The 72,089-nt window shown below is 40.6% G+C and overlaps 4 protein-coding genes across 6 annotated transcripts; 3 read left to right on the forward strand and 1 right to left on the reverse strand.

Annotated features, from left to right (window-relative positions):
• Nucleotides 1-7,739: 7,739 nt before the first annotated feature.
• Nucleotides 7,740-8,993, forward strand: LOC148855232 (uncharacterized). The gene has a single exon (XM_088984885.1). It carries the CDS (start codon nt 7,740-7,742, stop codon nt 8,991-8,993), a length of 1,254 nt encoding a protein of 417 aa, XP_088841011.1.
• Nucleotides 8,994-18,094: 9,101 nt separating this feature from the next.
• LOC148855233 (putative disease resistance protein RGA3) lies at nt 18,095-35,890 on the forward strand. 3 transcript variants are annotated; one of them, XM_088983794.1, is made up of 3 exons: nt 18,095-21,704; nt 22,284-22,482; nt 35,597-35,890. In XM_088983794.1, the coding sequence occupies exon 1, from the start codon at nt 18,182-18,184 to the stop codon at nt 21,080-21,082; it is 2,901 nt and encodes a 966-aa protein (XP_088839920.1). In that variant the 5' UTR covers nt 18,095-18,181; the 3' UTR covers nt 21,083-21,704; nt 22,284-22,482; nt 35,597-35,890. The 3 variants fall into 3 exon arrangements, with proteins under 3 accessions (XP_088839920.1, XP_088839919.1, XP_088839921.1); XM_088983793.1 differs by lacking the exon at nt 35,597-35,890 and adding an exon at nt 33,669-34,062; XM_088983795.1 differs by lacking the exon at nt 35,597-35,890 and adding an exon at nt 33,674-34,062.
• A 23,085-nt stretch (nt 35,891-58,975) lies between these two features.
• Nucleotides 58,976-60,148, forward strand: LOC148855234 (F-box/kelch-repeat protein At1g57790-like). Its single transcript, XM_088984886.1, has one exon. The coding sequence runs from the start codon at nt 58,976-58,978 to the stop codon at nt 60,146-60,148; it is 1,173 nt and encodes a 390-aa protein (XP_088841012.1).
• Nucleotides 60,149-64,053: 3,905 nt separating this feature from the next.
• Nucleotides 64,054-70,523, reverse strand: LOC148855235 (calmodulin). Its single transcript, XM_088983609.1, has 4 exons — nt 70,151-70,523; nt 66,811-66,968; nt 65,537-65,617; nt 64,054-64,487 (listed from the first exon to the last, which is right to left on the reverse strand). The coding sequence occupies exons 1-4, from the start codon at nt 70,224-70,226 to the stop codon at nt 64,353-64,355; spliced, it is 450 nt and encodes a 149-aa protein (XP_088839735.1). The 5' UTR covers nt 70,227-70,523; the 3' UTR covers nt 64,054-64,352.
• Between the last annotated feature and the right edge of the window lie 1,566 nt (nt 70,524-72,089).

A 72,089-nucleotide genomic window follows, 5' to 3' on the forward strand; every position in this document is an offset into this window, starting at 1 on the left:
AGTTGAATATTTGGCTCTTCAAGCTTGGCTCGGTCATTAATTATTATGCTCGAGCTCATTTGAACTAGTGATTTGAGCTTGAGCTCGACTCGAGTCAAGAGCTCAAAAGTTTGAGCTTGGCTTGGCTCAAGCTTGGCTTCCTCTGATTGCAAGTGTTCCTAGTAGTCGATGTCTCCTTTAGTTGCTGAGGTGTTGAGTCGAGGTTTCCCTTAGTTGTCAAGGTGCTGAACTGAGGTCTCCCTCAATAGTCGAGGTGCCGAGCCAAGGTCTCCCTTAGTTGTCAAGGAGCCGAACCAAGGTCTCCCTCAATAGTCGAGGTGCCATGTCGAGGGCTCCTTTAGTAGTCGAGCCGAGGTAACACCCTATGTGCATATACTCGATTAGGATTGCGAGTTTCATGAGTCGAGCTGTATTAAGCTTGAGCTTGGCTCGACTAGAAAACGAGCCCATGTATTAGGCTCAAGTTCGGCTTCAATTAGAAATATCAAAGTGCAGTTTACAGTCATGAAAACATTAATCAAATTGCATATCAAAATACAGAAAATAGTTCTTAATAAAAGAAGTTTTGCATTTTAATAGATAAGAAAGGAAAATATTTTCAAAACACATTTCATGCTTACCTCATTTCTGAGAGAAGAGGAACTGCATTATAGAAGAGAGCTTGGTTGAATGTGAAGGAAATTAAGAACTGAGTCCTAGACTCCTAGTTGATATCTGACAACGCTTTAGTAGTTAAATCTTTGTTTATTTCAAGGGATATGCAAATAAAATTAAGAAAATTTCTTACATACTCTCATTTTCGATGAATCTTTCAGTTGAAAAATAAGCAAACAAAGAAGTTGGATCTTAATTTGTTCTTTTAAGGCCCGTTCAATTTTCTGTAAGTTACTTGTCTTGGTAAATGTAATTACCTGGGTAAGTTTTTCTTGGGAAACAGTTATCTAGATAAGTGTATTTACCCATGTTCTTTTATTTTCCAAGTAAAAAAAGGAAGCGATAATTTTAACCATAAAATCCATTATTAAAAGGGGAATTTTTGTCCCATTCAAGTGTTAAAAACTTTCTCCCCAGGTGATAGGTAGGGTGGATTCAAGCCGAGCCGAGTTGAATATTTGGCTCTTCAAGCTTGGCTCGGTCATCAATTATTATGCTCGAGCTCGGTTTGAACTAACGATTTGAGCTTGAGCTCGACTCGAGTCAAGAGCTCAAAAGTTTGAGCTTGGCTTGGCTCAAGCTTGGCTTCCTCTGATTGCAATTGTCCCTAGTAGCCGAGGTCTCCTTTAGTTGCTGAGGTAATGAGTCGAGGTCTCCCTCAGTTGTCAAGGTGCTGAACTGAGGTCTCCCTCAATAGTCGAGGTGCCGAGCCAAGGTCTCCCTTAGTTGTCGAGGAGCCGAACCAAGGTCTCCCTCAATAGTCGAGTTGCCATGTCGAGGGCTCCTTTAGTAGTCGAGCCGAGGTGACACCCTATGTGCATATACTCGACTAGGCTTATGGGCTTTATGAGTCAAGTTGTATTAAGCTTGAGCTCGACTCGACTAGAAAACGAGCCCATGTATTAGGCTCGAGTTCGGCTTCAATTTAGATTGAGCTCGAATGTGTATATATATATATAATAAAAATATTATAATTCTTAATTATTATAATTTGTAATTATTTAAATATCAAATAAATATATTTATATATATATAAATTTTTATTTTTAGAAAATATTTTTCTCAAATCGAGCTCAAGCTTATGAATTTTTTACTCAAATTGAGCTTGAGCCTTGAACAAACTTGGCGAGCCGAGCTCGAGCCTCATACTATTCGGCTCGGCTCATCTCGAATCCACCCCTACTTGGTGGGAAAGTTATTTACCCATCTAGGAGATGGGTACCCAAGAAAATAAACTTTCATTGATCCCCACATTAATCTGAAAAAGGAGCATGGGATTCTTGGTAAATGGGAACCAAAATCCCACTGACCAACTTTCCCCTCTCAAAATCCAAAAAAAAAAACATCATTTGGAAAACACGAAAGAAATTAAGGTAAAGAAAAAGTATTTCTTCTACTCTCATCTTCGGTGAAGCTTCAGTTGAATAATATATATAGAAAACATAGCAACCTCGTCATCTCTCTCTCCTTCCTTTGCTTGTGTCTATGCTTTTGGTCATTAATAAATAAAAATAATAATGTTATAATAAGAAACATAAAGACGTATCTAAAAGTGCAGATCGAGAGAACATGATAGTTTCGACTTTAACATGCCTTCTTTTTGTTAAAACCAAATATTGTTTTGTAGTATGGGCCCATGCCCTTAAGGATGAGTTTGGAAGGGGTACAAATGCAAATATGTAGAATGCCAAACCTTATATTTTGTATGTATTTACGCTGTAAATATTTGCATTTATACTGCTTCCGATCTGAGCCTAAACATTTTCCACTAGGCTCCTCATGTATAGATGTATACAAACATCCTACAAATACCAGCGGTTAACTTGGACAAGTTTCTGTTTCATTTTTAATTGGCTATTAGCTTTTCTAGTTGTTTGTGTCCAACACTTTCTTGGCTTAAACAAGTATGGGTTTGGAGGAATTTCTTGGTCTTTTTCTTCGACCATTAAACAGAAATGAGAAAAAGTAGCTGAATTTTTTTATATTTTGTCCTTTTTTATTATATCATTTTTTCCTACACAATTTTTCTAATTTAGCAATCAACACAAGGGAAATTGGAGCGGTTTTTTCTTCTTGGAATGTCAATTTAGAATTGTAATCCGTTTGCTATTGTTAGTATGGTGACATTTGCAAATCTCTTTGTATATCTTCAACTCATATGGTGGCTTTCACAAGAGAGCAAGTAATAACTCAGTTGCTCTCATTTCCACTGTTATGGATGCATTCCTCGGAAAGACGTACCATCGCCGCCGGCAGCAACAGGAGCTTGACCCACCGCCATATTAGATTATATCATCTTGCTTGTTCTTATCTTATTTTATTGCTCTTATCTTATCTTGTTAGTAAGTTATTAGATTAAGATTAGTTTATCTTATTATCAGATTAAGAATAGTTTATCTTATTATCAGATTAGGAATAGTTTATCTTGTTATCAGATTAGGATTAGCTTATCTTGTTATCAGATTATGATTAACTTATCTTATCCTTAGCAAGATAGAATTTGAAGTCTCCCTATTCAGCAAGGAGACTCCCTAAGATTAGGACTCTTGTAATTTCCTATTTAATGAGACACCATTATTGAATGAGGATATCGAATATTCAGTCAAGAAAGAGAGTAAAGGAGAATTAGGTGATCTCTTGAACAAATCACCATTAGGGCGCCTAGATAAGTCCATCAAGAGTAGGGAGGAACAAGAGAAAACAAAGGGTTTTCTCCGTGGACCGACCCGTGACGAGATCCTATTCCCGGGCCCATAACATACCCTTTTTTGATGTGCATTTGGAAATTAGAGTGCAAATGTTCATAAGGTAAGAAAATTTCCGTTGGTCTTTGCATGTTGTGATTAGAATTCAACCTCCTTGTGTACCACTTGAAAAGAAAAGCCTTGTTCGTGAGACTAATAGGACTTAGAACTACATCTCTGTTTTATTAAAATTTCTCTGGCAGGGATCTCCTTTTTATTGGTTGTTAATGAGTGCATTTTTTATTTGTTTTTGATAAAGAAAGCATGGTTGCTGTTCTATATATTTTTGTGATTTCTCAAGGATAGATAGATATATATATATATATATATATATATATATATATATATATATATATATATATATCCCAAAGAGATTGTTAATTTACAGCTTTAGATGTTTGTGATCCATAAGACTTCAGAAAACAAAAATATGAGAATTTATTAATTGGTTATGGGAGTCGTTCTTGACTTTTTATTGTTATAATTAATGAACCTTAGGCTTATTTGAATAGAAATAGGGCTGTTTAGTTTTAATTTGCATGATGCTAGAATTCTGACATTCTTTTCATTTGTTTAATTATTTGGCCAGGATGCATCACAAGAATGGGGTTTAAATGTGGTTACCAAAGGAAAAGACGAGAACGGGGCTTAAATGTGGTTTAACTTGGTTGAATACTTAGTAGCTATTGGACAATTGTAAATGTAAAGTTTTGTTATCAAGATTTTTATAAAAAATTATGTTATGTTTCAGACTTTCAGGCATAAATCATTTAACAGACGTGATTTCATCCAACTTCAGTCATTTATTTTTTGGTCTCAGATGCCTTTTGTTGCATTAATATACATAGCAAGTGTAATTTATTTGTATAATGTGACCCATTAGATATTAAAAGGTAATTATATTGGCAAATAATTTTTTATTTTTTTGTTTGAGGCTGACATATCCCAGTAAAAATTCTATTTCATAAGTTATCCCGACGGTCATAACCGCCGGTATAATTTAAATTTAGACGACCTTTGAGCTTTACTAGCAGCAATCATATATGATATATCCACCGGCATGGTATAGCCTATGCCGGCTATTGTGACAAGACCGCTGGCAATACCTGACGTAAAGTATTCTGGTTATTTTTTAAGGATTTCGTGCGGTTATAACTTTTCCCACGGCTGCTATACCGGGAAAGGAAAACCGCCAGAAGAGCGTCGACATAGACTTATGCCGGCGGATATGTAGTCTATGCCCAGTCTGGTAAAAAGCTGTTTTTCTTGTAGTGAGATTTTCATGGGATCACAAGACTTAGTCAAAGCATTTTCACCAGGCCCAATTGAAAATACTAAAAGTATAACCTTTAGTAATAATAGAGGATAAATGAAGCTCTTGGAGACCATGATAAAGAGCCCAGGCTTCAGCCATAATAGAACTGTTACAGTTAATAGTCAAAGCTCTTGCAGGAAGAAAATTACCATTATGATCCCGAATGACCAGTCCAACAGAACCCACACCATGTTTAAAAGCAGCATCAACGTTCACTTTTAAAGAATTTGCAGCAGGTTTTGACCACACTTCCACCAATCCATGTGCCATGATTGTCAAAGTTGCAGAAGGCATGGAATCCAAAAGACTTAAGCACCAATCAATTTCAGCATGAGCAGTAGGATGGAATTGAACACCATCAAATAAATGAGCATTTCGGGCATACCAGATTTGTTTCATAATAATTCCACCTCGAAAGAAATAGCCATCCATCATGGAATTGAGCTGACAATCTCACTGCCACCAACAATAGAGAATTGCCGTATATCTATAACTTGCAAATCATCAATTCTGAGATTCAAGCATGACCCAAGCCAAATTGGTTTAACCGCTGAACACGACAATTTCTTTAGGCATGAGCTGAGATTGCATCTGGTATAAGGGGGGATAGCCTCTAAAGTAGATTTTGTTAAAACAGTCCTACCCGCCTGAGATAATAAAGGGATCTTCCATCCTGCCAATCTAGCTTTCATTCGTTCTAAAACATAAGACCATCCACCAATATTCCTCCCTCCTTTTAGAAGGGGAACCCCTGGCTACATCTCATCCTTATCCATGTGTCGTACATTCAAAGCATTGGAAATAAGATTTCTTACTCTGCGTTCTGTATTACAACTGAAGTAGATTATTGGTTTCTGAAAATTTATAAATTGTCCCGACCATTGACAGAAAATATCTAATTGCTGTTTCAGACAATCAATTTCCTTCAAAGAGCACTTACCAAACAGAAGCATATCATCTACAAAAGAATATTCATAAAATTTTTATTTATAACAAATGGTTTGTTTATTAGTATTTTAGAGGGCGTTTTACATAATGAACACTTGTTTTTTTCATTTGTTTTGAATTTGCCACAGTAAAAGAAAAACACAAACAAGTTGATATATTTTGTTTAAAAAAAAAAAAAGTACAATACACGCATGATTTTGATATCAAGATAATGGTTTTTAAACAAATATGGGACATGATATTGAATAATCAGATGTAAACCAGAATTTCATGAATACATTTTTAATTTTGATTTTGGATATAAATATGAATATGTTTTCTTTGCTTTTATTTCTATAAAAAATTATTTTCAAACCAACCGATTTTGTTTTATGTTTGGAATTCACGACAAACAAAAACAATTAAAAATGGAAAATGGGACTTTTCAACTATAAGAACTAGTCAATAATCATGAATATCATCAGCTTGAGGTGACTGGTGAGGGGGGTGAGGGGGATCATGTTCATTGTTCACGTGGTTTAAGGGAAAGAAATTAAGGATTTAAACAATACCCTCAGTTTTCAGAAACTGACTTCATACCTGAGGTTTTAAGATAGAATTAAAGATATCTTATGGTTGATCCCAATGGATTTAAATATACTGAACTCTGGGGAAAAAAAACTAAATTCCTATTTTACCCTTTTATATTCTTCAGTGTCATGCATTCTTTGCCGGAGATACTTCTTGTAATGGTGGAGAATCACCATTAGATCTTGGGGCCCCACTTTGTTGGGTTTAATCCACTGCAACCAACAATAGATGCTCCCCAGTCCATGGTGAATTGGGGGAAAATAACAAAGAATGAAAGAGATTGGTGTAAAGATCCGTTTTCTATAGTTTGTAATGAGTAGGATAACTCTTCCAATTCACATTGAAGATCCGTTTTCTATAAAGAGATTGGTGTAAAGAGAAGATCCGTTTTCTAATAATAATAATGGATTCCCGGGTGTTGACCAATGAACAATCATAAACATGCATCAGATATCTGCACCGTCGGGTTGTTATAATGGCTTTGTTTGTACATGACAAATTGGCAGCCATATTCACTGGATGGGAGGCATGAGCTGTTTGGGTACTGCTCAGCTAATGGGTCCCTCATTTGAATTGTATTTGGATATTGAATAATATAAATAAAGGGTAAAAGACTTACACACATAACCCCAGTTTTCATAAATCTGTTTAAAGGTATCCTGAGTTTTTCAAACTGAGTTAATATACATTCACCTTTTTACCTGCCATTCATTTTCAAAGTCATGTGGGTGTTAGGGAACGCCAAAGCACGATAGATCAATAGGATATGGAGGGTATATTTAAGTCCAGTGGGTCAGCCCACCGAAGCTTTTTTTAATGGTCTCTCTAAATCAGTTGAATCAGAGCTTCAGCACCCCCAAACAGACCTGATTTAGCATCCATAAACGAATGGTGAGTTTTAAATTGGCATGAATTAGAAAGTAGCTGGGGGGTTCAAATCAGCCTCCCACAAGACGCGACGGGGATGTGATCTCGTAGCTGGGACTCATCGGTAAATGCCAGCGAAGCCAACTGGTAAGTATGTCTTAGACCCTCGAGTGGTAGACTGACAGAGTGACAGTTCGGTGTAACTGTGCGACCAACGTCCATCGTATTGTGAAAATATCTAAAGAAATGCCCACTTGGATTCTTTTTCAACTGAAAATGCAAAACAATAATCTATTCTTCTAACTCGGACCCCTGCTTTCGTTGATGAGTGTCGGATCTTTGGAGTCCGTCGAGTCGAATCAACCCTTTTTACTGGCGTAGAATCTTATCATTGGTTGCACAGCATGCTCAACAGCGAAAGCGTTCAGCCAATCCGAATTCCCTTTATCCGCACTGCAGGAGCCCTCCCAGAAACAGCCGAGAAAGGAAGCACAAGTGTTTCCGATTCCGATCGTTCTAACTTCTAGCTGACATCGCCATGTCTTCATAAGCTGCGAGGAGTACTAGAAGTTTGGATAGCATCATAGCAAGTTCTCTACCTCTCAGAATCAGCCATATCTGCGCCCAGGCGCTCAATCTCCATGGCGCCGATATCTAGCTGGGGTGCTGCGCAGCCAGGACCGGATCCAGGGAAGGTTAAGTTTTGCCGGAGACTCGACAATTCCGCGCGGGACGAAGTGATTCGCTCCTGGAAACATGTCCAGGACAAAACCGGATCTGATGCTGAGGAAAAATACAGAGACGCGGTGAACAAAGTGAGGGAAAAAGCTAAAGAAGTGTATATCAACGACCGATTTGATCAGATCCCCGGCGACGACAATGAGTTGGTGCAGATACTGATTGATCAGTGTTGCTTCATACTGCAAATAGCCTTGTTGTCCTTGGGCGGCCCAAAGCCCCTGGATTATCCTAAAGACGACCCCATCTTTGGTAACGATTGGGACAAGGAGAGAATCAGAAGCTGGATCTCGAATATGTTCTTCATCACGAAGCAATTCCCGCTGGTGGTTCTCAAGGAGATGATGAAGCAGAGCTTCTTCCAGGATGTGTTGAAGAGAGGAAAATGGAAGCGGCCCAAGGACTTGCAGAGGATGGTCTTGTACGACACCCTGGTGGAACCCCATTTGCAGAGGGGCGCGGTGCGCCAATGCTTCCAAATCAGCAACTGTCTTCCAACCAAGAAGGCCCCCTCGCTGCAAGATTCCCCGACTCTCATCCATGCCCTCTGGCTTCTACTGGCCGGCCCAGGCTGCTCCACCGTCAACGGCGATGACTACGATGCAGACGAAGAGCAGAACAGCGTGTGGTTCACAGTCCGCAGCGCGACGGAACTTCAGAAAGCGGGGATTATCTTTAGGAGTACTAAGGAGAAGGGGACTAGTGGGATAAAGTTCAAGAACAATTGGTACAGGCTCGATGCCTATCTCTACCTCCCGAGCCTCTCCATTGAACCCAACACAAATACGCTGTTCGAGAGCTTGATCGATTACGAGGGGGAGATTTATCCGGATACGAGCCATCGTGAAGTGTGTGCATATTTGAAATTCATCCGCGAGATCATCCGAACTCCTGAAGATGCCAAGGTTCTTGCGCTGTACGGGATCATTCACGCCGACCCAGAAAGCGAAGAGAATCTGACGAGAACTTTGGACAGTCTACGGCTGCCGGAGCCGGCAAACAACCGCAACCTCAGCATCGTTCGGCAGAAGGTTCATAGCTATGTAAAGCCAAGCAAGTGGGAGAAAGTTGTGAGTCTTGTTGTCTTCACGCTGTTTCTTACGCTGGTGCAGACCATTTATGCTGTGGTCGCCTACCATAAACCAAACAAAAATTAAGTAGAACAAATTGTGTTTTTCAATCCTTGAGAGCCCCAGAAGTTCAGTTGTTTGGTATTGTTCTTTTCTTTGTGTAATTTTGCTTGAGGGTTGGTCTGTATAATCTGGAGCAGCTTGGCGGTTGTATCGTTGAAAATGGACACGGCTCTGTCAGAAATGGAGACTGGGTGGGAGTATTGTGGGAACTGAAAGTCTGTAAATGCATTTTAAAATAAGGCAAGTAATTGATTGGTCAATTACACGAGAAATTACAACTCTACACTTGTTTGAAAAAATCAGTTTTTTTTTTTTATAAAACCTAGTTTTGAACTTGTCCCACATTGAAAAATTATAAGTTTTGTTTTCAATATTTCAATATGAACTTATTTACACTCCTTAGAATTAGTAGAGTAGAGTATGGAGATTTGATACTGTGCAACACGCGTGTGTGTGTGGCGCAATGAGGTGCTTTAGAGTCACACTTTGCTTATGCGTACTCGCGTGGCTTGTGATGGGCGGCTTTGGTTTTGATACGTTGATCACCATTGATGAGATCAACGGTCATGATTCGATCGGGTGTGATCAAGATGCACAATTCAAACTTTTTAAACAGTCGCAATGGTTGAAATTGTGATCAAGAGGCACAATTCTCGCCCAAGGCTCTGTTGTATCCTGGGAACGAATTTGCTTGTAACCCAACAGTAAACTCAGTAAAACTGAGTGGGGGTAAATAACGTTCTAAAGACAGTGTCTTCAGACGTGTTTCAGAGCTTCTCCTCCTAAGTTACTTTGACCCCATCTTCCCCAACAACATGTTTATAAATTGTAAATGTCCACTCTACTACGACACTCGGAGTCCAGACTCGTTTTCTGTATCGATTGTGGTTATGGAAAAATGAAAAATGGAAACGGACAATCCAGGGATAGCAATTTTTACCCTATCGGTGGATTTTTTTGGCTGAAAAGATGGCTTTTGGGTTTCTATAACACATACAGGTATGGTTGGGTATTAGGCTAAACTCAATCCTCCGGGATTCACATATTATTTGGAAGCATATAAATTTTATACAGTAGATATTAAATTTAATAATATTTTCAATTTTATGTAAAATATAATTGATAGTTTATATATTTTTTAAATGTTTTAATTAAATAATTAAAAATTTTGTCATTTATTTATACTATCTTACTTATTTATTATTTATATATAACAATAAATAATAAAAAATTAAATATGGGTTTCGATTTTAGATCCAACTCTCTACCTTTGAATACAAAAAGTGTTTTGCATTTTCATGTGTAGAGACGGTTTAGAGGTTTAAAAAGAAGAATAGAATCTAAAATTTACAAAACCCTCCCAACCCGTCCCATTTCCTCCCACCATGAAAAACTTATAAAAGGTTTGTACCAAAAAAAAGGAATTATAAATGGTTGAAACATGTGGATGTTAAATCTTCATCCAACGTATATATTAAAAAATTAAAAAGACATGGGACAGGGTATTGTAATTATTTAATAATATTTTGACAACTGTTAAAAAGTTGTTTTACACAAGGATCAAAAAATTATTTAATGTAAACTCAGGGTGTTCGCTGTTCACTGTTCAGCATGTGTGATACTAATGTATGGATGTGCAAATTGAATATAAATTCCAATAAATTACAAAGACCCTTATACTTTAATATTCACAAAGATCCCCTAAACTTTTATGTCACAACGAATACCCCTCGGCCATTAAGTCAGATAACGAGAGTGTTAAATTACTAAAATATTCCATTAAATTTTCTCTATTTTTTTTCTTACCATTCTCTCTTAAAATCTAATTGAACAAAAAAAAAAAAAATCTTTAATCATAATTATTCATTTACCACAACCACAAACACAAACACCGCCTCCCCTACCTCCTCCTCCATCCTCACTATGACGGGAACCGCAACAATTAGAACAAATACCCCCACCGCCACCTTCGGCCAACCTCCATTACCAGCAAATGGGACCTGGCAGGAGAACGATAAAGCTATCCCATTGCCATATCCCACCAAATTATTCCACTTCCATTCACTGTCTACTGTTTTTCTCTCATTAACAATGAATGAATCCATTTTTTGGTAAACTCGACTGGTTTGCTTCAAAGGTTCACATGGCAGCTAGGTGTTAACAGTGACTGGATCCTTTTCTGATACGCCCCAAAGGACCAATGCGACGATTACAAGAACACTGGTTCCCCATTCACACTTCCTTTCCAGATTAATATCGTGTCACGGGGGGTGGTGGTGGACGACGATTCATATTTGTCACCCCATAGCAACCCTTTGAGTTCCTTGTGGACAGTAGAGTAGAGAGATTGGAGAGAAGATAATCAGGGGCATCAGGGCCATTAAATCCATCATAAATTCTGACAAGAACCCACCCTTGTTCCTCGGAGATCACAACATGGAATCGATCTCCCTTGAGCCCATGGAAGATTCTGGCTTTGAAAAGTGTCATCATCATCCAAAATCAGCTCCCGTCAGTACTCAAACTAGTGCTACTGGCCACCGTGACGTTTTCCTTTTTCCGGCCACGATGGATATTATTGGGTCTGTTACATTTTAAGAGAGAATAACGAGTAACTTACAATCGAGGAATATTTTCATAATATAAAAGTACAGAAAGGTCTTTGTCGAAAAAAAAACAAATTCAGAGGATCTTTATCACTGACCCATACAAGGAATTCTTTTAATTTTCCCAACAAACAAATTCAAAGTGTACCGTCTACTCAATTGCTACGTTGGGTTGATGAACATCTGCTAAAAGGGCTTAGCCTCAGAGAATGGATCCATGCAGTTGAAAATCTTCAATCTAGCCAGCCCATGAGTTCAGATAGCCCAACAAGAGTTTTAGTTCTATATTGCTCCAAAACTGAGTTCAGGCTTAGATCAGGTACCATTATTTGTATTACGAAGTATTTGTCCTAACGAGAAAGGTTCACTGGTTGAGTTGAGTTGAGTAGGAAGCCTCTCATGGTGATTGATCCAGAATCTCCATCAAATGGGGATCTACAGGTTTGCCACTTGTTCAATTCAACAGCCCGTATCAGCCATACGCCCCACCTTGAATTCATCATTTTGTACTATTAATAACAACCATTCGAAGTAGTAATTTCTCAACAGAAACCCTACCTAAAATCCTCCCTTGGGTCATTTAGGGAATCTTATTATGCCCCGGCCTCTAGTTTGTCCAACTTTGTTGGGCCAATGACTTGCACAGATTCCATCCAAACAATAGGAGGGTGGGGTCAAATCCGTTTATCCAGGCTCTTTTTGACATGATCAGATTCCCCCATTGTTTTAGATTTATTTTTGCCCCCAATCCACTAACCATTATTAGGGTCAAACAGTTCAACATTTTAAAAACAATTTTTTTATAATAGAATCATGGGCCAGAACAATTCAACTGCTCGGGTCAAACGCCTCACAAAATTCATGTAAACAAGAGGAACCTTGTGCAACTGTATTAATGGTATTAAAAAATTTAATTTTAAATTCGATATTTAATATAATCGAATAAAATTCGGATAATTCGAATATACAATCAAATAAAGCTCAGTGTAAAAATAACACAAATACAAATATGCACAACATAAATACATACAAACTAATCTATCTATAAAGCATGTATTTTTTTGGTGATGGTGTCACGACAATTGGGGTCTTCTACAACCTTAGAGAAAGTGGCAAGCTCATGGTGGGTTGAGATTGAATTAAGTAATAAAGGTAAAGTGAGCAGGGGAGAGACGTGAGTAGGAAACATAATTGAAAAGGGAATAAGGCTCACCCTAAAGAGGATAATGAAGCTAGTGAGCTAGCTACCATGGCATATTCTTCGTTGAGAGGAAGAAGATGATTGAACGGTTTAATGGTTCAACAGTTCGGGTACATGGTTTTTCGACATTATCAATGTTTTTTACAACGGTCCTGCTGTCCAGTTTCCGGGCTGAACAGTCCCCCGTCAACAATGTTTTAAAACCTTGCAGTAAATACTAAATACAATTATTGCTAATTTGTGAATCTCTTCAATCATTCTATTTGATTTACGATTGGGACCCGCTAGTGATTACCTATAATTAAATAATATTATAAATGAGGTATTGTTAATCTCTTCAATCATATTATTTTATTTACATAATGGTATTATTTAAATAATTAAATAATATTATAAATGACAAATTTTTAAATACTTTAAATATCAAAATATTAATAACTAGATCATATCTTATATATTATTAAAAAAATATAGATTGAATAACAAAATTATGTTATAATTTAAAAAATTATCAAAGGCACAAAAGTAATTATAATTAGTGGAGCCCTATGCAATGATCGGGATGTAGCACCCGTCCCTGTCCCTTGCCCCCGTAGTCAAGACACTCTACCCCATCCTTACCCAGTCCATGGTGGTGGGGCAGGTTTGAGGCGAGGCACCCATTCCTCGTCAGGAATAGGGAATCCCCAAATTTTCCCCATCCTGAGGCAACCACCTAAAAATGATCTAATTCATGTCTATTTTAAAAATAGGATTATGGGAATTTGGGGTATTTTAAGAATTGGATTATGACAATTTAGGGGTATTTTATAAGTAGAATTATGGGATCCTGGGATTATAAGAATATGAGGAAAAGCTTAGAGATATTTTAAAAATCAATATTAAATCTACTGATATTTTAATAATTAACCATCGGGTCTAGCAAATTATATGCAAACCCCATCCCTTTCTCATCCTTGAATTGGAGAAAAAAAATTTTCTCCATCCCTATTTATGATTCGAGAAAACTTGCCCCATTCGAGGTGAGGCAAGTATTATTTATGTTTTATATACTTTTTAAATAAATTTTAAATATTTTTAATATAAAAATTTGAATACTAAATCATATTTTAAACATTATTTAAAAAAAAAAGGTTAAAGAACAAAATTCTATAGTAACTTGAAAAAATTTATCAAAAACATAAAATTAATTATAATAGATTTAATAATATTCAATAATAAGAATATAAAATATAAATAAATATTATTAATATAGTGAAAGTACATTAAATAACTTAGAGGTATTGAAGCTTTTTATTAGTTATTTATTATATTTTTATTATAAATATATTTTCAATAATTGTGTATTTTCACTAAAACTTTTCAATAATTATTGGAGATTAAATTATTGTTATTTGTTAGAGATTAGACTATTAGTTTAGCTGAAATTAGGAGTGTTTACTAGGTGGTTCAATTTGCTTGTAGATTGTTTGGCCAACAAACTGATTTAGTCAAGTTGGGGAGTTGGTCACTCAAAATTGACTGATTATTAGTGAAAACCAACCAACTCGTGTTGTATCAGTCAATCTTTTAAAAACCAACCCAAAGACTGGCCTGCTTTTGCATTTGGATTGCAATCATAGGTTCAATCGTTTGAATTAAATGGATCAAACCATTCAACATCAGCATTTTATATATTTTACTTTCACTTAACAAAGTTCATGCATCACACGGGTCCCCATTAGACTCAGAGACAAGGTCAAGTGATGGTTCAAATGGTTCAACCAATCAGGTTAGTGGCGGGTTCACGCTACTATCAACCCAACTTTCATAAACAACCATAATCTTGATTATTCTTCCTCTTCTCAACATCTACTGCATTCTCAATCATGTTCAACATCAGATTTTATACATTTAACTTTCGCTTAACAAAGTTCATGCATCACACGGGTCCCCATTAGACTCAGAGCCAAGGTCAAGTGATGGTTCAAATGGTTCCACCAATCAGGTCAGTGGCGGGTTCACGCTACTATCAACCCAACTTTCATAAACAACCATAATCTTGCCTATTCTTCCTCTTCTCAACATCTACTCCATTCTCAATCATGGTTTTCCCTCTCCCATTGAACCGTGTCATCCTCTAAGTTGGCAATGACCTGACCGGTTACTTTCCTATGTTAAAAAATATATGATTAGATGAAGTCTATTTTAGTCAGTTTACAAATGGTCAAACCAAAACTAACCCAACTTGGTTGGGTTAGGAAATTGTTGAACCAAAATTGATCGAAAATACTAGAAAGTGACTATCTCATGTCGAGTTGGGTCAATTTCGTCAGTTTCATCGATTTAATGAACAACCCTAGCTAGAATTAATTATTGTTATTTTTGTATTACAAGAAGAATAATTAAAAATAATGTATAAATATAAATAATTATTGATTATTTAAAAATTAAAATTTAAAACAATTGTCTACTCTTATGTATTTCTATTAATTAACTTTTGCTTAATAAAGTCTGAGCATTGCACAGGTCCTCACTAGAAGGAAGAAGCCTTTGGAGAAGATGCAAGATTCCCTCTTGAAGCCCATGGAATTGCCACCTAGCATGACAATCTCCCCTTTATTGCCCCATTAATTTAGGAAGAAAAGTAGGAAAACAAGGCAGTTCAACATGGAAGTTTATCACGATTCACAATCATGCAGCATGAAATTTTCTTTGTTTCCCTGTTCCCATGCAAATCAGGGGGTTAACTTTGGCTATTGGGCCTGAACAGTATAGGCTGTTGAGACAGCTTCTAGGCTGGGCTCGTTCTGGGCAGTTCACCTATTCACACCCATGTTTTGGTTTTTAGTAAAAATAAATTAATATGTAATTACTAATTTACTCATTCTCATGGTAACGTGGCATTCTCAAAAATTCTCTCAATAGCATAGGCTATTGTCTCCCAACAGCTAAAGTTTTTCCCAAATTAGGTGTCTATCCTTGTAGGAATTCTCCCCTCTTATTCGCTTCTCAAGTCTCCAAAGCCACCAAGTCAGCATGAAATTTTCTCTATTTCCTAGTTTTGACGCAAGTTAAGAGTCTATCTAGCAAATCAATCTTATTATTGTATTAGGAAATCTCCAAACAAAAACAGTCCGGATTTTCTACTAACTCAATTCTACAATCCTCTCTAATAACCCAATAAAACAATGCCTCCTGTCTCTAAACATGTTTTAGAATCCTAACTTGTACAAATAGTTAATGACTGTTATTGTCGTTCTGTAAGATATCTTTTCCTAAAAAATGCTTTTTTTTTTTTTTTCTCGTGCATGATTTCTTTGAAATTCCTCTCACCCTAGTTCTCCATGAAAGAGTCTACGGAATTTTGCTCCATTCTTGTAGGCTAGTATGGCCATGCCTACTTGATGCGAGCTTGGATCGGTGATTTGCATTGATAGTCTTAGAGTCTGTTTGGTTGATAAGAATAGGGCTCTGGAATTGGAATTGGAATGGTCCATTCTGATTCCAATCATTTGGTTAAGCAGAATTGGAGTATCATTTTCATTCCTGGCAGAATGGCATTCTCCCATTTAAGGGAATGGCAATCTCCCTTCCCTCCTTTGGGAATGAGAATCCATTCTAAATGATTCTGGTTTGTTTGAACCAAAGAGACTGAAGATAAAGACCATTTTGATTCCAATTCAATTATCCTCTGAACCAAACAAGTCAAAGAAATAGACCATTCTGATTCTAATGAACTTTAATTCTAATTTCAACTATGAACCAACTTGGAGACTAATCGAGACAGAGTATGCTACTCTGTTCGTATTCCTAGTTGTATATAATAAACCAAGTGATTTGGAAATTCTTGCAGGACTGCCGTGTAGCCAGTTAGTTATTATCATAGACCAAAGTGTATGGGAAACCATACACTGATATTCAAAGTATTCGCTTGAATTATAAATGATTTAAGAAGTATTCTCTTGAATTATAAATGATTTAAGAAGGATAAAGGATAAATAGGCCAAACAAGAGGTTATAGCTGGTAATTGGGTAGCCATTGGCTTCAAGGATCTGACTCCCAATATTACAAGAGGTACAACCTCTCCTATTCGGCCCAATTTCACATGTAGCCTATTCAAAGAATGAGCTTCGGTATGATTAGCTTAATTTGATCTGCCACATGGCCATTAATTTTGCCACATCAGACCATAAATGCAGGTTATCCAATCACAACTCACATGGCCATTTCTTGACCACCTATTTCTTCTTTCTAAAAAAAAAAGTAGAGTTGGGTTTACACAGATCACATACCAAACTGGATGTGTGAGGAGGTGAAAACAGAGTTAAACTGATTGATGTGAATAAAGCTAAAAGGAAAAAGGCACAAACTTTTATATATTCCATTCCCACTGTTAATGTGCTCTAACTAGTGTGTACAGTTGGAAAAAATCATCTGGGTATCTAATTGTAGGTCCCACACGGTTTGATTGTCTATCTGGAATTCAGGAAATGTGTGGTGTGAAAGGAAGAAGCTCACCGAAATTCAATCTATCAGTATCAACAGCACATGGTGGGCCTTTGAGCAGCCCAATCATTCTCATTATAATGGAAAGTTGATGCCCAATAATGACTGTCAATTATCAAAAAGTAAAGACTTAAAAGCAAATTTAACTTTTTATATTTTGCTTTTAGCCTTGGGCTTGATTTTGGACTAATGTTACTTCTTAACTTTTACTTTTCAGACAGTAACTATATTGCAAAACTAATAAGTAATACTTTTGATCTTGCTTTGACAATTCCACGATTGGGGATTCTTTAATTGTTAAACAAAGGGAAACTTGGAGGAATGAATTGTATTGTTGTGTGAGATTAATATGAACCTTATAATTAAAGGGGTGATCCTTTCAATTTTCAACTGCATACTCATCGTCTCAAAAGCAACCAGCAGCCGGTAATCTCCATTTTGTTCATCCACCAAATTTCAAGGCAACCAAGATATGGCAACAACAGAAGATGTGGTGGTATCCCCTTTGCTTCAGGCGTTGCTCAACAAACTGGACTCCTCTTGGGTGGACAAATTCCGATCTGATTGGGGTGTTGACCAGCAGCTGGATAATCTCTGTATAACACTCCAGGAAGCATATGCAATGGCCAGTTGTACAGAGGATATGCAAATCAGTGATCCACGCTTGAAATTCCTACTCAAACACATGAGAGAAGTTGTTCACAAAGCCACTTGTATATTGGACGAGTTCATCTACGAAGCTGTTCAACGGCAAATTCTTGAGGAGGAGGAGGAGGAGGATGAAAGTAAACAGATCTGCACTTCGAGGGCTGCTATCAGAAAGGTACGCCACGAATACTTCTCCTATTCTCTCAATGAGAAAGAAATTTTATGTCGCCATGAGATTCCTTCTGTCATAACTGGCATCATAAATGAGATGCATGAGATTCAGAAAAAGATGAACCACGATTATGCGAGTTCAGTCTCATCCGTTAGAAGGAATCTCAGTGAAACGGAAAAGAAACTCAACATAGTTTCATCACTGGATTCACGCCCTCAGACTGTTTCCTTAGTTGATGATAGAATTTTTGGAAGGAGGAAAGATGCAAATGCTATAATAGACATATTATTATCTGATAATTACAATGGGCAAAAAGTTCCTGTTGTTTCAATAGTTGGTACTGGGGGGATTGGCAAGACCACTCTGGCTCAACTCATTTACAATGATGCAAACGTAGTTAATCATTTTGATGCGAGAGCATGGGTATGTGTTTCCCAAGATTCTGATGTTACAAAAATAACTAGATCAATTCTTGAGTCAATCACTCATAAACACCAGCCAATAGAACAACTGGACCCACTTCAACAAGAACTCGAGAAATGGTTACAGGGAAAGAAATTTCTACTTGTTCTTGATGATATATGGAGCGATGACCGTAGAACGTGGGATGCGGTAAGAGTCCCAATTAATGTTGCAGCAGAAAAAGGAAGCAGAATAATGGTGACCACTCGGATTAATAGAGTTTCCTCTATTATGAGCTCCATAAAAAAAATTGATTTGGAAACCTTGCCAGATGAACATTGCTGGGAATTATTCAAAAGTAAGGCTTTTATTGATGACAAAATCTGTGATAAGCATCCAAACTTGAAAGAAATTGGAGAGGAAATTGTTAAAAAATGCAGAGGAATGCCTCTAGCAGTGAAATCACTAGGAGGACTTCTATACGATGATCTGGATGTGAAAAGGTGGAAATCCGTCTTAGAAAGTAAGATGTGGGAGGTTGAAGCAGACGAGACAACAATGTCAGCTCTACGTTTGAGTTATTATTACTTGCCAGCACATTTAAAATTATGCTTTGCATATTGCTCTTTGTTTCCTAAAGACTATGAATTTGTTAAGGAAACTCTAGTCCGGCTTTGGATAGCAGAAGGTTTTGTTTCATCTAAAAGAATTGACATTATGGAAGAAGACCTTGGAGGCGAATACTTTGATGAATTGTTCAATCGGTCCTTTTTTCAAGAGTACAATCAGCCCTTTTTTCAAAATTACACCTTTGTAATACATGATCTGATGCATGACTTAGCAGAGTCGGTTTCCGCAGGCATGTATTTTAGGATGGAGAAGGGAAAATCACATAACAACAACAGTGGCAATCTTAAAATGGTTCATTACGTATCAATGTTTCACGTCCAACAAGATCAGTACGCAATGGAGAAGGAATTATGTAAATTCAAGGAATTGTCAACTTTGATGTTGATTTTGCCATCAACAAGGGATTGGCATATCCTAGGTGACTTATTTGAACAATACCGATGCCTACGTGTACTGGATTTGAGTGGAAATGATAGATTGGTCAATTTGCCAAATTCAATTGGCAACTTGAAACATCTACGGTTGCTTAACCTCAACTGGACACGCATTAGAGTGTTACCCGAGTCGATGTGCAACCTCTACAATTTGCAAGTTTTGATGCTTAAAAATTGTACGAGTCTCATTGGATTTCCTGTAAACATGGGAAACCTAATCAACCTCCAATACATAGTGACGGAAGATCGCTACTGGAATGTTTTCAAACCAATAAGAGGAATTGGGAGATTACATTTTTTGAGGACATTGCGTAAGTTTGAGGTGATCATGCAAAAGAGCAATGGCAACAAAAGTACAATAGAAGAGCTAAGAGAATTACGCCATATCCAAGGACGTATTCGTATTAGGGGGCTAGAGAAGGTGGCTGACTTTGAGGAGGCCAAGGAGGCTAACCTCTTCGATAAGCATCGGATTGATAGGTTGGAGTTGGAATGGAATGATAATAATGAAAGAGGTAGCATGGAGGGTGTACTAGAGGGCTTACAACCACACATGGGGTTGAAGGAACTCCAAATAGTTAATTATGGTGGCATAAGTTTTCCAAAATGGATGATGATGAGGATCACATGCTATGATATGTTGACCACAATACAATTAAGGAATTGCAACAAGTGCAAATTGCTCCCTCCTTTTGGAAATCTACCCTCGCTCAAAGTATTGGATATATCTGAAATGAAGGAAGTAGAACATATAGGAAAAGAATTTTATGGATATGGTGATAACGACAATAAGAAGCAGGGATTTCAAAAGCTGGAGATTTTCTCTCTCTCGTGTATGAGTGGTTTGAAGGAATGGTGGGGAGCAGAAGGTGAATTTCCTTGCCTTGAATACCTTGGCATCTATCATTGTCCCAAATTGATCAAATTGCCCCCTCTCTTTCCTACCGTGAAACTAGTAGAAATCAAAGAATGTGATATGGTGACTTGTCCTATGCTTCAATCATTGCCAGAGTTACAAGGTCTTGTTGCATCTCTTGAGTATTTGGAAATCAATGATTGTCCTATGCTTCAATCATTGCCAGAGTTACAAGGTCTTGCATCCCTTGAGAAGTTGATAATCATAAATTGTCCTATGCTTCAATCATTGCCAGAGTTACAAGGTCTTGTTGCATCTCTTAAGTATTTGAAAATCAATGATTGTCCTATGCTTCAGTCATTGTCAGAGTTACAAGGTCTTGCATCCCTTGAGAAGTTGATAATCACAAATTGTCCTATGCTTCAATCACTGCCAGAGTTACAAGGTCTTGCATCCCTTGAGAAGTTGATAATCACAAATTGTCCTATGCTTCAATCATTGCCAGAGTTACAAGGTCTTGTTGCATCTCTTGAGTATTTGGAAATCAATGATTGTCCTATGCTTCAATCATTGCCAGAGTTACAAGGTCTTGTTGCATCTCTTCGGGTACTGGAAATCACCAATTGTCCTATGCTTCAATCATTGCCAGAGTTAAAAGGTCTTGCATCTCTTTGAAAATTGGAAATTACAAATTGTCCTATGCTTCAATCACTGCCAGAGTTACAAGGTTTTGCATCCCTTGAGAAGTTGATAATCACAAATTGTCCTATGCTTCAATCATTGCCAGAGTTACAAGGTCTTGTTGCATCTCTTAAGTATTTGGAAATCAATGATTGTCCTATGCTTCAATCATTGCCAGAGTTACAAGGTCTTGCATCTCTTCAAAAATCGATTAACAAAAATGGTATTATCCAAGAATGCAAGACAGCTTTACACGTTAACCACGCAGCTTCCAATTTCATAAGGAAATGTGAAGGATGCTATTATCCATCTTCATAAGAATAATTCCCATATGCTTTACTGCAATATCCTTCCCATATTGCCAGAGTTACAAGGATGATGAGCTGTGCATCGGCCTTGATCGTTTAATTATTTATAATTGCCGTTATCCTTATGAAGATGGACAGTCGGTTGCAAGTGGTAGAGGAAAATTGGCCCCCAAGATTTCGAAATTCTGTACTCCCGCTTCAAAGCTATTCGGACTTGGGAGAGAGAAAATAGCACATCTTAGTTCTCATCTCAATTCGTTATGTAGCGAGCGTCGTATTCGTACGTGAAGCTGAACCCCGCAGAATAGGTATGCGTGACTCTTCGTCTTCTCCGATTTTCACCCTCATTAATTAACTCAACACTTTGATCAGAAAAGCTTCTCTCTCAACATGCAGTATTGTCCCACACATCTCAATTTACTTTTAGTGCTTCTACTTTCTTCTGATCTATCCCTCTATCTGTTATTATAATTAGTTCTTAGAGATCAGAGCTGAATTAATAATATACCTACCAAAAATCATGACTTTTTATGTGAAAAATGAAAATTTTACTTAATTCAGAATACATGTGATCAAGGTCATATTGCTTGGAGCTGATGTTCAGTTGTGTCTTAATTTGTCGTGGCCAGTTTTATTATCCAACCCGCAATTTTTGTCTGTTTGCACTCATCTTTCTTTTTTTCTTTCTTCACTTTTTTTTGTTTATGTTGGCTTAACTCTTAAGCTCCATAATTTATCAAATTATAACCCTTAAGTTTTGAACCGTTGGATTAGCATTAGGTTGCTCTCCATCAACCAATGTATACACAACGTTGAAATCCTAGTGACACCTTAATTACTCTCAATCTATCATAAACAATTTATTGATTGTTTTTCATTCGAAACAGGGCCCAACTTCAGTTGCATTGAATTTGCTGTCTGTTGATATGAACACACGTATGGAGCTAGCATACAACCTCATCAACCATGTGATCCTGTCAAACCCAGTAAACACCCATCACGGAAAAGCTTGTTGCTTGTCTTCCCCAGCTCATGTTTCTGGTGTTTCCCTACTCATTTTCACTACGCATATATGCTCAGATTGGGGTAAGATATCATTTCCTTTTTCTTTCCAGTTTTCTGTAATTAGTTAGTAGCCAAAGTGCATCATTTTAGCATGAATCAATTAGGGGAGAGTACTCTTGAGATCACAAGTGCACAAAACATGAATAAGGTTTTTTATACATAAGTGGTTATGGAGTTTACATCCTGCATTTCTTCTGATGAATTGAAGAATCCATGACTCTACCATTGCTCTCATAACCAAGGGCTGGTTCGTTGGTGTATTAGATGGTTTGTTTCAGTGATACTATGATTTTAATGCTTTACTGCAATGTCCTTCCCATAGCACACTTTGGAGTGTTTAATTAAACTACACTCAAGGGTCAAAATGCTTGGGATCAACAGAAGAAGCGGAAACATTTGCAATTTTGCGTTTCTATAGGGAACTTAATCCTTCATCAACCAGCATGGTTAATCAAATGGGTCCTCGCAGTTTTTTCAGTTGAAACCTTCTGTTTTGCTAAATAGGATGCTAGTTCTTGAATACTTGTCAGCTTTCTAGAACTAGGAGCCTAGGAGCTCTACTGAAAATTTTGTTCTCTTATTTTTGGCCATCTGCACATTTTACAATTGCAAATTCCAGTGAAAATGTGCAATTCCTTTTAATTAGAGATGAAGATGGGGATTTTCATCTGCCAAGGAATATGTGTTTATGATTGGGGATTTTCATCCCGAATCCAAGGCATTTGAGATCTTGTTTGTGGGATGCATGCATGAAGGAAGATTTGACCCGACCTCGTAATCACTAAACATGTGGCAAAGGCAACAGCTCGGCACAACAGCATGCCTAAGGCGTGAGCTCCAAAAGGAGGAATCAGCGGTCCGAACTCCCTACAAGGAGCTCGAACTCCCTATAAGGAGCCCGTGCTCTCCCTTATGCCCCGAGCTTTACAAACACAAAGGGCAACAACTCGAACGGGCCTGCCCCATGGCAGTTCGGGATACACCTCTATTCGAACTCAAGACTTCACCTCGTTCACCACTCCAGCACTTCGCCTCCAGGATGCCGAACTGAACAACCGTACCATGCCTGACACCGAGGAAGTTTGTATCCAGGGGCGGCGCACCTGACTGACTTGGGATCTGACGCTTGACAACCGCACTTCAACGGCCACCTACCACCGCCACCTGCCACCGCCATCTCCAGTTACAGAGATGGCTCCGAAAAAGAGAGTAGTGGCGGTTCTGCTCCAACAGAGGTGATGACACCCGAACTGACAGGAGCGTAGAGATAATCATACCCGACCTGACAAAAGCTTAGGAGTGAGTGCGCGAATTGGTTATAAAAGGCTCCCTACCCCCCAAGAACAAGGTATGTGAACTTTGCGCCATCTAGTTTTATCTTGCCTTTGAGAGAGTACTAACTTGAGCTTCGGATCAATCTCATCGGGTTCCTCCCCGGAGATCCCCCTCTTTCTTCTCCATTTCAAGCCCCTGTTGCTCCAGTCAGAGGTAAGGTCATCGACAGCTAGGACCGGCCGGATTGCGCACCATCAATTGGCGTCATCTGTGGGAACGCTTCTAAAAGCCTCCCTCTAAAACTCTCATAACCTCTTTTTTCCAAAAAAAAAACCCCAACACTCATGGCTTCTTCCAGCAACGCCAGACGTGGTGCGGAGATGAACATCACCGAGGAACAACTTCAAGTCCCCGTGGTGTGCATCGAACAGTTCACCATCCCCCTTTCAGTGGATGGGATCCCCAGCTTGAATGCGCCATGAACAGTGGTGCCCACAAGCCTTCCCGCCATGAATGTCCCCTTTCCACTCCCTATCGAAACAACCTTTATTGACCCAACTGCTGTCCCCCTGGCGACTAGCCAGAACCAGTTTGATGACCTGATGCAATGCATGCGGGCAACGCAAGCTCAAATGCAACAATTCCAACAGCATCAGCTCCAGCAACACCAAGTACTACACCACATCTCCCAACACCAATATCAGCAGCAGTTCCCCCAACTGCCTCTAAACCAACCACTGCTTCCACCTCGGCACCCTGCTCCAAAGCCGGTTAAGCCCTCCCCTCAGGGTGGACTCCATCACTGAGGAGAAGCCTCTAGCTTCAGAACCCCCACAAGTGTCAGGCCTCATCCCCGGGTCGAGGGGAAAGAAAAATCACCCCCACCTCGCAGCTCGCCGGTGGGTCAGGGACCTCACCCGCCAAGTTAGTATCTCGACACTCCAAGTTTGAGCTCCCACTGACAGAGAATCGATTCATTGTCCTAGCGGTAGACTACCAACAGTCCGGGCCCATCGAGCTCGGCAACACAGAGGCCAGCAACGCCAGTACCAGGCCCACTCAGCAACGAAGGCGCAAGCAAAGTTGCCGAACTGCCACCCCTGTCCTGCCCGAGCTTAGAGGTAAAGAAGAGACAAGCTCGAACGAGGTAAAAGCTGCCCCTATTCTCTCAGTTCCTTCCCCCCTCTCATCAGAACTCCTCACAGTTCCCATGCCCAGAGACTTCAAGCTCCCCCTTTTGGACAAGTATGACGGGTCCTTCGATCCCAACGACCACGTCGACGCCTTCCAGTCCCAAATGCACCTAGCCAGGGCCAGCGAATCGTGCATGTGTGTGGCCTTCACCACCACCTTCAAGGTGGTGGTCCGCACTTGGTATAGGAACCTGGCCCCCGGGTCAATAAGAAGCTGGACCCAGTTCGTGCAGGTCTTCACCGCACACTTCGTTACCAGCAAGCGGTGCCCCAAAACCAAGGAAAGCATCTTCGGATAGTCCAGAGGGAAGGAGAGTCCATCCGGGGCTACATCAAGCGGTTCAATGACGCATGTTTGCAGATACCGTGATTGGACCCTGCGGTGCAACTCGCGGCAGCCAAGAGAAGAGTAACGCACAAGGAGTTCAAATGGCACATGGTAGCTAACCACCCCGCGACCGTGGCTGAATTCCTCAAGCTTGCGGATAAGTTCATGAGAACAGAGGAAGAGATCAACCAAAGGACCGAAAGTGGGATCGAGAAAAGGAAGAGGGAAGGCGAGCCCTCCAACCCAGTTGATAGAAGAAAAAAACCCAGCCTGGGAGGCGAAGCCGAGCCAGCCGTTTCGAGCTCCCTTAGCAGTTCGGACAGACTACACACCCTTAAACACGAGGCGGACTGAGATCTTGATGACGATCAAAGATGCCCCATACGTCAAATGGCCACCTCACCTGAAAGGAAACCCAAACGAGAGAAATAAAAACTTGTACTGTAGTTTCCATAGAGATCACGGTCATAGTACCGAACAATGTAGTAATCTCCGGGACGAGATAGAGGAACTCATCCGTCGCAGGTACTTGAGAAATATTGTATAGCATAACAATAATAATAATAAGGCAGGTCGACAAGGGGAACACGGAAGAGATGCCCCTGAATCCAATAGCAGGCCAGCCGAACCATCGCAAAGACAGCCTTCGGAAGAGAGGCCAGTTCGGGGAACCATCCACGTGATAGTGGGGGGTTCGATGGTAGCAGGTTGTACTTCGGCAATGGCCTAGACGTCAGTTCGCAAAGTAGCCCGAGAAGAATAGAACCCTCCAAAGAGGCCAAAGACCAGAAGCCATTAAACGGGTCAACGTGATAGTGGAAGGTTCGACTGTTCGGTTTGAATGGATGGCCCATTCTAATAACAAAAATTTAAAAAAATAAAAAATGACCAGAAGCCATTAAACGGGTCAACAGTTCAACCGCCTAGGTCAATAGGTCGTTGACCGATTCAACGATTTTTGGCCAAGGATTGAGATTAGGATAAAATGGAACTAGTTGCCTAAATGGTTCCCAATTAAAAAAATGTAAAAAAGAAAAATCACTCGTTGGTTCGATCGCTTGGATCAATGAATCGTTGACCGATTCAAAGGTTTTTGACCAAAGACCAGGTCAATGGGTCAACAGATCAATGGTTCCATTCCAGCCCTTCCAAAGCAGGGGTCCCCTATTAGTAATATAATTTTGTTTCAGATAGACAGTTGAACTTAAAAGTGTATAGATTGAGAATTTCTTGCAATTATTATTATTTTTATTTCTTGGTGATGATCAAACTTATTGACAATGCTTGCCTACCTGTCTGCTTAGGAAGAAACACCAAAAAATGTTGTTTATAGAGGAGAATCATTCCTGGTCACTTGAAAGCGTGCCTCCTTTTTAAATAGCCAACTAGTCACACTTTGCTCTATTCATGGGAATTATTTCAACTTAAAAATCATTTTCCAAGTGCATGGAATATGCCCTCTTTTTTGGTTTTCTTCTCCTATTAAAATATTGAAAATTTGGATGGCACATATTACTTGGAAATTAATCCAATATTGGGTCAATAATGTGATCTGAGGTATAATCATATGGTTAAGAACTTAAGATACCTTATAATATTAACAGTTAGATCTACCACAACATTCTCCTACATAAAAATTGGCTAGGGGGTATAACCATATGGTTAAGAACCAAAGTCTAGAAGGGAGGGACAACTACCTTTTGAGGTAATGGCTACACCAATCACTACACCAATATCAAAGAGCAACATTGATGTTCTCGAGAAGGATCTTATGCTTCCAATCTCCACAACATCGAAGTTATCGGTCTCTAAACCACTTCTAAAGGATTTGTTAGAGCTTCATCAACTAGCAAAGTAGGGTAACATCAAGAAGGGTGGTTTGACTCCAATGCTGAGAAGATCCTCAAGAAGGTAGGTTACAAAGAAGGTGAAAATCGTTAGTTAGGCAACCTTGAGCCAGTCCTTACAAGTGGACAAGCCTATGGCCTAACAAAGACACAAAGAGCTTTACAAAGTGGAGGCTCCCACATCACTCAGGAAAATATTGGCTTAGGATACCATCGAAATCCATCAACTCAAATTTCATAGAGGAAGGCACCATCCAACCACATCACTATAGAAGTAGTGGACAAGAAGGAAAAGAAGCATACATGGCGGAGTTTAGTCTTCGACCAGCTAGGAGAACTGAGAGAAAGACAATCAATTTTCAATAGGCTCGGAAGACAAGATGTTGTTCCAATATCATCTACTCAACCGCAAAGGCCTAAGGGTGCCAATATGAAGAAAAAGGGCCGACAACAAAGTCAAAGCCTACAATGCGCCATTGCTACAAAGGAGAAGTCAGAGCCTCGGAGTGTTGTTCCTTCTTGTACGATGAGGGTGGAGAACTTGAAAGTTTCCTCTAATGAGACATTAACAGTTAGACGACAAACTATTGTCATCACATCTCCACTATCTTTTCAAACAAAGTTCAACCTTCAACTAGGACAAGACATGGAAGAACAAAGTGAAGGGCTAACTGAGGATGAAGACATTGTCTCGATTAATCACATCACCATTGAGGAGAAAGAGGATGAAGATCTATCAATCACTTCTTGAGATGAAGAACTTGAGCCTGCTCCCCCTACTTTTGAAGAATGAGGCCAAGGAATAGTGGATGACTTGAAGGAGTTGAACCTTGGCACTGAAGAGGAACCTAGACCTATCTACATCAGTGCACTCCTTAGCCCTGAAGAAGAAGCCAAATACTTCAAACTACTTCAGGAGCACAAGGATGTCTTTGCTTGGACATACAAGGAAATGCCCGAGTCAGACCCAAAGGTTGTTGTCCACCACCTCTCTATTAGGCATGGGGTACGACCAATTAAGAAGCACAACGTCGATTCCACAAATTGAAGTAGAAATCAATAAGCTCATTAAAGTTGGTTTCATTCGAGAGGTGAAGTATCCAACTTGAATTGCAAATATTGTCCTTGTGAGGAAGAAGGATGGTCAAATTCGGGTCTGTGTTGACTTCTGAGACCTAAATCAAGCTTGCCCAAAAAACGACTTTCCTTTGCCTATCACTGAACTCATGGTAGATGCAACTATAGGCGCCTAAGGATGAAGAACTCATGGCCTTCCGAACACCAAAGGGGATCTACTATTACAAAGTGATGCCTTTTGGGGGCTTAAGAATGCCGGTGCTACGTACCAACATGCGATGCAGCAGATCTTTGATGACATTCTTTACAAGAAGAAAGAAGACCATCTCGATGATTTGCGTAGCATCTTCAATAGGCTAAGGAGGTATCAACTAAAGATGAACCCTCTCAAGTGTGCATTTGGAGTCACCTCCGGCAAGTTCCTTGGGTTCATTGTTCTTTATTGAGGGACAGAAATTGATCAGTCAAAGATTGACACCATCCAAAACATGCCAGAGCCACGAAACCTACAAGAGTTGTAGAGTCTCCAAGGACAACTGGCTTACATTCGACGGTTCATCTCCAACCTGGCAGGGTGTTGTCAACCATTCAACAAACTAATGAAAAATGATGTCCCATTTGAGTGGGATGAGGCCTATAAAAATGCCTTAAAAAGCATAAAGCAATATCTTCTCAAACCCCCAATACTTGTCTGACCAATCCCTAAGAAGCTGCTCATCTTATACATCACTGCACAAGAGCAGTCATTGGGATCTTTGTTGGTGCAAGTCAATGAGGAAGGGAAAGATAATGCACTCTACTACCTCAGTCGGACAATAATAGGAGTTGAGTTGAACTACTCACACATAGAGAGAAGACTTGTCTTGCTCTCATCTTCACCACGAAGAAGTTACAACATTAAATGTTGGCACATATTGTCCACCTTATCTCAAGAGAAGAGCCCCTTAAGTACATCATGGCACGACCTGTACTTTCAGGGAGACTAGCTAAATGGCTCTCCTCTTTTCAAAATTGACATCACCTATATCCCAAAAAGGCTATAAAAGGACAGGCACTTGTAGACTTCCTTGCAGATCACCCTATTCCAGCAGAGTGGGAACTCTCTGAAGCCCTTCCTGATGAAGAGGTTTTTTACATAGACATCTTACCTGCATGGATGATGTTTTTCGATGGAGCAGCACACAAAGATGGTGCGGGTGCCAGTATTGTATTTGTCTCGCCACAAAGAAAAATCCTCACATATTCATTTGTCTTAACTGAGCTTTGCTCTAACAACATGGTGGAGTAACAAGCTTTAATCATTGGCTTAGAAATTGCTCTTGACTTGGAAATTCAATACCTCATTGTCTATGGAGATTCAAAATGGGTAATCAGCCAATTGAAGATAGAGTATGAGGTGCGTAAGGACAACCTAGTTCCCTATCACCATTATGCAATCCAATTACTGAAGGAGTTCAAGCATGCTACCATTGAACATGGCTGAAGGTACTCCGCCATGTTGAGCTTACCTATAACCCCAATCAAGTCGCCATTCAACCCATGGCATCGGAGAACAATACTTTACTACATGGATGAAGGTACAAGGTGCATCCCAAAATGAAAAACCCCAATGCGTCACATGTGGCCCATGGGGCATACAAATGGGTGTGAAGAAGCTTCTTCTCTTGCTGAAGTATATTTCACAATCATCGATAAACTCCTTTACACTTCGGGAGGGTGAGGCAACATGGTCCATCCATTGGTTCATGATATACTAGCAACTACACCAAAACCACACAACCAACTAGATGCCAGGCATTGTACAAATGTCTAAATGGTACATTAAAAATGAAGTATGCTGATGTAATCAACAAACATCTCCTCCCCCTCCTATATCTTGATGGCCTAAGGATCCAAGTTTATTAAGTCCAATTTGGCTCATCTCCTATTGTAATAGGGTGGTCCCATTGGCAAGACCACTAACTCCTACATAAGTGGTGGTAGACTTAACCCTTGGCTATAAATAGCCTTACCTAGGAAGAAAGGTGATTTTCTTCCCTTTTGGAGAATCACACTACAAGAAGCTCTCAGACACCAACACTGAAGATTGCAAGCAACCACAAGCTTCTGCAACCTCTAGTAACTGCAAGATCAAGAGAGAAGAAAGAAGGAAAAAGATTCTTCGTTCTCTACAACACTTGGATTCAAGCTCTCCAAAGAAGATCAATCCACCACAAAAGGGCCCTTCTTAAAAAAGCATCATTCACAGCCGATCAAGTGCGAAGACTGAAGTGAAGAAATCTACATGAAATCTCCCAAAGCACCAAAATCAAGGAAATCTACATCAACACTTCAAGAAATAAAGAAACATGCCAATGACCCTCGTCTTCACCAAATTCGATCGTTAATCAGAGGTTGCTCACGTCATTGAGTAAAAATCAAAGAGAGTTCATTCCCTTGTTTATTTTTCTTTATAAAAAAATTTATTTTTGTAACTTGTCTCTATATTTTGTGCTAATTGAAATACATGAAATTTTTGTCGACAAATTTCTGGCACGCCTGGTGGGACGCTCTCTTCCCCTCATCTTTCAAATCAACATCTACAACAGTCATCCGATGGCTACTAAGAAGGCTGCAACTTCCTTCAACAAGTCCTCTGGCACTTTCGGTTCCTACAACCGTCCTATCACACGTGCCATGGTGAAACCCAACAAAGTGCATCTATTGTCTCCAGCGGAGCTTCCTACATGGAAAATCACCAAGGCGACTACTCTGAAGAAGAAAAGCCTCTTCAACTCTCCACACATTGATGTGAAGGGAAATAAATACTTTCTCCCAGATGACCAATCAAGCACTGCATCGAGGGCAGAGTCTCACTCCTCTCCATTACACAACTCCTACTCTGCTTCTAGTGGCATCATACCAGTGATGATGATAGAAGCCGCAACGATGGAAGAATGACTCCAGAAGATGGCTGAAGCCATTGACAACCTTAAGAGATCCAATGCTAAGAAGGGTCTCCAAATTGCCTTCCCGATGAGCAAATTGGAGATACAAAACCGCCAAGCAGAGTCCAGTGAAGGACCTTCTCACCCTCCAAGATTCACTCCTCCAATGACTCCTAATCTCCAAAAGTAGCAGAAGCAGCAACAAGAGGAGTATGATTGGGTCACAATGTTGAACATGATGCAAGATACCACCCCAGTTACTGTCGCTTTTCTGACAGTGCAACAACTCTAGTACATGATCGCTGACACCATAAGGGCTCAATATGGAGGAGTTCCACAGACCTCTCTAGTGTATGCCAAACCATATACTCGTTGCATCGATTAGAGGCGCATGCCAGTTGGCTACCAACCTCCTAAGTTCCAGTAGTTCGACGGGAAGGGCAATCTGAAGCAGCATATAAACCACTTCATCGAGACTTGCAACAACACGGGTACCTATGGTGACCAAATGGTGAAGTAGTTTATTCATTCCCTCAAGTCTACAGCATTTGATTGGTACACCAACCTCTAGCTCGACTCCATTGACAGTTGGGACTAGCTTGAGAGAGAATTCTTCACTCACTTCTACTGTATACAACGAACTATTGGACTTCTAGAACTCTCTACTACAAGGCAAAGAAAGGATGAGTCCGTCATCGACTACATTGAGCGGTGGAGGAACCTCTCCCTTCAATGCAAGGAACAAATCAGCCAATCCTCTACCATAGACACATGCATTTAAGGGATGCATTGGGGACTACTCTACAACCTCAAAAGGAACATGCCTACTACTTTTGAAGAATTAGCTACTCGAGCTCATGACTTGGAGATCCAGATAGCCAAGCATGGGAATCCCCAACGAAGTGATCATCGTGAAAAGAAAGAAGTGAGGAAGGACCTCAAGATCTCTTCCTCCAAAGGAAAGGAAGTCATAAACACTACCACTGCACCAACTAAGGTCTCCGACAAGAAGAAGAAGACGGAGACCAAAGTGAAGTCTTTTGCGAACCAAAGCCAAGAGAAATCTAGGCCTACTCTGAAGGAACTAGAAGATAAGGAGTATCCATTCTCTGATTCTGACGTTCCAGAAATGCTCAACCATCTACTTCAATCAAACTTGATTGAGCTTCCACCGCCCAAGCGACTTGAAGAGCAAGGACATGTGACAGACCCCAAGTATTGCCAGTATCATCGGATGACAAGTCATCCAACTGAAAAGCTTTTTGTCCTGAAAGACAAAATACTTCATCTCATAGAACATGGAAGGATCAAGTTAGATCTTGGAGATAATTTTGCTACTACTAATGTCACCATGGTGACCTTTGGGTCCTTTGACCCAGTACCATTGCAACCTTCCACAGGTTCTTCTTCCTCTGCTCAAGCTACAACGAATGTCCAAACACCAAGGAACTATACACCTGCAAAAGGGAAGTCAACACCACAGCCCAACTCAAAGGATTCTCCTCAAATTATGGAGACTAGGGGCAAGGTAGCTGGTCCCCCAACGATGTCTTTTCCTACGGTGCCCCTCTCATAGGGGGCAATTCTTGTCCAGTTTATTGTTGATCAAGAGGTGACCACGGTTTATGCCGATCTTAACATGCCAAGGTTCGGGAATCCCAACATCCCAATTCTTTATGAGCAAATGATTGATGACTTAGACTACTGGGAAGAGTTATTTGTTTTAGAATATGAGATAGAAGATGGGTGGTCCACATCAAGAAACCCAAGGAGAAGGTACAACACCAACTTGAAGGAATCGTTTCGAATGGGGGCAAAACTATCTCCATCCACTCTAGTGATTCGGAATCATCTCCTCAAGATGAGATCAGATGGCCCATTGTCTGTCGACATAAGAATAAGAACCTTCATCCCGTGTTTGTATTCAATCCTTTTGTTGCTGAACAAAGGATCCCATGCTTGTATTTCGTAGGTGATATAATGCAATCTATAATGAGGATTGGTTTAATCTCGTCCTTTAGCAGATTGGGATCCTTGAATATAGGTGATGACTTGTGATCATCGTCATAAACCTGGAGGAAGCTTCTCTGATTGACAGACCTACTTGGAAAATCACATGAAAATCTGTTTTATTGGTTTTGGCTTTTCAGTCAGATTAACCTATTGTATTTGGATCCAAAGGGTTTCCCCTGATATTGAAGATTCCATCTATCTAATATGTCTTCAGAAGGATCTTTCAGTTGATCACTTAAAGAAGTGCGAGTACCTTTAGATCCAAAATAGATGTAGTATATTTCCAGTTGTGGTCTTTTTAACACTCTTCGTATATTTATTTTGTAAAAGTGCATCATTTTGTCATGAATCAATTATTTTTATACTGTGTGGTGTATAAAAATATTTTGTCATGAATCAATTAATTTCCTTTTTCTTTCCAGTTTTCTGTAATTAATTAGTAGCCAAAGTGCATCATTTTGTCATGAATCAATTATTTTTATACTGTGTGGTGTATAAAAATATTTATTACAGAGACTAGTTGTTAATTAAGAAATTTCCCTTACAGGACAGCCGTACTGTGTTGTTGAGGCTAAAATATATGGTTGGAATTACTAAGTACACTTGAATAAGAGGATTTTATATGTAGATGCATGGTTTCAAGCACTCTAAACAACTTGCTGGCTTCATTTTAATTACTTTCATCAGCATTCCATATTAGAGCAGTTCTAGCATTAGGGGAGAGTACTCTTGAGATCACAAGTGCACAAAACATGAATAAGGTTTTTCATACATAAGTGGTTATGGAGTTTACATTCTGATGAATTCAAGAATCCATGACTCTACCATTGCTCTCATAACCAACCGAGGGCTGGTTCGTTGGTGTATTAGCTGGTTTGTTCCAGTGTTATGTCGAATCGAATCCTACTTTGGAAATTACATGAAATCATGTGTTTGCTCTATTTCTAATGTCATCCATTTTTGAAATGTAGTTGGTTAAATGTTATGTACATCATTATCATGGCTCTTATCATGCTATGATTTTATATGTGCACTAGCACAAAGGGCCTGTGCTGAGCACGGGCAAATGGGAAGGCAACGAGACAATTTTGAATAATTCTTTATTGAATAATCGCGAGATTAAAAATGAAGGAAAATTTTAATATAATTTTCAATTGAAAATCAAACTTTAGCAATTTACACTAATTCTGTTCAACTCATTCTTTGGGATAAATAACTCAATTTATTCGTACTTGTTAAAGAATGGATACAAGAGAGAGCCCTTGAATAATTCGATTTACACTAATACCGACCTTGAAGAAGAGATAAACTTGCTAATACCGACCAAACAATGAGGGACTCTAAAAACCAGAACCTCAATTATAAGTTCAAAGCATCTCGCAAACACAGTGTTGTTAACGAAGCAGACATAATGATCATAAAGCTCACAAAATCACTGGTTTACCAATTGCCTGTCAAAAGACTCAAAACCACCCAAATTCAGGAACCAGAAGACTCAATTTCTCACTGGTTCAACTGTCCGATTTGGTCCAGGTCTAATAATACTGGTCAGACCATAAAACTTCTCCCTATCAAGACCCCCCCAAAATCTACCTCCATTTCACCAGACAATAACATGTATGATTAATTGGAGGCAAATAGCACCAGAATTGGCCTTTCAAGGGCAGAAATAACAACGCATACCATACAAAGGGGATATTTGAGAATGACTGAAGTTGTTAAACTGAATAACTTATTGCTTTGCCAATAAATAATAATAAAATATTCAAGGGTATAGAAAGCTATTCAACTTCAGCTTCAGCCATTAAGGAGCACACAACCTCCTTAAAAACTTATTAACTAAAAGACAAAGCAATAAGCTTTTCAGTTCAGCCACTTCAGCTGTCCCAAGAAAGTTCAGAGTCCCAAATGCCAACTATATCCCATGCTTTCTCCTAATCCCAAAGTCTAGTGATCTCCAAGAACCACCATAGCCACTTTCCTAAGAAAGCATACACTAATAGCAAATGCTAAATGAGAGGGTGACCCTTGTAATGAAATTTTCTGTATAATCATTATAGTTCTAATACAACCCACTGAATACTAAAGTCAAACCATAGAGGAGATCCCTCGATGTTTAACTTTCTACAAAGGTTTTACAAAAACTAGGGGGGGGGGGGGGGGGGGGGGATAAAAAGAAGATCATGCTTACCAAAATCCCAGTAATCACTAACCGGCATAAATGATTCATGGAAAATGCCAATATTATCAAGTCAAAAAATGCAGATAAATAGCAAGAGTGCTTAAGTTTCTACATGATATTTTAGCTTATACATACATGGTGATGCCATCTAGAGACACTTGACAGTTGGCATCTGTTGGTAAATAGGATCATTGTAACTTTAGAGGAGAAGCTCTGAGACATGCTTAAAGACACTGTCTTTAGAACGTTATTTACCCTCACTCAGTTTCACTGAATTTGTTGTTGGGTTACAGGCAAATCCATTCCCATGATACAACAGAGCCTTGGGCGAGAATCTGCAACCAACAAAGTTGAAGAATCTCCGAAGAAGCCTTCTATGAGATTGTAGCAGACTGTACTGAGAGACAGAGAAAGTGGATTTCGAAAATGTGTGTTTTTGAAGTCTGATTCATGCTCCTTAAATAGTTTATGAAGAGGTATGAAGAAAAGGTAGGTGTTGGTTCAAAGAAAGCACCTTGAACAGTCACATTTTCAAACATTGTTATTATTTAAAAGGTAGATAACAGTTAATGACTGTTAACTTTAAATTGTGCCTCTTGATCACACCTGATCAAATGATGATCGCTGATCTCATCAACGGGGATCAATGGTCAGCATCACACCAAAACCAAAATTGTCCTTCACAAGCCATGTGGGTGTGCCCGAAGTGCGAGTAAAGTGTGCCTCATTGCGAGCACACGCGTGCGAGTGCGTGCGCAGTATCAGACCCCCATATTCTCATCTTCTATTTCTAAGGAGTGTAAATCAACTCCTATTATGCGCAGCACGTGCATTGCGCAATATCAAACCCGCATACTCTCATCTTCTATTTCTAAGGAATGTAAATCAGCTCCTATTAAAATACTGAAAACAAATGTTATAATTTTCCAATGTGGGACAAGTTCAAAACTGGGTTTTGTAAGAGAAAAGCTAATTTTCCAATCAAATGTGCAAGTGCAATTTGTCATGTAATTGACCAATCAAACTCATTGGATTTAATCTCTTATGAGATTAAAATCCAACAATCCCCTACATTGATTGATCAATTACATAGGTAGCATTACCCATGTCTTTCATTCCAAAGTTGTTTTTTAACCAATTTTTAGTTTCATTAGTCATAAACACATCATTTCTAGCAATAAGAATATCATCTACATAAAATAAAAGAGCAACAAAACTACTTTTAATATTCAAAGAGTAATACAATGATCAAATTTATTAGGAATAAATCCAACTTTAGAGATTGCTTCATGAAGAGTATGGTACCACATCCTAAAGAACTGTTTTAAACCATACAATGATTTCTTTAATTTATACACTTTGCTTTCTTATCCCTCTATTATATAGCTTATGGGTTGAGTCATGTATATTTCTTCATTCAGCTTTCCATTAAGGAAAGTGATGAAGGAAGATTTGGCCCGACCTCTCTATTATGTGACACGTGGCAGAAACAACAGCTCGGCAAAAGGGGCCAAGCCTAGGCGGGAACAAGGGGACACGCTTCGCCGAACTGACCCTTGTAACAGCTCGGGATACACTTCGCCGAACTGACCCACCTTGTAACAGCTCGGGATACACTTCGCCGAACTAACCCACCTTGTAACAACTCGGGATACACTTCGCCGAACTGACCCACCTTGTAACAGCTCGGGATACACTTCGCCGAACTAACCTTGTAACAGCTCGGGATACACTTCGCTGAACTGACCCACCTTGTAACAGTTTGGGATACACCTCGCCAAACTGACCTGCCCTATAGATACCTCCGAGCTCAAGACCGCCTCGCTCAGCACTTCGCATCACCTTCTGGGCACCAAAACCAAACAAGTCATACCATGCCTGACAATAGAGAAGTCCGTGCCCGAGGGCGCCATGCCTGACTGACTTGGGATCTGACATTTGGCAGCAGCACTCTAAACGGCCACCTGCCACCACCACTAACACCGCCATCTCCAGTTAGACGGTTAGGCAGTGACGGTTCTGTCTCAGCAGAAAGGACGACGGCCGAATTAACAAGCACAAAGGTAATCATACCCGATCTGACAAGGGCCTCGGAACGAGTACACGAAGTGACTATAAGAGCCCCCTGCCCCCCGACAACGGAGGTATGCAAACTTTGTGCTATCTGGTATTACCTTGCTTTTGAAGGATTCTAACTTGAGCTTCGGAGCCTCTACACCGGGTTCCCCCCGGAGCTTTCCCATCTCCTCCGTTTCAGGTTCCCTGCTACCCCATTCGGAAGCAAGGCAACGGACAGCTAAGACCAGCCGGATCGTGCTCCATCAATTTCAAGGCAGCGGACAGCTAAGACCAGTCGGATCACGCTCCATCAATTGGCGTCGTCTATGGGAAACGCTTCAAAAAGCCTCCCTCCAAACTTCGATAACCCCTTTTTCTTCAAAAAAACCCAACACTCATGGCCTCCTCCAGCAACATCGGACGTGGCACGGAGACAAACACCACCGGGGAGCAACTTCAAGTCCCCGTAGTGTGCGTTGGACAGTTCACCATCCCCCTTTCAGCAGATGGGATCCCCATCTTGAACGTGCCACAAGCAGTGGCACCCATAAACCCTCCTACCACAAGCATCCCCTTTCCTCTCCCCATTGAGACAACCTTCACTGAACCAACTGCCGTCCCCCTGTCAGCTAGCCAAAACCAATTGGAGGACCTGATGCAGTGCATGCGGGCAATGCAAGCCCAAATGCAACAGTTCCAACAACACCAACTTCACCAGCACCAAGTGCTGCACAACATCTCCCAGTATCACTATCAACAGCAGTTCCCCCAACTGCCACTGAACCAACCACTACGTCCACCTCGCCACCCCGCTCTGAGGCCGGTCAAGGCCTCCCCGCAGGATGGGCGCCCCTGCCAGGCGAAGGACTCCCGGCCCCATAACCACCCCAACAGCCAGGCCTCGTCCCCAGGCCGAAGAGAGAAAAATGTCATCCCCGCCTCGCAACCCACAGGCGGGTCGGGAACGTCGCCCGCGAGGTCGGCACCCCGGCGCTCCAAGCCCGAGCTCCCGCTCACCGAAAACCAATTCAGCGCCCTGGCGGCAGACTACCAGCATTTCGGGCCCATCGAGCTCGGTAACACGGAGGCCAGCAGCGCCAGCACAAGGCCCGCTCAACGGCGAAGGGACCGGCAAAGTCGCCGAACCGCCACCCGCGCCTTGTCGGAATTCAGAGGCAAAGACACGAGCTCGGATGAGGTAGGGGCTGCCCCGGCTCTCTCCGTTCCTTCCCCCCTCGCATCGGAACTCCTGGCGGTCCCCTTACCCAGAGACTTCAAGCTCCCACCTCTGGACAAGTACAACGGGTCCTTCGACCCCAATGACCACGTTGACGCCTTTCAGTCACAAATGCACCTCGCCAGGGCCAGCGAATCGTGAATGTGTGTGGCCTTTACCACCACCCTTAGGGGGGTAGCCCGCACTTGGTACAGGAACCTGGCCCCCGGGTCGATAAAGTGTTAGGCCCAGTTCGTGCAAGTCTTCACCACACACTTCGTCACCAGCAGACGGTGCCCCAGAACAGAGGAAAGCATCTTCGGAGTGGTCCAAAGAGAAGGAGAATCTATTCGGGGCTACATCAAGCGGTTCAACGAAGCATGCTTGCAAATACCGTGGTTGGACCCTGCAGTGCAGCTTGCGACGGCCAAAAGAGGGGTGCCGCACAAAGAATTCAAATGGCACATGGTGGCCAACCAGCCCGCGACCATGGCCGAATTCCTCAAACTCGCGAATAAGTTCATGAGGACAGAGGAAGAAATCAACCAATGAACCGAAGGCGGGAACGAGAAAAGAAAGAGAGAAGGCAAGCTCTCCAACCCAGTGAATAGAAAAAACCCGACCCGGGAGCCGAAGCCGAACCAGTCCTTCCGGGCCCCCGTAGCAGTTCAGACGGACTACACGCCGTTAAACACGAGGTGGACAGAGATCTTAATGACGATCAAAGACGCTCCGTACGTTAAGTGGCCACCTCGCCTAAAGGGAAATCCGAACGAGAGAAACAAGAACTTGTATTGTAGTTTCCATAGAGACCATGGTCATAGATAGAGGGACTCATCCGTCACGGATACTTGAGAAACTTTGTACAGCACAGCAATAACAATAAAGCATGTTGGTAAGGGGAGCACGAAAAGGATGCCCCCGAGTCTAGCAACAGACCTGCCGAACCGTTGCAAAAGCAGCCACCGGAAGAGAGGCCAATTTGGGGAACCATCCATGTAATAGTGGGAGGTTCGGTGGTAGCGGGGTGTACCTCGGCAGCAGCCCGGACTTCAGTTCGCAAAGCGGCCCTCGAAGAACGGAACCCCCCAAAGAGACTAAAGACCGAAGAACCAATCTTTTTCACAGAGGACGACGCGCGAGGAGTCCACTACCCCCATGATGACACGCTTGTCATTAAGCTAAGGATCAGCGACTTCGAGGTCAGGCTCGTACTCGTAGATTCGGGCAGCTCAGCGGACATCCTCTTCAAATCAGCATTTGACCAGCTGCAGTTACAGAGGAGCGAGCTGAAGCCCGCGAACACTCCCCTGGTAGGTTTCAACGGAGAGGAAGTCAGGCCCCTCGGAAAAGTAATTGTCCCTGTGGAAGTCGGCACATGGCTTTGTGCGGTCCGACTCAACCATGATTTCCTGGTAGTCGCGACCCCCTCCCCATACAATGCCATAATAGGGCGGCGGTCTCCACCTACTATTTGGCCATGAAGTTCCCTACGGACTTCGGTAAAGGGGTAGCGCGGGGCGACCAGCTCGAGTCCCACAAGTGCTACGTTGCCGCCCTGAAGGGAAAAACCAAGGCGGCCGACGACCTCAAACTGGAGCGGCCTGCGGAGCAAGGTGAGGAGCGAGCTTCGCCCACGGAGGAAACAGTCGCAATCCCGACTTCAGCTACGGACCCAGCTCGCACACTAAGCATCGGAGCTTCCATCGAAGACCCCCTACGAACCGAACTGTTGAGTTTTTTACTTCAAAATTTAGATATTTTTGTCTGGTCCGCGGCCGACATGCCCGGCATTAGCCCCGGACTGATAACTCACAAACTTAATACTGACCCTGTAGTCAGACCCGTTAGACAGAAGAAACGCAACTTAGCCCCAGAACGCTAGAGAGCGGTCGACGAGGAGGTCGAGAAGCTCCTCGCAGCAAACTTCATAAGGGAAGTCCATTACCCGAGCTGGGTGGCCAACCCGGTGTTGGTAAAAAAGGCAAGCGGCAAGTGGCGCATGTGCGTCGACTATACCGACCTGAACCGAGCTTGCCCGAAAGATTGCTTCCCCCTCCCCAGAATTGACCGCCTAGTGGACGCGACCTCGGGAAACGAGTTGCTAAGCTTCCTGGACGCCTACTCGGGCTACAACCAAGTTAGGATGGACCCATCCAATGAGGAAAAAACCAGCTTCATAACCGAGTTCGGTCTGTATTGCTACAAAGTCATGCCCTTCGGACTAAAAAATGCCGGGGCAACTTTCCAAAGACTTGTAAATAAGCTATTTCGGCCCCTGATTGGTACGAAGATAGAGTGCTATGTAGACGACATGGTCGTCAAGACTCAGTTTTCACAAGAGTTAATACAAGACTTAGATTCTGTTTTCCAAATCCTGCGTCAGTTTAGCATGAAGTTGAACCCCAACAAGTGTGTCTTCGGCGTCACCTCGGGCAAGTTCTTAGGCTACATTGTCAATCGGCGCGGTATTGAGGCCAACCCGGACAAAATAAAAGCCATTCTAGAAATGAAACCACCTCGGAAAGTAAAAGAGGTTCAGAGGCTAAACGGCCGCATAGCCGCTCTAAGCCGCTTCTTGTCTAAGTCAGCAGACCGCTGCCTACCCTTCTTCAAGGCAGTCAAAGGCAAAGGGTTCGAGTGGACCCAGAACTGCCAGTTCGCGTTCGACGAACTAAAAGGTTACCTCGTTAGTGTGCCAACCTTAGCCCGGCCCGAGGTGAGCGAGGTCTTAGAATTGTACCTCTCGGCGAGCGACGAGGCGGTCAGTTCGGTACTGATAAAGGAAACAGACCGGGTCCAATGACCCATATATTATGTTAGTAAAATTTTGCAGGGAGCAGAGGCAAGGCACCCGGAGATAGAAAAACTAGCATACACCCTAGTAATAGCAGCTTGGAAACTCCGCCCGTACTTCCAGGCTCACACCGTCATCGTCCTAACTGACAAACATCTTAGACAAGTTTTACTCAAACCCGAAGTCTCCGATTGACTGACGAAATGGGCCATCGAACTCAGCAAGTACGACCTCCAGTACAAACCGAGAACCGCTATCAAGGCCCAAGCTTTGGCAGATTTTATCGACGAGTGCACTTTTAGCCACGAAGTCCCACATGTCGAGCCCAAGGTCCCCAGTTCGGGCAAACCCGGAGCTCCTGAGCCCATAGAGTCCGAACCTCGTGAAGTAGCAACCAGTGTGGCATCTCTCCTGGTCAGGCAAAGCGCGAACTGAGATGAGGAGCCCTGGATCCTTCACGTGGATGGTTCCTCGAACCGGCAAGGCAGCAGAGCTGGAATAGTCTTGTGCGGCCCGAGCGGCACAAAAGTAGAATACGCACTACGCTTTGAGTTCGCGGCATCCAACAATGAGGCAGAGTACGAAGCACTAATCGCCGGGCTAGACCTAGCGCGAAAGGTGAAGGCGAAACACTTGGTCATCTGCAGCGATTCTCAGCTCGTGGTAAACCAAGTTATCGGCGAATACAAAGCACGCGATCTCTCCATGATCGCATATTTGGCCAAAGTAAAAGAAGCCCTGCTCAACTTCCGGTCACACATCATCAGGCAAACCCCGAGGTCAGAAAACACTGAGGCCAACGCCCTGTCCCGGTTAGCCGGTACGAGTCACAACAATATGAGAACTGTGTACATAGAGGACTTACCTCGGCCTAGTATTCTCGGGGGCAGAGGAGGTCGCTCCCGTCTTAGAAGCAGAGCCGAGCTGGATCGATCCACTCGCGAGCTTCCTGATAGACGGAACCCTCCCTGCAGAACGCAATGCGGCCAAGAGGGTGCAGCACCAGGCGGCCAAATACGTCATAATAGACGAACGGTTATACCAACGGTCGTACACGCTCCCCTATTTGCGTTGCCTGCGACCTACCGAAGCCGAGTTCGTACTCCGCAACACTCATGAAGGCATGTGCGGCGGACACTTGGGGGGCAGAGCACTCGCCCAAAAGGCACTTCGACAAGGATACTAGTGGCCAACGATGAAGGCAGAAGCTGTCGAGCTCGTCAGAAAATGCGACAAGTGTCAGAAGCACGCTAACATCCACCATCAACCTGCCTCCGACCTCAAATACCTCGCCAGCCCGTGGCCCTTTGCACAATGGGGCATCGACCTCCTAGGGCCATTCCCACCAGCAACAGGCGGAAGAAAATTCTTAGTTGTTGCGGTAGATTATTTTACGAAGTGGATAGAAGCCGAACCTCTGGCAACTGTTACGGCTCGAAACATACAGAACTTCTTTTGGAAGAACATAGTATGTCAGTTCAGGTTACCTCGGGTTCTAATCTCCGACAACAGCAAACAGTTCGAGGATATCAAGTTCCAAGAGTGGTGCCAGAACATGGGGATTCGGCAAAATTTCACGTCAGTCGCGCACCCGCAGGCAAACGGTCAGACGGAAGTAATGAACAGAGCCATCCTACACGGACTGAAAGCATGCCTGGATCGAGCTAAGGGATTGTGGGCCGAAGAGCTACCATGTGTCTTATGGGCTCACCGAACGACCGAAAAAGCAGCCACGGGAGAAACCCCCTTCAACCTCACCTACGGCACTGAAGCAGTGATCCCGGCGGAAATCGAAATACCAATGTTGCGATTAGAAACATATGATGATCGAACGAACGGAGACGAGTTACGCACCAACCTCGACCTACTGGACGAGGTAAGGGACCTCGCGGACATCCGAACAGCGACATACCAGCAGCAGGTAGCTCGCTACTACAATAGCAGAGTAAAGCAACGAAGCTTCCGAGTCAGCGACCTGGTCCTCCGTAAGATTATGGTGCCCGAACCCGGCATCGGCAAGCTTGGACCTAATTGGGAAGGGCCCTATAAAGTAAAAACAGTGCTCGGGGGCGCATACGAACTCGAAACCTTGGAAGGCAAACGAGTACCTCGAACGTGGAACATCGTGAACTTGAGGCGATACTACCTATAAACCACCTAGTGAAGTGGACGAAATCAGGCCCTATGTGCCACAAGGCAAGACGAGGAACTTCGGCGTAGACAGCACATTGTCAGCTCGGCAAAAAATCAGTTCGCGGCATAAAAGACCACGGAAATTTAAAAACCCGGCAAAGAAACAGCTCGGGGAAGATGAGCAAGGGGAAAAAGACACTCCATTGCAAGAAACAGTACATTGGCAAAAAAAAAAAATTACATGCCCAGAGCCACTTCTTCGCCATCGGAAGGCACTTCAACAACACCCGAAGGCCCTGCCTCTCCTTCAGAGTCCGGCTCGCCATTGGCAACATTGGCCATCTCCTGAATTATACGCGAAGTGGTTATGGCACTTACATCGAGGTCGGGGTACGTATTCCGGATCATCCACCGGCTCAACTTGAACCCCCTCCTGTAAGAGTCCACCATCAGATCGTCAAAACACGGGGAGGCAATGTAGTCTTCAACTGCCTTCTTCTTGGCGTCTTCAATGCCTTGGGAAAAAATCTGTGTTCTCTCCCTGATGTCCTCCTGAAGATATTCGACTTGATGCTGCAAATCCAACTTCAAGTTGGCCATATGCTTGACAACTACCCCCATGGTCTCGGCGTCACGCTGAGACCTCACCTGTCTGGCCATCGCGACGCGAGCAGCTTCTTCAGCAGCATGAGCGGCAGCCTCAGCAGTTCACGCCTGTCGCGAGCTCCTCTCCACTTGGGCCGCCAAGGCATGAATCGAAGAATTCACCTACCAAAAGAAACAAGTGAGAAAATGACAGCAAAAGCAACAGAATAAAAAAGGAAGACAGAATCTAACTTACCACCATGGCATGTGTTACGGCGCGGCAAGCGACCTGATTCAAGGGAAGATCGGTCCACGCCGTGACCTCCTCGGGGAAAGTAGCGTCCCTACTCTTCTGAAGAGCGTAGTTCGGCGTCAACACGCTCCTAAACTCCCCTTGAGCTCCCGAGCCTAAGGGCCCAGCCCGCGTATGAGCAGACCCGGAGTGAGCAGGAGCACTTGAGTACGCAGGAGCGCCCGTATGAGTGGTTTCAGCGTAAGGCGCCCCGGCAGTCTCGTGCACCGGTGGAGTCACTTCATGCTCCTTGGGCAGATCCTCTGGCATATGGTCTGGGGCTTGGGGCTCCTCATCCAGGGGCAGCTCGGTACGAGTTCGCTTGGCAACCCACTTCCTCCTCTTCATACCTTGGAACAAACGCCCCCCACGAGTTCTCTCTGCGTCCATCACACCTACAGAAATGAGTTCGACATCAGAAAAAAATGAAAGAACAAAGCAAGCAAGAAACCGCATAGCTAGAAACCTACCCGAACTCAAGCCGGCTGCAATAAGCTTGGCCTCCGTTAAGTAGTGGTGGCACTTTAAGCCTTGTCGTGCCCATTGTCGGAGACCCTTCACCGTCTCTTTATCAAGAGTTACGCCCAAATCGGGAGCGGCCTCACCCCACCCGGTCTGAAAGGGCCATCCTTGTGCACTTCACACGCCGAAGTAGTCCCGCTTCCAAGCGGGACCTTATTAGGAAGATCGTGCAGAAGCTTGAAACCCTGGCGAGGAGAAAGGTAATACGCCCGTCTCCCCCCCAGGAAGAGAACCAGCCTGTCTCTTGAGCATCAAGATAGAGGAGAATATCTCTAAGTCTAAGGGAAAGTTTTGCTCGCAAAAAAGGGAAATTGTCCCCACCAGGTTCCGAATAGAGTTCGGATGAAGCTGGCCAATGGTGACACCGAAGTGGTTTATGACTTCGACGAGAAGGGGATGGAAAGGAAGTCGCAACCCTGCAGTGAGCTGCTCTCGAAAAATCATGATCTCGTCGGAACCGTGTTCCCAAGGAAAGCTACCCGAAGGAATAAAATATGTGTACCCCCCAGGAAGATTGTAAGACAGAAGTATGGGTTGAAGCCCCTCAGGCGTCATGGTCGAAGGGCCAAACCGGTCTAGCATCCGACCTCGGCAGGAGGTAGACGCCAAACTGCCCGAAGCGACTCGACCTACTGGTTCGTAGTCCTCAAACTCCACCTCAGGATCACTGAGGCAGTCTGGGGACACAGCTCGGTTGGTGAAACCTACATCGGCCCTACTCGAAGAATCGTCTGAGCTATCAAAGCTAGACATTAGGGAAAAGACGAATTCAAGAAAGTACTCACCGGAAAGTTTGAAGAAAAACCAAAGAACCGTGAAGATTGTATAACCAGCCTTGACGCTAGCTGGAAAAGACTTGGACGCGAGCTGAAATGTTGGACGCGAACTCAGTAGACAAACCGCAGAAGTGACAAAACAACCGGGGTCCCCCACTATTTATAGCTACAGTAACCAAGATTCGACAGTGCAGACCGAAGACGATCCGATGGCCCACGTTCTTACCGACCGCACAACCCTTAAGGTCGAGACGTGATTGGTGCACGTCTTTCCGAAAAAAGGGAAACGTTAACGCATGTCTTTTTGAAACCGACGTCGCTTTGACACGTGTCTTTTTCAAAACTGACGCGCCGCACGTCTCCCTGACAGTCGCCCGCGCACGTACAGCAGTGGCGCGCCTTTTTGAAATGACCCGCTGTCACGTCCCAGCGGCGCGAATTGGTTTGAAATTTAAAACGCGCGGTCACAACCACCAGCGTTCTTGAGTAAGCATGTTTTCAGCCTTCTCGGAAACCGAAAGAACCCTAGCAAAAGCGTCTCGTGCAGTGAAGGTTCGAAGGACGGGACAAATCCACCAGCTACCTCGCGAAAACTCCCCGCACCATGGCAAGACCCCCGACGCAAGGAGTGAGGGGCAATTGATGAAGGAAGATTTGGCCCGACCTCTCTATTATGTGACACGTGGCAGAAACAACAGCTCGGCAAAAGGGGCCAAGCCTAGGCGGGAACAAGGGGACACACTTCGCCGAACTGACCCTTGTAACAGCTCGGGATACACTTCGCCGAACTGACCCACCTTGTAACAGCTCGGCATACACTTCGTCGAACTGACCCACCTTGTAACGGCTCGGGATACACTTCGCCGAACTGACCCACCTTGTAACAGCTCGGGATACACTTCGCCGAACTGACCTTGTAACAGCTCGGGAAAGACTTCGCCGAACTGACCCACCTTGTAATAGTTCGGGATACACCTCGCTGAATTGACCTGCCCTATAGATACCTCCGAGCTCAATACCGCCTCGCTCAGCACTTCGCATCACCTTCTGGGCACCAAAACCAAACAAGTCGTACCATGCCTGACACTAGAGAAGTCCGTGCCCAAGGGCGCCACGCCTGACTGACTTGGGATCTGACGTTTGGCAGCTGCACTCTAAACGGCCACCTGCCACCATCATTGACACCGCCATCTCCAGTTAGACGGTTAGGCAGTGACGGTTCTGTCTCAGCAGAAAGGACGACGGCCGAATTGACAAGCACAAGGGTAATCATACCCGATCTGACAAGGGCCTCGGGACGAGTACACGAAGTGACTATAAGAGCCCCCTGCCCCCCGACAACGGAGGTATGAAAACTTTGCGCTATCTGGTATTACCTTGCTTTTGAAGGATTCTAACTTGAGCTTTGGAGCCTCTACACCGGGTTCCCCCCGAAGCTTTTCCATCTCCTCCGTTTCAGGTTCCCTGCTACCCCGTTCGGAAGCAAGGCAGCGGACAGCTAAGACCAGCCGGATCGTGCTCCATTAATTTCAAGGCAGCGGACAGCTAAGACTAGCCGGATCGCGCTCCATCAGAAAGCAATTTTAACATTTAGTTGGCATATTTCTAAGTTCAAAAAGGCAACTAAGGACATTAGGATTCTAATAGAGGTAAACTTGGCAATTGGATAATAAGTTTCCCCATAAGCAATTCCTTTCACTTGGGTGTACCCTTTTGGCACTAGCCTTGCCTTATACTTTTATATAGACTCATTAACATTGAATTTTCTTTTTAGTATCCATTTACACCCTATGGGCTTCCTATTTTTGGGTAAATCAACTAATTCACAAACCCGATTTTTGTTTATTGAGTCTAACTCTTCTTTTATGGCTTTACACCACTCTTTCTCTTTGAATTCTTCCTAGGTTGTCATTATTAGATGAAACCAATCTTTCAGGTGCATTTTCAAATTCTATAATTTCTTTGTTTATTTCAAATAGGCTATGTAGTTTTTTATTATCCTCAATTTGGTCTTCTAGGAATACAACATCTCTACTTTCTATTAATTCAATTGTTCCATCAGATTTGTGATTTACAGATCTATATCCATTGCTATTTTCACTATACCCTATGAATGTACAACTAAGACTCTTGTTATCTAACTTGCTTCTTTGCTGACTTGGCACTCTTACATATGCACTAACCTCCCCAAATCTTGATATCAGTTAGATCTAGTTTTCTACTAGTCCATATTTCATAGGGTGTTAAGCAATTAATTTTAGTTGGAACTTTGTTTAGAATATATGCAACAATATCTAAGGCTTTTCCCCAAAAGTGTGTTCCTAGATTTGAGTGAGATAATATTGATTTCACCATATCCAACAAAGTCCTATTTCTCCATTCAGTCACTCCATTTTGTTGTGGTGTGAATGACATGGTTAGTTGGTGTATGATTCCATTTTGTGTACAAAAGTCATTGAATAGGTTGGAGATATATTCTCCAACTCTATCACTCCTAAGTGTTTTTATTTTAATTTCTTCCTAACTGGTCTCTACAAGTGTTTTTTATTCTTTGATTTTTTCTAATGATTCTAATTTTCTCGTAACCAAGTACACAAAATCAAATCTAGAGAAATCATCTATAAAGGTCACAAAGTATTCAATACCCCTATGCATTTTAACATTCAAAGGGCCACAAACATCAGAGTGTATTATTACTAATAATTCCTTTAATTTCATTACTTTCTTAAAAGGGAGTCTACTCATTTATCTACTAAGGTATGGTTCATAGTATTTGAAATTTATATCTATTTTGGGAATTAATCCATTAGAGCTCATTCTCATCATTTTATCCTTATTTACATGGCAAAGTTTCACGTCCATATATATGCATTTCCATCCAAATGATAAACACAATCAACATAACTAGAATGAGCATTTACTTTATTAATAGTCAAATGATACAATCCATCAGAATTGTTTCCAAACTTTAACACTCTACCATGCTTCCCAATGGTCACTTTTCTTCCCCTAAAATGTACATCAAAACCTTTCTCATCTAAAAGAAGTATAGATAATAAATTCCTCCTACAATTAGGTGCATACAGTACATCAGTAAGGATTAAATTCATGTTCTTATTTATAGGGATCTTTACTTTTCTAGTTCCAAGTACATCAGTGTAGGTGTTGTTTCCCATAAAAATCTTGTGTTCTTTTGTCTTCATTTCCTTCAATTCCAAGAACAACTCTTTAGTTTTATAAATGTGCTTAGAGGAGCCAGAATCTATGCACTAATCAGAAAAATTGGAATCAGTAAAGTAAGATTTAGAGACTACACAAACTATATCCTTCTTTTTAGTTTTGTTCTTTTCATTATTTGACTTATTCTTCTTGCATTCAGGGCAATTATAATTTATGTAGCCTTGTTTACCACAGCTAAAGTAATGTTTTCTCTTAATCTTTTTGAATTGTTTTGAAAATTTAAACTTTTTATTGAATTTCTTTCTATTATTATTTTTGAAAATTTTTCCCGTAGGCTTTTTAGTCATTTGGGAAGTATAATTGGGTTTGGAAGTAATCATTAAGGCTGAAGATTGGGATTCCTTCCTCTTTCTTTCAACCTTTAAGCCTAGCAAAGTAGGTAAGTTTTCTATGCTAACTTCTCTTCCAAATAGGTTTAGAGTTGTTACTATAGAATCCCAAGAAGGTGGGAGGCTGTTGAGGATAGTGGAGACCTGAATTTTCTCAGGAATGGGATTCCCAACGGCTACCAACTCTTTGGCAATCACATTTATTTTACTAACATGATTCATTAGAGAATCTTCCTCTCTCATTTCACAACCATAATATTTCTCAATTAGAAGTTGAACATAGGTTTTAGTTATTTTTCCATATGTTTCTTTAATGGCTTCAAACATGTCTTTAGCATTACTATATTCCTCAAAAACAACCTTTATATTAGGTTCCATAAAAATTAACAAGCAAGTTCTAGCCCTCTTATTGTCCTTTTCCTATTTGGGTCATGGTTGAGTTAGCCAAGAATGCCACATGGCAACCTCCGCGATCGTCCTCTCTCAAGCCACGTCAGCACCACATATGACGGGAGAGCACGACTAAGGAGTGTCCAACATGAACAAGGAAGCAAACTTCATCGAGGAAGAGGAAATATCCTGAAGACCTCGGTAGATGACCTCATCCGAACAACCCCGGAAGCCTTATCCATCTAGAACACGGACACCGAACTATAAATAGGTATTCCCTGCTTGAGGAAAGGGATTTTTGGAAGAACACACTTTGAATATCTCTGCACTATCTCTTTGGCCTGGACCAACATTATTTTAATCTGCTCGTCCCAACCACCTCTTTCTCTGCCCAACTGACTTGAGCGTCGGAGTACCTACCAGGCATTAACTCCTCGGGCCTTTGACCTTTCTCTTGGTTGTAGATCTCAGTGCGCAGATTCGTCCTTCCACCTCGGCCTTGTCTAGTTGGCAGGATTATCTGATTGTGTCCATAGTTTGAAATACGTCAGATCAAACAACATCAGATTGGTGCCATCTGCAAGAAATGTACAAAAAGTCATTTCCCAAACACCCTTCCATGCGCTTAAAGCAACCATGCCCAAAAACACATATGACCGCTTTGGAGTCTGTTCCCCATCTTGGGGATCCCGCTCGCTTCGCAATTCTCCACCTTGAGAGCCCTAGCATCAAGTTGCGGTCGACCTCGCGCAATTCCAAGCCATGCATCAAAAAGTTGACTGCAACCTAGCCATGATAGGGACGTTAGGGAAACAGGTTCACGCCCCAAGCCACTCGCCTTGCCACTCAAGCGCCTACTATCATTGATCCTCACATTGAGGGCCCCAAAAGGCGCCATGCAGACAGTCATAGGGCCCAGTCCGACCATGAATGACTGCAACCATTTAGAAGATCTAACTCCCCAGCTTGGCCTCACGCACATGATGCCCACAGTAGATCCCATCACTCCACTCGAGTGCCAGCGAAAGAATGGCTTGGCCAATGTCTGCAACAACTACCAATCTTAATAGCCGAATCCAGCTTGGTCTGAGATTGGCCTGTAATCCCAAAAGGGGAGAAGTTCACAAACGTGGTCCCAACTTGGTCTGAGATCGTGCTTTTCCCATTTTTATATTCACAAATTATAGTTAATGCATCATCATCAATAGGTTTAACAAGAACAGATATATCTAATGTATAATCAACATTCTCTTCATCTAATATCCTCTTATATCCTACATTTTCAAAGAGAATAATTGGTGCCATTCAATTTCTCAGTTTTGCTAAGCTCTTGGGACAAGGCAGTAGCAAACATGGTAAAGAGTATTGCAAAAGTAGATGAAGATAGCAATTGGTTGTATTTACGAGACTGTTGTTCAAGTTCGGAGGCTATATAAAAAAATAAAGTAAATGAAGAGAGCACTTAGTTGTTTATGCGCAAAAAAAATTGCTAATCGATTCTTTACTGCTCAAATTAGTCAATTCATCTTATAATATTGTCACCAACAAGCAAATTTAATCTATCCAGCTCCCATTGCTCCTTCTAATCGACTTTCTCGGAGTGCTGGCCGATAGCAAACATGCATTGAATAGCTCTCAGCTTTGAGTAGGGTTTGACCCGATTTGGATTTAGAGCTGATTTCCAGCAATCAAATCTCAAGGATGACCAAATCTTACTATTAGATGTGTATAGGATCAAAAACCCAGATCTACTTAGGGTTTCTTGACCTAAAATTCAGATTTGTGAATATTAGTTGTAGTTGTATCCAAGCCTCCAAGGTTCAAAGTATCAGAAACGCAAGGTGTATCGAAAAGACAATTTTAAGAAATGTATCGAGATATGTTTTAGATATGCATGGATACAGACGAAAGGTCAAGATACACATAAATATGATAGGAAATTCAAATAAATAATAAAAATATATATTAGTAACAATACTTACAAGTTTTATATGATTGTAAATAAGTCATTTAAATGTAAAAAGCCATAATTTAATGTTTATATAAAATGTAACATATCAAGATATAATTAATAAACGTTGAAAAGTGATGGAATAACTGCAATGTGAAAAAAGAAAAAAACTAAAATGTGAATGTTCACATTAAATATCAAACCAACCAAACTGACCAAACTGGCTCGACCCAACCCGAGTTGGTCAGTTTTTCAAAACCACCGGTCGGTTTCAGTTTGTATGAGAAAATAAACCAACAATTTGGTTCGGTTTCGGTTTTCATACATGAAAACTGAAGCCAAACCAAACCGAATTGATCTTATATGTTTAAGTAATTATTAATTAGTCCCTTACCCTATATGTTAAATGTTGATATATTTTATCTATGTTTTGTTTGAACTTTGAAAAAAATTGGTTATTTATGACAAAAATTAAAACGTAAAGCCAATACAAATATAATACAGTGGTACGATATTTAATTCAGTTTTGTATAAATTTAAATATATATTAACAAAAAAGTTTGTTTTGTATAAAAAACTAAAAAGAAATAAACTTAAATATAAATAGATATTTTAGTTTAAAATATATATAAAATCCAACTAAACCAATAAACCGACCCTTCATATTTGGGTCGGTCGGTTTTAGTTTAGTCAATAAATAAACCAACTATGTCGGATCAATTGAAGAAAATGACTCAAACTGACTCAACATGACCCATGAACACCCCTAAAGGCGCCACCAAAGTTAAACTTAAGCCAACCGCTAGGGGGTTTGCTCCAACTTTGACTATCACTCTGGGATAGGTGCACTAGGCGTGGAGGTCTTTGATCTGTTAGCATATCTAAATCTTGCAAAGAAGCTTGAATGGTAAGTAAAATCCAATATGGATCAAAAGTACAACCTTCCATTACCAATTTACATATATTCTTCCAAATCACCCAAACGATAATGACACATTTAGCTAGATTAGGCCCAGTAGAATTAGGTGTACCAACAATCAATCCAGTCATGAACATTCCAGCCAGGGTGAGAATCAACCCTTAGATGTAAAGGTGAAGCTATCCATATATGTCGTACCATTGGACATTGAAAAAAATAAATGTATGACTCGGAGCTTGTGAAGCATGTGAAGGTATCAAACTGTGAATGATATATACTTTCTACAATTTTTAGAGGAATATGGGCCTTTCTGACATTATTTCTCTAACAATTGTGACGATGGTCAATTATAAGAGCTACCTTTCCATCAAAAGTAACTCTACCTTGTGCAACTGTGCAAGAGCTTCGGGACTCAACCACTAATCCACAAGTCATGGAGGACATTGATATCCCAACTCGAACCAACCACCTAGTGCAGCCCTTTTCTCACTAAATCCCCTTAATTGAATAACTTTGAGGATGAATTCCCATTCCTTTGTATCATATGCTTTAGACAAGTCAAGCTTTAATATGAACTCACCAGTTCTCTCCTTAACTATTTTGTGGCCCATGGGCCTAAAATTCGCTACCTCCTCAACTCCTGTATAAAACCAACAAGCTCATCTCTGATAGAATTGAAAGAAATGCCATTTGGCCGAGGGGCCTTTATCAGATTAATATAAAAAAGGGCTAGAAGATTTCACCTCACCATAAGGCGAAATAGCAGAGAACATGATGTTCTCAACAACAGATATTTCAATAGGGGCAACGCCATGGGAGAGGGAAGAAAAATTAAGGGAGATTGAACTTTGCAATAATTCGTCCATTTACCATCCAAAAAGCAAAGGCAAGAGATGGCATGTTTCCGGTGATCATAATAATCGTACGTTTCAGAGAAGATACCATTTTGAGCTTACTTTGACAATTCAACGATTGTGGATTCTTTAATTATTCAAGAACGGGGAAATTTCAAGAAATGAAGCGTATTGTTGCCAAAGCTTATAAGGGGGTGATCCTTTCGATTTTCAACTACTCATCATCTCGAAGGCAATCAGCTGACTATCTTGATTTTAATGGCAACCACAGCAGATGTAGTGGTATCCCCATTGCTTGGGGGGTTGCTCAACAAATTGGACTCCCCTTGGATGATCGAATTTGGATCTGAATGGGGCGTTCAGAAACAGCTGATTGACCTCTTTAGAACACTCCAAGAGGCACATGCAATGGCGAGTTCTACAGAGGATATGCAAATAAGAGATCCACACTTGAAATTGCTCCTCAAAGATATGAGAAAAGTTGTGTGCAAAGCCACTTACACATTGGGGGAGTTCATCTACGAAGCTCAACGACGAAGTTTGGAGGAGGCTGATGATGATGATGATGAAAGTAAATAGAGCACCTCTAGGGCTATCAGAAAGGTACGCTGCGAATACTTCTCCTATTCTTTCAACAAGAAACAATTGTTATGTCGAGAGGATCGCCTGGAACGTCATCTTGCCACATGGTGATCATGGGTTGGGCCTGTGATTCATCTACCGAGGAAATTGGTCATGCTCACTGACCATGGGCTGGCTATACAAATCAGTCCCTTCTATTCCTAATTGGTCTTACAGGAATGACTATACAAAAGTCAAAAACTGTGATAATTGGAAGCAATGAATAAGATCTTACCTCAACCTGCTTGTCAGCTACAGAAAAATGCAGAGACAGTAGTATTGCCATCAGCATCCCCGACGTTTACAAACTTATCGGGGTTACTCATTAAATCCAGCAGCTGCTCCAACACATTCGAGCACCCATGCTTGACACAGGTGCAGAATGGTCTCACCACGACCCACAAGTTGAAGAACCGCTCCAGGTTTCTCCATAACCAGCTCTTTAATGGCATCCACTTGGCCTACAATTGCTGCTAGATGGAGAGGAATCATTCCATCTGTATCGCGAGCAAGGCAGAGGCCAAGGCCAGTATCTTGATCCAGCAAAGCTTTCACGATTTCAAGGTGCCCTCTTGTTGCTGCCAAGTGAAGCGGAGTATGTCCTCGTGGGTCTTTGAGGTGAGCAAGTTCAGGCTTGCGGCTCAAGAGAAGTTTAACAAAATCAACGTGACCGAGGGTTGCTGCTATGTGCAAAGGAGACTCTCTAATGGAACCCACAACCACTCTTATCAAGAATTAGATTGTCTTTTTCAAGCAAATCGGACAAGGACTCCGCATTCCCTTGCAATGCTGCTTCACGAAGCTGTCTCTCCATTTTCATGCTTTCTGGAAGCCCTTCCTCCATTCTCTTGTTCTTGCTCTTGCTCTCAAGAAGCTGCGTGGATCTCCCCATTAATATTCCATTGCTCTCTGTTGTTCTTGCTCTTTCCTCTTCATTTGGGATGACCGGCAATGAACTAGTTTGCCTTGTTTCAGTTGCAGAAAAGAAAACAGAGCAGTAGTGTCTATACTCGATTGAGTTGAGGATGAAAGCGGAAGTACAAGCAAGAAAAATAAGGGGATGTCTACCTTTTCTAACCTGTTCAAAACAAGTTGTTTACAAGATTGATGCAGATTCAACATGAATTGGAGCTGGGATTTTCATACATCTTGAATAAGAGATTGACTTATATTTGAAGGGTTTTGAGAGTTTCAAAGGGCATCTGAGATGGGAACGTCCTAATCAGCATATTGTTCAGTGAATATAGCAAATTCCGGCAACACCAGAAAGGAAAGGGTGAGAAGAATTTCAAATAAATCGTGCACAAGAAAAAAAAAAAAACAGAATTTTTTAAGAAAAGATATCTAATGGAAAGACAATAACAGTCATTAACTATTTGCATAAGTTAGTATTCTAAAGCATGTTTAGAAACAGGTGGCATTGTTTTATTGGGTTAGTAGAGAGAATTGTAGAATTGAGTTAGTAGGAAATCTGGATTCGAAAAGATATCTAAAAGAAGGACAATAACAGTCGTTAACTATTTGCACAGGTTAGGATTCTAAAGCATGTTTAGAGACAGGTGGCATTGTTTTACTGGGTTAGTAGAGAGGATTGCAGATTTGAGTTAGTAGGAAATCCGGATTCGAGATGTCTCTCTCTGTTTGGAACAGAAAAACAGGGGCGCAACAATTTTCGGTGTGTATCTCTCAAGATATTAATGCTATTCCTTATTCTATTCATTTCGTAGGTAGTTTTGGTTCTGTTTCTCTTTCTTTGGGACGAAAAACCAGAGTTGGAATAGACCACCACGTTGCAATGGCAGAAGAGGTGATGTTGGTTCCTTATTATCTTAGTTTTCTCTGGTTTTTATTCTGTATCTCTCACTTTTAGTGCTCTCTATGATCTATACGTATTGCAGGTGATTTTGGTTCTTCAAACTATTCTGAACCCGCTTACGTTGCAATTCACTCTTCTCATCCAATAGCAAGGAAAAAACCTTCCTGAGTATGTTTTTTAGCATACTTCAGACTTTTTTTTTATGTAAATAATATCGAACCATGTGTTTCATTAGATTTAGCAACCATTTAAGGGTGAAAGGGAACCATTTTTCGCTATTGTGATCAACTTATCCAGCAACCATTGTAGCTTTTAAATGGGTGAAGAAGACAATATATTTTACCGTCTTTTGGGGTCCCGTTCCAAATCCGAAACTGGATCCAATTATGCTAGGTAGTGGTTGGTCTACTCAGCAGTTTGGTCCGTTTATCTACTCACTTCTTGGGATGCAACTCAAACCTCAGGCTTAAGCCTGAGTTTATCAACTGAGGCCCAAGTCGAGCTTAACTCAACATTTTGGGATAGCTTTGGGCTTATGTGTTGAGTTTTGTGGCCTAATTTTCAAATAGAATAAATTAATAATCTGTTGATGGAATAAAGGGATAAGTGGACTTCAATCCACTTCAGAAATCTGAATTGCAGCCTATTCCTAGTCTATTAATAGCCCCCCTTTATAAACCGCATCCTGCCCATGAATTTGGCATCAATCCATGGGTAGGATTCAGTCTATCCTTAGAAATTTTAGCTCCACCCTAGGGGTGGATTGAACTGTAATACAGTTGGCTCTTCAACGAATGATAAGACTTCACGTCAGAGATAAAAAATACATGGGATTTACACTGAAAGATTGAATGATTGTAGGCCCCATGTATTTTATCACTATATGGAATCTTATCATTTGTTCCACAGCTTGATGAACAGCTGAAGTGTTCAACCAATCTCAATCCATGTTGATATGTATACCATAAACTGTTCCGCGGGATTAGATTGGGTCAAATCAAGCTCGGGCTATACTCTTGAGCTAAGTCCAACCTAAGTTAGGTTATGCCTGAGTTTTTTTCTTCATGCCTAGCTTGATGTATGAGAATAGAAATGGCAATTTGACACATCCTCACCTCAGTTAGGGTGTGTTTTGGGAAACCCGAAACTCTAGCAATCAGGGACGGGTTGAGTCAGGTTTGGGAAGTCAGGTTAGGCTTGAGACTTTTGGTCCAAGCCTAGCTTGATGTATGAGAATAGATATGGCAATTTAGCCCTTCCCCTTGGGGGCCCTCCCCAATCAGGGTGAGTTTGGGGAAACCCCAAAACTCTAGGGATCGTGGATGAGCTGTTAATATTATATATTATATTATGCTACATTGTATTATATAATATTAAATAGGTCTAGATAGGTTTTAAAAAATAAAAAGATAAATTTGTAAGTATGCAAGTAAAAAGGGAAAATTCATGATTAGTACTCGAACTTTCAAAACATGACGATCTAGTACCTGTCGTTAACTAGTTATTAACCAGCTGTTAAGTGGCACTTAAAAAGATACAAATGCCTTTTGAGTGTGATCTAATTTTCTTTATCAACCATTCAAAAATTGATAAAAAAAATTAATAGTCTCAAATCCTTACCTCTTCTATTCAAGAATGTTGGGGTCACCAAAATGCCCACTCAAACTTGACCCCCAATTTTTTTGAACGAAAAAAGCAAGTATTTGGGAATGCTAATTTTTTGTCAACGTTTTAGATGGTTGATAAAAAAAAACTAAATAACACTTGAAGGGCATTTGTGTCTTTTTCAAATGTCACTTAATGGCTGGTTAACAACTACTTAACGACAGATACTGGATTATCACGTTTTACAAGTTTAGGTATTGAATTATCACATTTTAAAGTTCAGAGACCAAAATGGCACTAAGCCCAAATTACAGGATACTAATTTGGAACTTTCCCAAATAAAAACGATTGGAGCAAGGATTCAATTTCGGGGTCGGGAACAGGGTAGGAAAAACCCAACCCCGCCCCACCCGTTGCCATTCCTATTTGAGAACTCAAAAGCCTAACCTGCGCAAAAGTTTGGTTGAGCCGAGTTGGGCTCTGGTTGGGCCCACAGAAATTGTACCCCTAAATATTTTTTGCCTCATTACTTTAACAAAGCCAAATCAAAGAACTGTATATTAAGCGATAAGGACACTGCCAAAGGGTAACGGTCAATCTTCTCCACCAAAGTCACGTAGCAAACATGGTGGGATTTCTATAAGTAATCTACTGGATAAGACTTACCCGAACTAAGCTATTTCACTTCAATAAGTTCTCTAACTGATACACTCTTATTTTTGGTTTCTAGGGGAACTGGATTCCCAAAAGAAATCGAAGAACAAACGAGAAGGACCATTTCATCAAGGGATCGAACTCGTTTATATATAGTTTGTTTTTGTTTTGGAGTTGGCTAGCTCCAGTCACGTCGTAGTTGTTGTGGTTGTTGCATTTTCTTCTTGAGAAGACAGTGAAAGATTAATTAGGGGTACGTACTAAGAGTAGGGATGGGTATTTCTTCATATTTGTTTGTGTTTTGGTTAGAAACGAATATTGCTACAGTAGTGGTTGTTTGTTACCTTTGTTCACGTTAAATTTCCCTAGTGAGAGTGAGAGTTGCGATTTGGCCTCTACATTTCAGATACAACTTATCAGTATTGAGGAAGGAGATGGATCGATCAGCATAAAGAAGGAAACTCCAATATTGGAAATCCCCAACTCCAAAGAGGAAGTTCTCTAACTTAATTTAGAAAGCTCCAAGAGAAGCAATTCCTAGTTTAGGAAACATTGTGAATAGGCAATTGCCATATTATTCTCTTTCCTTTTTTATTTATTTCTGTTCTCATTATTTTATTCTTTTGTGTATAAATTTATATGGATTGACAACTCAACAAAATACAATTATTTTCTTTCTCATTCATTCTTCTAGTACACTTTGTTCTCTATCAGAAACACTCAATTATCTCACTTTGTATTTTTAATTTGAGATATCAGATTACTCCTTGGTTAATTTTGTTATTCTCTGTTTGATTGCTGAACAAATTAATGATATTGGGTATTGTGATCTTACCTCACCAACCTCCTTTTTCTAGGAAAATCTTCAAGAACAAATCAAGTAGTGGCATTGCATTCACCAGATCATAAACAAGATGCATGGCCATCTACCGCAGGAAAAGAAAGAGATCAGACATTTTATGAATGGTGATTGGGCAAACCTCCCTGAGGGTCTCCTTGACGCAATTGCACAGCGGTTACCTCTGACGGATTGCTTAGCCTTCCATGATGTCTGTACATCCTGGAGAAGAGTTGTTGCAAAGCTCCCCGGTTTCCATGCACGAGGGTTTCCATGGTTGGTTCAGTGCAGAGAAGACTGCACCGACTTCATCATAACTTGCTTTAGTGTACTAGAGAACAAACTGTGGGAGCTGGAGTTGCCTGAGGCTCCTTTCAAATACATCGTGGGATCATTCCAGGATTGGTTGATACTGAAAAAGGTAACTTTCTCCAGTACTGAGTTTTTTCTCCTGAACCCCTTCTCCAGAGCTGTAATCGTTCTTCCCAAGGTATCAGACAACCTTTTCTACGAGCTGGTGCTCTCAACAGCTCCCACCAATGCAAACTGTGTCTGCATGCTCATAAGTCCATACTGTAATGGGGTGATCTTGTATTGGGTTCCAGGAACAGAAAGGTGGATTCCAGATTGTAGTAGACTGACAGGAGGAAAGGTCATTGTGGATGTTGTGTGTTTTAAAGGAAATTTCTTTCTATTGGACAGTGACTATGATATAGTGGTCATTGATACCAGAAGTATTGTATCGATTGCTGTAAAAGGAGAAGCATCTGTCACAGAAATCAAGCACCAGTTTCATCCAGTAAGGATAGATAGAAGACCAAAACCAGTAATATTTTCCGGCAAAAACTTGGTAGAGTCATGTGGGGAGGTCTTACTGGTTTGTTTCTCTTCTAGAGACACAGAGGTGGCTCGTACCTTTGAGGTATTTAGACTGGATATCGAACAGATGGCCTGGGTGCAGATGGAGAGCTTGGGAGATCAGATCCTTTTTACATGTCGTTCTGGTTGCAGTTGCTTTTCCTCCAAGGAGTTAATGGGAGATGGTCTTAATGCCATTGTCGGCAGCATCTGTTTCACCCAATACATCGACGCTCCTTGCCGTAGTAATATTGAGTGGAGCACAGGGAGACTTGGAGGACCCTCTAGCTTTGATGATTTGGGTATTTTGAGATTGGATATTAGAAGTACTTTTAACCATTCATCTGTTTGGCTCACTGCACCTATTTGGTGGTACCTTAAGAATAACTGATATAGATATCATTATGCATTTATCTAGCTAAGAATAACTTATTAATTTGCAGATGATCTTCTTTGTATTTGGCTCATGGCCCTCATTTTCAACCACTTCTGATATTTGGCTCACAACGAGCCCTAGTTTGTTTCTTTTGAGTTCAATGGTAGATAAGTCCAATATGATTAGTTCGGTTAACCGGTGGTGCACTCTTCAAGCATTGAAATGCACCTCCAGTAAACTTAAGTTGAACCTCAATGCCCGCCCTCATTTTGGCTACCGTTATGCTTGTGATACCAATGGATCCCTTGACCCACTTAAGGATTTCAGCTTTGTGATTTCTTGCTATGCATCCATAAGCACAATTCCCATCATATTTTTTGGAGGCATCAAAGTTTACACAAGCATAACGGACAACGGGGTAAGTTTTTTTACTTGAATGATGGGTTTTGGGACTCTAGAATCCATACAGGTATGGATACAGTACGGTATTAGACTAATACCAATTCGTATATTATTGGAAAGCATATAAACTTTATTTATTAAGTATAATTTAATAATATTTTGGATTATGTTAAGGGTAATTGATAGTTTGTATTTTTTAATAAGATATTAGATGTAGATTCTAAACTCAACCTGCCCTTACCCTTGAATGTGGGGAGGGGGGTTAGGGAGGGTTTTAAATTTTTATGTACAGAGAGGATTTGGATTCTCGAAATCCAACCCACTATTGATTTTGGGTGGATACAGATTGGAAGGTTTAGGGAGGCAAATAGGGCCTAGAATTTACAAAAGCCTCCCTCAACCTAACCCATTGCCATCATGGGATTCTTGATTTCAAATTAAAGAAATGGAAAATGTAATTCTGACTATGCTCTACAACCTAACAATCTCTCACCAATTCCCAAGTCCAAGTGGTCAAGATGATCAAATCCGTTGATTCACTGATTCCCTCCAAGCAGGAGGTGTGGGATCAAACCCATGAATCCTGGTCTCTTTGTGATATGATCAGTTGGGCCTTGCACTCAACACTGACCCTAACCCCTGATTCCCCCAATGTTATAAAAATTGACAAAAACAGAATCAGTTTTGCCTCCGAGTTTTGGGTCAGTTTTGCCCCTGATTCAGTTAACCGATTGCCGGTTCAGTTAACCATCAATTCGGTTTGTCAGTTTTTTTGTTTTTTAAATTTACAATATATTATAAAATATATAAATATAATAAAAAACTAAAAATATATATAATGTTATATTTAAGTAATAAATAATATATTATATATTAGAAATATATATTTATATAGTGCATATTTATTAATTTGTAATATATAAAAATATAAAATATATGTATATATAATATACATAAATATACATAAAATATATAGAAATATATAGAAATATATGTATATCGGTTGGTTCAGTTTACTGCCGATTTTCTATATTAATTAACCAAAACCAAATCGACCAGTTCAATTAACCGGATTTTTTGTTCAATTTCCATTGATTTTTCAGTTTTTTTTTTTTTTTTGCTCACCCCTAAATTCAACCGTCCAATTCGAATGATCATTCCGTTGTGTCTATCACAAATATAATAAAATATTAAAAATAGTTATCTACCAATTAATCATTGTTCCGATCAAACGGTTCAATAATTAAAAAACAACGAGTTTTTGCAGAATGATGGGCCAATTGGTAAACAGACCAAAAAGGTACCGATTTATCGGGATGAACAATTCAACCGCTTAGACTAAAGATGTTTGGAAAACATTGGATATTTGAATTCCCATGTAATGTGTAAAATTTTGCCGTCCCACCCCTTTGGAAACCCTAATGGATTGGTCTCCATCTCCAACGTGATATGTAATTCCAAATGCAATACGCTTCTTGGTATATCAGCCCAATAAAATTTAAGTTTGGAATTCACAGACTGTGGTTGTGCAGTTCGAGGAGGACCTCCACCATTCACTTGAAATGGATGTGACTATACGGATTCTTTGCTTTGTCCCTGTTTCTGCCTGTTTTTATAAGTATATAAGTGCATTTATCCAAGGTTTGAAAAATCGCAGTGTACCAATCTATATTGATTGATACGTATTGGAACGCTATAAATCCAGGACCCAAAACGACCCGATATTTGAATGTATCGGCCGATTCATATTGTAATATTAGATTATCTCTTTCTCTCTCTTATAAATAAGCCTATTTAATAATTCCTTGTCTCTAATAATTCTTACATTTAAGGAAACTTATCCTAAATAACTCATAAAGTCCTAATCCCCTATAATTATTACCTCTCTCTTAATAACCTCTTTTCTCTTAATTAATTACTACATTTAAGACAATATTCAAATTCAAATTTTAATTTGACCTACCATTAAAGCAATAAATTCGAAGTTGACTTGTCATTAAACCAACCTATTTTAAACTACAAATAAGAGAAGGAGAATTGAACCCTATAATTTGATTGTAATAAACATAAACAAACCACTACGCCATATTCAATTGTTGATAATAATTGCATGTATTTTATTCTTAAGCAAATATTTTTATTCTTAATGGATGTTCATTAATTAATGTTAAAATTGATTATTAAAATTTATATAATAATAAATATTAATATAAATTATATTGATTTTCTGAAAATTAATACACATTTTACTTCTTCCATTATCTTTAACAATTACCAATTTGTCCCTAATGTATCCAAAGTGTATCCCGAAATTTCTCTTAAAATTGTCTTTCCGATATACCTAACGTTTCTGATACTTTAAACCTTGCATTTACCCATATTCTTTTATTTTCCAGGTAAATAACACAATGACCATTTTAACCATAAAAATTCATTATTAAAATGGGCATTTTGTATTATTCAAATGTTAGTGACTTCCTCCCCAAGTGGAAAAGTTATTTACCCACCTAGGAGATGTGATACCAGAAAAATAAACTTTCACTAATCCCTGCATAAATCTTAAAAAGAACATGAATTTCTTGATCAATGAAAACTAAAATTCCATGACCAACTTTCCCCCTCTCAAAATCCATAAAAAGAACGCCCCCTAAGCATTATCCTGTATAGTAACCATTTAATAGCAGAAGTCGGTAAATTTCACTTTACACCCAGCCTCCAACTAGCTGTTATTGTTTGAATGGTGTAATCTACCAACTACCCTCCATTTGCCATTCAAGTCTCCCACTCCACAAAAAGCTGCCTATTTACAAATAGATTATCTACCGAGCATTGACCTCTTCAACCAGCTAACCATTACCTCCATTGTAACTAGGAATGTAAGGTAGGCCACGCTAGGTCGGGTCCCGGTCACCCTAACCCAACTCGGGTTCGGTTGGATTTGGGTTGGCTCAACTTCTTTACTTCATCCTTCCAAGTGTTCTTGTTTTCTAAACTAAGGATTAAGGTCAGAATTAAGCTTTAACATTTTTTTATCAGTCAATTAAGCTTTAACATTGTGCTATATTTGAAAGGGCATGTCATCATGCTTTAAAAAAAATTGCTTTAAATTTAAATTTGTTGATAAGAATGTTGTGTGTTTAAATTTTACAAAAGTTTCACAAGTTTGAGTTTTAACTTTCGATTAATTTTATTCATAAAATATAATATCAAAGTCATTTTCAATTCATGATCACTCTTAGTTAAATTTATTTATATTATTCAATATCCAAGAGCAATCCGAATTCGATTCAAATCCTAGATCCAATTCGAAATTCAAAGTCGAAAATAAAACTAATCAAATTTCCCAAAATAAATGTAAGTTGCCCCCAAAACTAGTCTCCTTTCATCAGTTCATGGAAACCAGGGAGAAAGCACCTGAATCTCCATCCCCCTAATGGTTCAGTTTTTCCATGCTATTGGTGCCTTGATACAGAATGCACTCCCTGTGCTCTTGAAAAGCAACTAATAAAAGATCAGAATTAACAATAATACGCAATTTCTCATGATTTTCAAATTTTACAAAGATATTCCATTAAGATTATCACTAAATGATCAGGCAAGGCTGAAACATTGTCTATGTATGAAGAATAAATATAAAAACTCTGCTCAACCAAATTACCTAACCAGGTCTACAAATACATTCCACAAACTAAAGATAGAAAAGAAGAAATGAAATGAAAAGTTTGCCTCACCACTAAGGATGAGATGCACTAGTATTACTACATGTCGTGGTATGCGGTATGCCTACTCTCCATATGCGTGTCTTATCCACCAGCCCTCACTTGGCCAGCATCATTCTCACAAATTCTTCATAGTTGACTTGACCATCACCGTCAACATCTGCCTCTCGGATCATCTCATCCACTTCTTCATCTGTTAATTTCTCTCCCAGGTTGGTCATCACATGTCGTAGCTGCCCATTTTCAAATAGACAACCAAAAATGGTCAATTTCTTCTGGCCAAGAAGAAAAAACAATAGTATATTTGAAAGGGACAAACATATCCCAACAGCTCCAATAACGGCTAAAAGGTGTATATTAATACTTTGGAGTAATGATGGTCTGTTTTGTAATTAGAAATGTTGCTTGCCGGTCTGTTTAGTTTAACTGTTTAAGGAGCCAGCAACTTTCGGAGTTTTAAGGCATTTTCTGTACCTGGTAGTTAAGATGGCAATCCAGAATAGGTGACCATTTGAGGGGGATTTCATACAGTGGCCTCTGGTGTTGGTGTTACATGAGCTGAGAAACCCAGAACGCCATGAAGCCATGTTCAGTAAAACACCAGAAAGCTGATAAAAGGGACTCCGGATCTCCTGCCCACAACACACTGCCTCCATGCATTGGGAACATCTCCCCGTGCATAATACTATGTAGGAGGATGAGAAGTTCCCCATGTGTGACTGTGATGTTATGTGGGTAGGTGTGGGCAGAGTTCTAGTGGGCAGGAGATCCGGGCTCGATAAAAGGTTTACATGAGCTGCAAAATCGACTTTCAGGTAGAGCTATCTCAGGTAGCTTCTCCAAAGTGGCTCAGTCAAAGCAGCTCAATCAATGCAAAAGCCCTCCCAAACAAGCTCTAGACCACATAATTTAATAATCACCTAACATTGCCACCGTTTCACATCTGTTCAGCTTATGGTCATTTTTCAATGATGCAAAAAGAGAGTCATATCCTCACAATTGATGATTTGAAATATAATTAAAAAAGTATTCAACAAATTCTATGGAAATCATTCGTATGTGAAAAGTTAAATAGATGGTAAGGCATGGGATATCGAGAGGGCTCCCTGTGACACAGGCATCAACATTTGCCATCTCAATCCTCCATGTCACAGGAAATCCCTCTATGCAGGCTTCAAGCTGGTAGAAAGATACCAGAATGCATTTTCCCTCATTTAAGCAGAGAGAGAAAGAGAGGAGAGAAAGAGAGAGAGAGAGAGAGAGAGAGAGAGAGAGAGATTACCTCTGCAGCAGAAATAAACCCATTTTGGTCCTTGTCAAAGACCTTAAACGCTTCCTTCAATTCCTCCTCAGAATCAGTGTCCTTCAAGAGCAGAGAAGAAAAGAATATCAGATACATGAATTTGCTGATCAAAATATATATATATATATATATATATATATATATATATATATATATATATCAGATAGATGAATTTTAAAGCCAAAGGCACATTGGGCCAAACTCCTAGATATTTTATTGATAAATTATTGAAATGCCATCTGACTAGGTGTGAAACTAGGTAAACATATGTCAAACTGTGAACAGGTGTTATTTGCATTCAATCTTTTTTCCCCAACACCCAATGGATAAGAATATATACTTAATGAAAATGCTAGGGTATTAACAATCCAATATATAAAAGTAGGAAAATCAATATAATGCATTTTAGACCTGCTGATTGAACATTATAAAGAGTAAAGGCTGTTTTTTGTTAGGCACAAAACTAGACTTATTATTAATGTAAAAATTTTGTCAATGGCTTCTTGTCAGTAACATTCTCATGCCACAATCCAGGATTAAGTTTGTGGCTTTGAAAGTTGTCATTTAATATATGGTCATACATTAAAAAATATAAGCACATGTGACTATGACTACAACAGATTCTAATAGGCTGTCACCACGAGAAAGAACAATTTGAAAAAACCATATAAACCACAGTCCACAGAAGATAATGCAGTACAAGAACCATGTCTTTAAATTGTACAGTGAAGAGGGAAAAACCAGTATAACATGGTTTTAGCTAAGTTGGGATAAGAATTTCATCCCCCAACCCCACAGAAAAGTATACCAGCATTTTAACTACTGCTTGAAGCCTCAAGCCCTAGGGAACACTGGTTTGCAGCAATCAATTTTTTTGATGAGTTGGTTTACAACATACAATGTACGACCAGAACTCCATGACAGCTGTCTTGCCATCTTTTGAGGCCCAAAGGTTGGCAGAATTTTGAGAAAAAGCAGGTCAAAAATGAAAACAAGGCAAAATTGGGCCCTGAAGCAGTTACCAGGTGAGGTTGTGGTAGAAAGTTCAAAAGATGCACTATGTCACAGCTAAAACTACATTCCAAAATAGCCCCTTGACAAACTTGAACCTTGTAATGTAGTACAGCAATAATAATAATACTGTCTCAAAGCAGAAATACATAAGCTGCATAAAAATAGAAGTTCAATACAGCAAATACTAGTTACTTTTGCCCTGAAGCTCTTTCACATTTTGCACTGTGAATTAAACTCACCTTCATCTTCCTTGCCATCAAATTAAGGAACTCAGGGAAATCAATTGTCCCATTTTGGTCAGCATCAACCTCATTAATCATATCCTGGAGTTCAGCTTCAGTTGGATTTTGGCCCAAAGACCTCATAACGGTACCCAGTTCTTTGGTGGTGATGCAACCTATACAATGATTTGGATTTCAGAAAGAAAACATCATATTTCACGTGAAAATGAAACGCTTATTTTTTTGTCAACAGTTGGAATATTCAAGGACTTCCGAAGCTTGTTTTTTTCCTTCTTGGTTTCCATTAAAAAGTTACATCAATGACTTTGGCAATCATCAATGGTGGAGTAAACATTAAGGGATGTTGTCTCAGCTTCAAAGATTTCTCAAGGCGAACATAACTTGTTACCTTGTAATCACAGTTGATAGGTTGACAGTATAGAATCCTCAGGCTTGATAACAGCATTATGCTATAAATCAAATTACATTTAGAAAATAATAAAGTTATAGATTAAGAAATAGCAATTCAAGAACAGGTCATATTATGTAGAAAAGCTGCCAAAGTGCATTCAGGACGACTTGGTTTTGAATAACCCAACAAACACCATGAAACATCCATAAATATTCTATAAGATTTCAATGAGAGTGCCAACACAAAAAGGTAGCACTTATAGAAATCACCTTTCTTTTACTATTTATCAGAGGCGCTCACGGGTCAGGTTGGATCGGTTTCAGGGATTTTGTTCAACCGACCCAACCTGGTTGGGTTGCTTACTCAGCAAACCAAAACCGACCAACACTGAAGTAAAACCCAAACATGAAGGGTCGGTTTGGGGAATCTACCTAAGAGACTTCAGATGTGCCAGGCGGCTCAGACCCAAACAAGAGGTTGTGTAGTGTGTGAAACTGTCCATGACAGAAATTTCTCCCTAAGTTTGGCAAGTTTAAGCCTTATGGGTCTTTCTTGCAAGTCTTGCCAATCCCAAAAAGGCAATGGATAGAAGTGTGGGTCTTATTTCAATTAGACTTTGAAATTGACTCATACTATGGCATAAAGTTCAGCTTTTCCTATATCCCATTTTTCCTTTTGTGTGTAAACTTTCCAACTCAAAAAACAAAATAAAAAAAGAGGGAGGACAAAATATTAGAAAAAAAGAAATATCAATCCTAAGACCTAAGACAAAAGCAATTCCCCATTTGACTATTGTTACATAAAGCAATTAACTAAGATAGGAAAAGACTATGGACAAAGAAGCAACAGGATGGAAAGTTGGAAACACACTTTACATTACATATTCGGTTCGGTTTGGGATGATTTCAGTTTTCACACTTGAAAGCCAAAACCGACCCAATTTATCAGTTTATTTACTTACAAGAACCAAAACTGACTGGCGATTTTGAAAAACCGACCAAATCGGGTTGGGTTGGGACGGTTTGGTCGGTTTGACTCACATTATGAACACCCCTACTATTTATGACTTAAAGCAAATGTTTTCTACACATTCCAATGCTAACTTTATCCGCACATTGATATAGAAAAAAATAGCTTTATTTACCTGCAAAAAAAAAATTAACACAGCACTCTGAGATTATGAAAATAGATAGATTACATGAGGGCCCAATCAATTTAGATCAACAAATATCATTATAAAGTAATTCACAAGCACCCAAATCCTAAAGGGTAACATAAAGTGGATAATGATAGAGCACGGTAGCAGGACAGTATTCATGTAGACTACCCCAAATACTTGGGATTAATGTTGATGAATTGAGTTGCTCTGACTCCTGATTTAGGAAGTTGCATGTCTTAGTAAGTCTTCTCCACATACTCTCTTTCAGGCTTTATGACAACCAAACACTTCTATCATTAGATGTTGATAAAAGGGGGACAGCAACATCTAATTTATAGGCAACATAAGGATTGAAATTCATATCAAATATTCAAAACAAGTTTTGCACTTTACAGCTACCATTCAATATAAGAAAAAAAAAAGCAATTGATCCATCGAAATGCTTATTGATTTCACAGGTAGCCAGTGCATCAGCAGTTCAGTTAGCATCAATGCTTAAAGTGCAGCAACAATTTTAACTTACAGTGTTTAGACTGCAAGAGCATTATTTGAAGATTGCTCTAGAACAAACTAATTGTACTTGTTTTGTATAGACCATTTGGTAATGGCTGAAGTGGTTTAACTGAAATACTTATTGCTTTGAAATTTAGTGAACAAGTCATTAAATACATTGTGAGCTCCTTAATGGCTAAATGTCTTGTTGGTTCGATTGCTATACTGCTAAAATTTTTATTATATGCCTGTTTTATCCACTAAAAGACAAATTGACAAAGAAATAAGTCATTCAGTTCAGCCACTTCAGCCATTATAAAATGGCCCCCAGAGTAAACATTGGACAGACCAGACTATGACATGAGAAGGAACTAACTAAAATATATGCTTCCCTCGGGGTCTAAGAAAGCATACGGATATTATCCAACATGTTTTGGAAAATAGAGCAGAATAGCTTTGACAATTCTATGGTGTAGATGAAACTTTTTCAGTTTCTAGGCAATATTTAATGCATAGGTCATCTCCCAAAAAAATCATTTTGTTAAAGATTCTTCAAGAAATTCATTTTGTGACTCTGGAACTTTGAATTCTTGTTATTGGCACTATAAGGAAACAGAGAAAAAAAGGACACCCAGATGCAAATAAGGTCTGAATGTTCTAAGGAGATCCAAAACCTTTACACAAGAGGATCAAGTAAGAGAAGGAAAAAATGAAGACAACAACAACAACGAGCAATAGATCCACGTTGCAATGTGGGGGAGGGAGAGAGAAAAAGCAAGGAAACACGCGTGTTTAGCTAAAAAATGAACTCTCTTATTAATTTTTTTAGTAGTACCGGCAAATGGAAGCAGGAAGTGTAAATCTATAAATAAAAACACAAATATAATATAAAATATTAGAAGTATAAGATCTCGATCTATCATTCTCATATTCCAGATCGACAATCCCTCTAATATTTAGAAACAAAACAGTATCAAGAGTAAAGTAAGATTCCCTCTTCTCAAAGCAAGAATGCATGGATAATAATCAATAACAGTCGAAACTTGTACACCTAAAATAGAAGAGAAAAGCGACTGAAGAAAATAAGCCACTAGCATTTCCATGCAAACCAGAATGTAATGACCTGTCACTGCTCAATTTAATCATTTCGAATATACACAGTTAAAGCTCCAAAACTTAACAACCTGTCTAAGTCAACATTTTAGGGTTTCAATTTGAAAAGAACCTCCAAACGAGGGCCACAGCTCAATGACGTTACTAAAAACAAGAAATAAACAGATGGAGATAAAATCTACCATCGCCATCCTTATCGAAGAGACTGAAAGCCTCCTTGAACTCCGAGATCTGCTCTTCGGTGAGCTGTTCCGCCATTGATTTTTCAAACAAAAAAAAAACTGAAAAATGAGAGAGAGAGAGAGAGAGAGAGAGAGAGAGAGAGAGAGAGAGATATGCGCAGCGGGTTTTGGTTTCTGTAATAAAAGCGCAGGTTTCCTTCAAATGTCCATGAAGACTAGCTGTCACGTGACATGGGCTGTATTGGTTGAAACTTAGGACCCGCCATAATCTTTATTCCAATCAGAAGGCTGTAGGGGCCGTTGATCTGAGTCACTCTCCATAGAGGTGGCACCGTGGCAGTGTCATTTCAACACTGAAATGTGGGCTCATTTTGCTTTTTTCGCTGGATGGGCCCATTTATGGTAGAGGTATGGGCCCATCTTGTTTACACCTTAGAGGTTCGCCGTAAATGTCTCCAGTCTCCTGAAAATCAGACCCATCAGATCAAACAGGTCCAACAACCATATGACGTGACATAAATCCAACCAATACGTGGTTGTCAATGGACCGTTGGACGGATAGCGAATTGGATCCACACCTTCCTCTCTGAGTACAGTTTGAACAGTGGATTGATGAGGCAGTGGGGCCCACACACAACAATACTGGTATATTCTTCAAAAGTTGAAAGACCCATCTCTCTTTCAGCCGTAGGATCATTTATATGTAGTGTATTGGTGTTGTAGGAGAATAGGTATTTTGTAAGGCTAAGGCTGTTGACGTGAAGTGCTCTATACTTGAGGGGAATAAATGGAAGAAAAGAAGTGGCCAAATCAGCGGAGGGTCTCTTTATTTGGCAAGGGATTAGGCTATAGTAGTTCACCAGACTAGAATTTTGATGAGAAGAGGAACAAAATAGTAGATGATTGCATGGGAAAATGGGAAAGGCTTGATATAGGGGGTGCAACTTGGGCGGGCCCAGCCCGAGCCCAAACTAGTCTAGCCCGAAGTTTTATATGGGTTCGACTTCTTAATTTTTCAGGTCGGACCCTAGTCCAAGTCCAGCTCAATTATATACATTGGTACATACATATGTATATATATGTAATAATGTAGTACACACACATACTACATACAAATGTGTATATCTATATACAATTATAAAAAGTATAAATAGCCTTTAAAATTTTTGAAATTTTTCTTGACTAAAATACCCCCTTTTTTGAAATATGGTCCCTTTATTTTGAGGGTGAAAAATGTAAATTGAATACTATTATTCAATGCATTCTGATGAGCGGATTTGGCCCTCCAATGACATTATGACACATGGCACCTCATGACAAGTAGGTGACACCCGAGCAACAACTTGCTAAGTTGATGGTGTCCCACCTGGCGACCTGCGCACGGCCTGGCGGCCTGACACATGCGCTAACCTGGCAACCTATGAGATATGCTCGCCGAAAAACTCGGCATACGTACCCCACGATCCTTGGAGGTCGGCCCACGTTCCGGAAGATGGTCAACGTGCATGGCGGTTACCTCCAAGGATCTCGCATCAGTTAAACACGACCTCCCGAAGATCTCAAAGGCATTACATGAGCAAGGCCTATATAAAGGCACCAACCCCAATGACTTAAGGGGGGCAAGTAAGCATATTCTAGCTCTCATACTTTGTGATTTTTAGCTCGCAGTCTACTATGAGAGTACTGATTTAAGCATCGGAGCGACCTCGTCGGGTTAGCCACCTCGGGTCCTTTGACATTGATTCCTTGCAGGTCTCTAAAGAACGACGAAGCTCAACAATCAATCCAGCTCGCCACCAGGCAGCTCAGCACCTGGTGCTGGCACCTCACAAGCAGTTTGCCACCTGATCAGCCCGACACCTCACAGGCAACTCGGCACTAGTCAGCTCGCCACCAGGGAGCTCACCACTAGGCAGCTCGACACTAGGCAGCTCGCCAC

Source organism: Nelumbo lutea, chromosome 4 (genome assembly GCF_056320005.1).
Source record: "Nelumbo lutea isolate HS-2025 chromosome 4, American lotus-T2T, whole genome shotgun sequence".
NCBI classification, from domain to species: Eukaryota; Viridiplantae; Streptophyta; class Magnoliopsida; order Proteales; family Nelumbonaceae; genus Nelumbo; species Nelumbo lutea.

Excerpts from the sequence above, each read along its gene's own strand:
- LOC148855232 (XM_088984885.1), top strand. The coding sequence starts at position 7,740 with ATGGCGCCGATATCTAGCTGGGGTGCTGCGCAGCCAGGACCGGATCCA.
- LOC148855234 (XM_088984886.1), top strand. The coding sequence starts at position 58,976 with ATGCATGGCCATCTACCGCAGGAAAAGAAAGAGATCAGACATTTTATG.
- LOC148855235 (XM_088983609.1), bottom strand. The coding sequence starts at position 70,226 with ATGGCGGAACAGCTCACCGAAGAGCAGATCTCGGAGTTCAAGGAGGCT. Across the intron at positions 66,969-70,150 it reads CTTCGATAAGGATGGCGATG|GTTGCATCACCACCAAAGAA; the intron begins GTAGATTTTATC and ends ATCATTGTATAG. Across the intron at positions 64,488-65,536 it reads GGTTTATTTCTGCTGCAGAG|CTACGACATGTGATGACCAA; the intron begins GTAATCTCTCTC and ends GAAAATGGGCAG.
- LOC148855233 (XM_088983794.1), top strand. The coding sequence starts at position 18,182 with ATGCATGAGATTCAGAAAAAGATGAACCACGATTATGCGAGTTCAGTC.